We start from the raw sequence: 72,089 nt of genomic DNA on the forward strand, positions 1-72,089 counted from the left end.
TCATGAATTTATAATCAGATATGAATTGTTCTTGGTTATGAGCACTAATGTACGCCTTGATATCTATTTCTGATGCATATGTGGCTTATTGGGACAACTATACTAGTCAAGTGATAAATATAGTTGATAAACATTCAGTATAGTTGGTCTAAGAAATTCCAAAAATGATTGCTTATACTGCTTGGCACTCTTAATGAAATAATCTTTGATTAGTATAAGCAGTCCATTTCATCTAAGCTAGGTTTCAAATTGACAGGGGGAGCATCTATAATTAAATTTTCATCTTATCATGCTCACCAATATTCTTAGCCTAGATTTGTATTGTGAATTCACTGTGGCATGTACTACAATATCATGATCTAATTGAAAATCTTAAGTTGATATATGTTGTTTTGCCACATTCACATGTTGTGCCATATGATCATGCACTTTGATTGTTTGATGTTTTGGGTTCATATGGTAGTTTGGTTTTCTGGTTATATTATGAGTGTGCTTAAATGATCAACTAAAAATTTGTTGTTGGCTTGCTTTAAATTAAATTTTCTTTTTCAGCAAGCAACCCCCCAGTACCTTTTGCAATCATCAAAGAGGGATATATATTCATATACATATATTTATAAATAAATATTTATAACTTTATTTGGCAATAAAATGATTTTACATAAGATATATATTGTCTCTTGTTTATGAACTTAAATGCTATATCTTTTTTGTTTTTAAATTATGCCCAAATGCTATATGAAAAAGAGGGAAAATTTTTCTGCACCTAAATGTTAAAAAGGGGGAATGTTTTTCAAAAGGGGAGTTCTCCTTCGCTAAGCTTGTTTTTAAATGACCAATTTTTTTACATAGACCTTTTTGCTAATGCCAAAAGGGGGAGAAGTTTTCTGAGCAAAATGAAAAATAAGGGGCAAATGTTTTTAAAAGGGGTTAAAATTTCTGAGCTGCTTGCATCACGTATTTGAGCTTTATTGCTAAAATTAAATGCATGATTACTTGCAATGTCTTCTCTCTGAATATGCTTGAACTATATTGATTATTTTTAATTTATGTATATTCCTAGGGGGAGCCTTTTTAGGCTAAACCCCATTTTATTGTGGTGCATTTGTCATCATCAAAAAAGGGGAGATTATTGAATTTTTAAGTCAAATTTTTGTTTTTATGCTGACAAAAACACAAGTTACTTATGTGTGCATTTAACATGTGAACAGGTCCATATTTCAAATCGCACATAAGGGACAGAAAAATGGACGCCAAGTCGAATCTTAATGCTCATACTCCTAGCTTATTCCTTGAGGAAAATATAAAGTAAGAGAAGAAGACACTTATTTTGTATTGTAAATGCATTTTAATTCAGTTATTGGGTTGTAATAATGCATTGCATGCATGATGTGTATATTAAGCTCAAGAACATGACCTTAGATTGACTTTAGGTCCCTATTAGCTTTACCGTGAACCCAAGAGGGGGAGTGAATTGGTATTTTCAAAAATTAATGCCCTAGGTTAATCCCCTAACAACAGTATTACACAATCTTATGGTCAATCTAATTCAGATAAATTAAATCAATTTAAATGTACATTGAAAATTAAATAGAGCAATCAAATTAACCAATCATGCACAAGAAAGTTGTAAATAAAGATGAGACCTAGAAATATTATCGAGGTTCGGCAAACTACCTACGTCCTCACCTTGGCTAACAAGCACAAGGATTACCACTATAAGGCTCACTTAACGGGTGTAGCAACACCTAAACAATTAGGTCAATTAGCACAGAGCTGACCTCAACTTTTACAAACAATCCTTACCGGACTGGATTACCGCCCCCTCATGTCACGCCTAGAATACAACAGTATTTTCACAATATGACAAAGTACAATGATTATGCTTCTCAGTCAAGTAGATGTGTACCAAACGTAATCAATCACAAGCACATCAATAGTATAGAATATGTAAGCTCAATGATGTGAATATTTGTGCAAACAACACTCAACAAGATATTATCGCCAGAATGTTCAAGAGTGTTCTAAACAAGTTATATTAAATCTCAATAACACATCAAGGTTTCAAAGATGTAAATTAAATACTCAAACTAACTCAAAGGATTTACTTCAATGAAATATGTACAAGAATAGTTTGAAAATATTTTAGCTCGTAGGAAATATTTTTGCACAACAAAAAACAAAGTTATATGACACTTGCAATAACAATGCAAATATCCTAAAGCTTGTTAGTTTATCCCAAAAAAAGATTTATAATATTGAAATCTGTGGGATAAACTTAGCTAAAACTCCCCAAGAATAACTTAAACAATCAAACAAGAATAGTGGGAGTATTACTAATATCTAGTAATTATGAGTACACTCAATAAGCTCTCACAATATCGGGATGTATCAAGGTAATGAATTTTGAGAGTATTTGGGCAATATGAGCTTTTGAAAGTAGAGAGGATTTTTCACTTAATGATTTTTGCTAATCACCCTTAATCCCCACAAATGAACTCATATTTATAGACCAAGGTAAAAATATAACCGTTTAGGACCTATGGGGTATTATTAGAAAAGTTTAAAACTGTTTAAGAAAAATTAACCCAACTTTAGGTTTTTTAACCTCAGTAAAATTTAAGTAACCTGAGAAGATTTGGGTGGCTGAACGTAAGTTCGGTCACCCGAACAGACTCAGCTAAAAAGGGTATTTTAAATAGTTCGAGTGCCCGAGTTTGGATTCGGTTGGCTGAACCAAAGTCAGAGACACTAGCGTGCAGTTCGGGTGCCTGGTGCTAAGTTTAGTTAACCGAACTGACAAGTTCGGTCGCCCGGGGCCTGATTTGAACTATGAGGATCGGCAGCCCGAGTTGGTGAGAAGTCCCTTTCTAAAGGTTCGGTCACCCGAGGACAATGCGTTCATTCTTGGTTCGGTAGCCCAAACCTCAAGTCAAACTACTGACTTTCCAGTAGTTCGGGTGCCCAATGAGTTTTGAACTCTGAGGGTTTGCTCGCTCGACCTCACTCATTTTGTGCTTATTATGTTCAATTCAATTTCTTTTTACACACTTGATTATGAATGATATTTGTGCATGAGTGTTGGGTCTTAAGGTCTTACTAGGGTCTTACTGAGCTTACAGTATATCTTATATGCATGACATGTAGGTAATTATTACAAACCTTATATCCTACATATTATTACAGACCCATATTACATAAAATGAATTTATAATATGAAACTAATCTTTAGGATCTTCATGCTTTCATGTTGCATTACTTGATTTACTAAAATGAACTTGCACATATACTTGAAAGTCATCAAATAGCTGACTATTTGTCATTATCAAAACTGGGTATGACCTATAAGGTCAACAGTCCCCAAACTAAAAAGACAATATTTATACAAACAGGGACACACTTGTTGGGGTCAAAATTAGGGCTTTTAAGCTTAAATAAAAATCTTTGGCCAACCGACCACATCTATACTAGTTGCTTCAGTCGACCGACATTGCCACGAAAGGCATGTGTTGTGAAGTCTCGATCGACCAACCAATTTAGGTCATATGACCCTCAGCCGACCAACCAAACTTAAGGCCTAGAAGTCAAATGTTTGACTTGGCCTCGACTGACCGACCAAAAAAGAACTTACCTTCCTCGATTGACCGAACGTTGAACTTTGTACCTTTCACTACCCACGGTCGACTAACCGAATGAGCTAAAAATAGCTCGGTTGACCGAACCATCGAAGGTTCGAAAAATCACCCATGGCTTAGCCAACCGGCGTTATGCTCGACAACCCAAACCTTAAATGTTTTTCAATGTGTGCAAGGGCTCAGCCAACCGACCAAATACTCGGCCAACCAAACCTATCAAGACAGTCAACCAACCCTTTGATTCGGTCGATCGAACCTTTCTGTTTGGATGAATATTTAAAATCTTAAATTTAATTATCTTGTCATTAAACTTTTTCAGAAATACTGGCTGTGTCTCCAACGGTTCTACTTTTGGGAGTGCCTATTTTTGATTAGCAAAATTTTTCTCTCAAATTATTTGTTGCTAAATCTTTCATATTCCCGCATTTTTACAAGCATATTGTTTAGAATAATTTCTTATATACATTTGATTATACTTTTGGAAAGAGTATATTTCCTCACCTTCTTCACTTGCATATTGTTTACATTTCAAAGCTAGGTTGAGTGTGCATTTTCGTGAGCAAATCTCATAGTACTCACAAGCTTAAACTCTCCCATACTTGCATTTGATTGTCTACTGATTTTTGAGAGTAAGCTAAAGTTTTCCCATTGTATTTTCACTCATAAATATTGTTTGGGAAAACTCTACATTTGCTTGTGAACTTGCATCCTTATTGTAAATTTCAAAAACTTGCTTTGTGCTTTGGATAAAAATACTTTCGCAAGCTTAAACCCTAATATCCATTGTGCTTGATACTGGAAATATATTGTTGAGATATTTGTTTAGGGTTGTAAAGGTTCTTTGATTATTCATATTGAAAATATACTATCTTGAATCAAAGATCTCACTTACTCACACTTGTACATATAGATACACATACTTCTGTGAGTTAATATATTGTGTTAAGAAATTTTCACATTGAGCTTAATTTCTCATCATCTATGAGTGCATTATGCTAGATTGTAGTACATATTTGCTTAGTTGAGAAGCATTTGAATTTTACGCAAACTTTATATTCATTGTTGTATTCCAGGCATGGCCTAAGGGGGTGTTGATCCAACCAGTAAGGATTGGTTGTAAAGGTTGGGGTCAGCCCTATTAATCTGACTTGGGGTTCCCTTGCCCAATAAGGAGAGGGAGGTTGTAACCGGTGTCTTTCCACCCACAAGTAAGCCTTAGTGGAATCCTCAGGCTTGCGAACTGCTTGCGAACTAGAGGCGAAGATATAGGCACAATTGGCCGAACCTCGATAACATATCATGTGCCATTCTCTTTCCTTGCACTATTTAATTTTCCATTTTTATTTGTTTATATTTCAATTTCTATGAATGCTTGGAAATACTAAGATTGCTTTAATTGTTTAAATATTTGCTCAGTTAATTACCAATGTGATTGGATTCCAATTCATCCCCTCTTGGTAATACACCAATTCCAACAATTGTACCATCAACTTTGTACTTCATAGTAAAAATCCATTGACATCCAATTGGTTTCTTTCCTGGTAGATAATCAACAAGTTACCAAGTTTTATTCTTCTACAATGATCTCATTTCCTCATTCATATCAGTTTTCCACCTTGGGTCAACTAAGGCTTCCTGCACACTGTTTGGAATAGATATGGTAGATAATTGATTCACAATTGACTGATTTGATTCTAACAAACAATGGCTAGAAATATGGTGACTCATAGGATATTTAACTTTACTAGAAGCATCGAGTACATATTTGGGTTTAGGAATATCTCTAGTGTGACACTGTGGTAGCTACTTTCTAACTAGTTCACGAACATCCTTAGCCAGCGATTGGTTTGGTGTATTAGTTGCCTGTGGTGCGAGGGACTCGAACGAGGGTGGAGCCACAACTTCAGTTTCTAGGTGTGCATCACCACTTTGGTCCAAAGTTATACCACTCAAATCCAATTCACCCACTTCTTGATTGGATGACCCAGGTTGTGGGTGTTCATCACCACTAGCATCCAAATTTATACCACTTGTATCCAAGTCCCCACGTCATGGTTTTCATGTTTAGGGAGTTTCTCGTCTTTAGAAATATGAACATCATAGTCTCAAGTATGAACTTCCTCCTAGTACTCCTCCTGAAGTTTAGGCTCAGAGGGAAAATACATAGAGTCTTCATGAAAAACAACATCCAAAGTAATAAACATTCTTTGAGTTGGAGGATGATAGCATCGGTACCCCTTTTGATGAGTAATGCACCTAAGAAAAACACATCTCAAATGCTCAATGTGTCAAATTGGTGCGCTAATGTGTATAAAGATGTATAAATGCTACACAACCAAAGACATGAGGAGGTAAGTTTGGACCAGTTGGAGCAACAATCACTTTAAAAAGAGCTTGAGATGGTGTCTGGAAATTAATAGTGCTCGAGGGTACTTGATTGATCAAATACGTTGCAGAAGTAAGTGCTTTGCCCTATAAGATAACGACATTTGAACTTCTATCAATAAAGCACGGACAACCTTCAATAAGTGACAATTTTTCCGCTCAGCTACCCCTTTCTGTTGGGGTGTATAGGAACAAGTAGTTCGATGAATGATTCTCTGTGCTTCCATATATTGTTGCAATTCAGATTTCAGATATTATCCTTCATTGTCACTATGGAGGATCTTAACTTGTGCATTGTACTGAGTACGAACTATTAAAATTGGTGTATTCACAAGAGGGGAGTGAATTGGAATTTTAAATTTTATCACCTAGGTTAAGTAAAATACTCGTATAAAACAACTGAGGGTCGGTCTATATAATTCCAAATGTGCGGTTATATAAGATATGTAGAAACTTAAATCAAGTACATCATTCATACAATAACATATATGTGTGGTAAATATAAAGTGCGGAAATGTAAATGAACACATGATATGTTATCGGGTTTCGGCCAACTGTGCCTACGTCCCCATCTCTAACTCACAAGCCTAAAGATTCCACTAATAGCTCACTTAAGGGTGGAGCGGCACCAATTACAACCAAGTCAAATTAATACAGGGCTGACCTTAACCTTAACTAAGTCAATTAACGGGGCTGTCCTCAACCTACATACCTTAACAGGACAACGCACCTAACTTTCCTAACCGGGTCTAAGCCAATCCGGGACTATTCCAGGGCTAGTCTCCCTCTTCAGGCTCGTGCCTGGAAATACAACAGATGTGTATTACAATCAAATGGTACAGTGATTGTGTTTTCGTGTAAAGCAAATATATACCCAAGTACGCGCAATAACATACACCACAATATGATTCAATATATAAGCTCCGTGTGGTCTTAAGATGTCTACTCTCAAATAGATTTACTATCGAAGTGATTAGTGCGTGAGAGCGCAAACTTATATGATTTTTGTATCACTAGATATTCAATCTAAATGCTAAAGCAAAGATATTAGCCACGCTTCATATTATTTCAACAACAAGTTTTCTCAATACATATATGTATATGAAGCTCAAGTAGTATATAGATTTGGTTTGCAAAATGAGGTTAATCTTTTGTATTCAACTAAAGATATAAATCATTGAATATATCAACAAAGATTTTTCTCACATGAACAAATATCTCTTCAAATATATATCAAGATAATGCACACAAGATATTTGAAAGTATTTTGAAAATATTTTGCAACCAAAAACAAATACAATCTTCTCAAGATATTGCAATGAAGGTGCAAGCTTAGAAGATCTATCAAAGTCTTCTTAGGATAGACTTATCAACAAAGTCCCCTAAGAATCCTTAGGTTTTGCTCTCAAACAAAATCGTGTCAAGCAAATAGAACAAGGAAAACAAACCTTTCCAAACACACACTCAATCCACTTACAAATGATGTAGGCACTAATAAATGATAAGCATGAGTGAATGAGGCTCAAAAATGAGTAGTATAGGCTTTTGGGATTTCAAAGAATTCTCCTTTAATCAAAGTAGCTAATTCATGCTTCATTTTTACAAATGATCTTATATATATAGGCATAGGAGAAAATATGACCGTTGGGGACCTATTGGGTATTATTAGAGAAGTTTAATGATGTTTAAAGCATTTTAATCCTGTTTAAAAAATATTTAACCACGGTAAAAATGATGGCAACCCGAGAGGTCCGGTCGACCAGAAATGTTTCGGTCAACCAAGTCTCATATGGTTCGGTCGACTAAGAGAGGGCGATTTTCAAATTTCTGAGATTTGGTTGACTAGGACATTTTGAACTGGCTGGTTCGGTCGACCAGACCATTGGGATTTCTCTTGAGGACCCTCGGTCAACCAGGTAGTTAGAGTTCATTTTTGTCTCGGTCATCCAGATGGTCAAATATTTGACCCCAGGGGGTTTCAGTCAACCAGGAGTTTTTGAACTACCTGGTTTGGTCGACCAGGGCTTTGGTCAACTGTTGACCCAGACCTGATTCGGTCGACTAGGGCAGAATGAACTGTCTGGTTCGGTCGATCGAAAGTGCACCAAGTGTGCATTTTGGTCCCATTTCGAATTATACAAACCCTATTTAGGTGTCTAACAAATATATGTGCAAATGTGTGTCCTTGGGTCACTTGGGGTCCAAAAATTAAGACACTGAAAAAGTCTGGTGTCGGTTGACCGAAAACCTTAAGGTCTTTCTAAGGTCACTTCTTATTTATGGTTTGTTTGAGCTTACGTATTATCATACATGTGATGTGTGTGAGCTTATCACAAACCAGAGCCCTAATTACTATTACAGACCAATTCAATGAAATATATTACAATACTGAATAGAAATTGGTGTTCAGGCTTTACTTGCTTTATGCACATCTTGATCTTAACAATCTTAGTTCCTGCACGGAATCTCAAATGCCCATTAGATACAATGAGTATTTGTCATAATCAAAACCAGGCGTGACCAATAAGATCAACACGAACCATTTTATGAAATTTTTGAAATAACAAGTTCACTTCCCCTTTGGACTTCATCAAGCACACCTAGGTCATCCTAGTACAACCATCAATAAAAGTAATAAACCAACCTGATCCACCCAAGGTAGTGACTTTGGATAGACCCCAAACATTAGAATGTATAACCATAAAAGGAACTGAACTTTTATTCAAAGTTAATGGAAATAAAGCATGATAGCTCTTTTCAAGTTCACAAACGTCACATTTGAAACTAGCAACATCAAATTTTGCAAATAAATTAGGAAATAATTTCTTGAGATAACCAAAAGAAGTATGCCCCAGGCATCAATGTCATAACCAGATGTCAGATCTTTTCTCCCCCCCCCCCCCTTTTAAGAACCATCCACCTTCAGAACTTGACTCAACTTGTCTAAACTCATTAACACCAAGTCAGGGTAATACAACTTCCCTCGCCTAACACCACAACCAATCATCTGCCACATTCGGATATCTTTAAACACACAAAATTCAGGCCAAAAAATTACAACACAAAATAAGGTAGTGGTTATTTGGGAAACTGACAAAAGATTATAGTTCAAAGATGGAACAACTAAAACTTAATCTAAATTCAAAGTGTTAGTGAGGGGCAAGGATCCTCCCCTAATAGCTGGGGTCAAAGTACCATTGTCAATGGAAACATGCATTTGTGAAGATGGTTTAAGGGTTGAGGATTGTCTAGAATCAAATGTCATATGATTTGTAGCACCAGAATCAATTATCTATACACTATTAGAAATAGGTGTAGACATATTTAAATACTTACCAGCATTACTTTCAACTGCTACCAATGTCGAGACCTTTTCAACAACCTCATCTACCGCCTTTGTTTCAACAATCACAGTAGTAGTGGTATTCTTGGGATTCCTCTTCCGTGGATCACGACTGTGATCCCACCATTTTGGAAACCCCACAAGTTCAAAGCATCGACTTTTGTATGACTAGTTTGATTACAATAAGTGTATTTATAGGTGGATTTGTCGACTCCATTATTTGTCTTATGATGGCTAGACTTTATTCGGTCCTACTAGTTTTGAGGAGGCCGGTATCGAGTCACCATGGCTGAAGCTTCTGATTTTTCAGGGTCTCCATTCATCATTGTGCTTCAAACAAATTCACGGCAGACCAGTGTATAACATTCTTCTAATTCAAGAATAGGTTCCTTTCTCAAAGTTTCACCATAGATTTGTTCAAATTCAGCATCTAATCCAACAAGAAAAATATGCACCCTTTGTCGCTAAACCAATTTTTGGTAAGATTCAATATCTTTCTCACTCTCCATAATCACCTTATCATAATGATCCAACTCACCAAAAACCTCGGTTATATCCCCGTAATACACAAAGAGTACTCTACCATTATGGTTGGCAAGGAAAGCTTTTTGATTTAAGGCAAAGACTTGTAACTCATCTGCTCCATCATAAAAAGTTTTGGAAAGAGCTTTCCTAATATCATGCGCAATGGGTAAGCAAATGCATTGCTTCATGATTTCTAGAGGCACAAACATCAGCAGTCATCGCTTGACTTTTTGATTATCTGTGTACCACCTTTCATATTGATCATCCTTTTCGGTAGGTGATTGTGAATTTCCACGAATAAAGGAGAGTTTATCCTTCTCTACAATATACACTCCGTTGGTTAAGACCACACATCATAATTTGTCTCATTAAGTATAATCCATACATTGAAGTATGAACCTTTGGCTTGAATAATGAATGGAGCATATTTGTTGTCATATGTTTCAAAATTTGACTTGCTTATGGTGACATGAACAGGTTTCAATTTTTATTTTTATTTTTGGTTCTGGCCGAGATGCAGGTGCAGAGGGGTGTAGATCAGGTTTCGGATCCCCCGACTTCAAACAAGAAGGGTCGTGCAGAAGGGGATTTTCATCGAATCAAGAGAGAAGAGCGTAGATTTTTAAACCTAGTGAATTTTTTCAAGTCTACCATGGGTTATCGGTGAGGTTCACGGGGAGCTCGGTCCAGTCGCAAAGGTCATCACATGCTCGCCGTCGTTGTAGCCGCCTATCTAGACAAGGGTGCCGTTGGGATTTGATTCACTTTGAACACCACCCAAACAAAAGCGCTCAAATCGGAGAAAGTTTTGACGACCCAAGTAGAGAAAGGTCGTCAGAGCATGAGGAAAAAGAAGGAGCCGCCAGAGAGCAACGATTGTTCATGGCCATTGCAGTTATAGACGGAGAGTCATAGGTTGCTTTGTGATCGGTGATCTCGCAGGAGTTATATGTATTTGAAAATTCAAAGAAAAAAAAACCTGATGCAAAGACTCAAAATCAGGGATTTGGGGTTTGCAGAATTTCTGGGCTTCTCGCCGGTGATGATGAAATCGGCCGATTTGTCGCGCTGGCCTTTCGATTCACCGTGCAGTTCGTCGTCAACGAGTTTTTGCACGTTTTATCCTTTTTTTTTTTTTTTTAATATATTAAATAATACATTTTCTTAGAAAACATTTTCCAGAATAACTCTAACGTAATTTCGGTACTCTAAGTAGCGAGATTTGTTACATGTCATTCTCACGAAAAAATATTATTTAATATATTTTTTTAAAAATAATAAATTGGGAAATAAATCATTCTGCATAATTTATTACGCTGAAGAATTTATTACAAAAAATAATTTATTTTTTGATTATTATTTTTAAAAAATATATATATTAAAAAAATTTATTGCATAATAAATTGAAAATTTGAACTTTATTTAAATTACCAATTTTAATTGTACCTGAAATTAATATATATATATATATATATTGACACAACAAAAAAATTACTTTAATATTTATTCAATATAAGATTTTTTAACAATATCAATATCAATTAAGAAAAATACTTATTATTAACACTATAAAGTTACGAGCAGTAATTTCAATATTTATTCAATACCAGTTTTTTTTATGATAAACTGCTTTTTCACTGTACAAAAACGAATATAAAAAAATAAAAATGATACCATAGTTTAAATTCTAATATTGAGATTAATTAAGTAGTTTGGCGTCACTTGAGATATTCCAAAAGACACATACATATTAAAATTATAAGTAATAAAAAATAAAAAAAATAAAAAATTAGGGGATATTTTAATTCAATTAAATTATCAATTTTTGGGATTTTTTTTTAAAAAAAATTAAAGAACCAAAGCAATGCTACAAGATAAGAATTGCAGATAATTATATGGATATTTTAGAAAATTTTAAAATAGTGTAGTATATATATATATAGTATATAATAATTTTATAAATGATTTTGTATTTTAAAATTTGAATAAATCTTCTTAACTTTTTATTATTATTTCTTAAAATAATAAATATAAAAAGGGGAGATACGCAAGTATTTTCTTAAAATAAAATATATTTTGGATCGTCATAAATACTGTCTAACCCACGGTCAATGGCTAGTTTCAAATAATTATTATATATATAAATTTTTCAATTGCAGGACAGGTATAGAAAGTTTCCCAAAACATTCCCGATTTATAAATGCTAATTACTCAAAACTAATAATAAATGCTAAATTTATTATGTAAAAAAAAATTATTTCCTAATTTATTATTTTTTTAAAATATTTTAAAAGAATTTATTTCCCAATTTATCATTTTAAAAAATATATATATTAAATAATATATATATTTTTAGAATGACACGTGACAAATCTCGCTATTTCAAGTAGCGAGATTACGTCAGGATTATTCCGAGAAATATTTTCCCAAAAAAGTATTATTGAATATATTTAAAAAAAAAAAGAATAAAATGAGAAAAAACTCGGGCGTCTACACCTCCTTATCAAAATAATGATGTGGCGGCTGCGATGATGAGGGCTGGCCGTGCATTCGTGCACAAACGGCGAGCAAGGCTCTTATACCATCTTGAAAAGAATAATATTTTTTATAAAGTATATTTGAATGAATTCCTATCTATCTATCTATCTATCTATCTATCTATATATATGTAGCTAAGATGTAATGACCGGACATCTATCATATCTCTAAAATAGGAAAGAATCCCCAATTAAGTTAATTACAAGATCATAGTCAATATTTCAACACCATGAAGTGTGAATCATAACATTCAAGAAAATATAAACATGTTTCGACATGCCCAAATCAATGTAATGCATGAAAATGAATGAAGTAAAGGGTTTGGCAGAAACCTTTTTGAAAAACCTTCTATAGATCAAGTGGAAAACTCTTTACTTCGAATTACACCCCCAAAGTCTCATTCAAGAGAAGAGAAATATGATTTCTCTTCTTTCTCTCCTTCAAATGAAGATCCTCTCGAGACTCACGAAATCCTTTTCAAAACCTTCACTTTGCCCTCTCTTCAATCTACCCGAAAGTCTCCCTAAAAATGCCTTTTTATAGACCTTCAAAGGAGGGAGAGAAAGCATTTTTGAATTCGAATTTCAAAATTTGAATTTGAAAATAATTGCCAATAACTAAGAACTGCTGCCCATTAATTGCCAATGTCGAAAGTTGATATATGGCTTTAATGGGATATGTGGTTGGCTAATAATCTCCAACCAATCACACGAACACATATAAAAAGATAAAATAAAATTTGCTGCAAGCTGATCGATCACCTTCAGAGACCAGTCGTCCGTGTGAAGGTTCTAACCATTGACTAGTTTAGAGGAGGGTCGGTCGACCACCAAATACAATGTTTGAATTTTTTCTTCATTTTTTGGATTTTTGCATCTTTATTTAATCAAAGTTTGTTGGATAAGAAATTAACTATCGACAGACACTATTACACTAGTAACATAGGCAAAATAATGTATAGGAGGAGAGAGCTAGTTGCTATTAGTAGAAATAGAAAGAGTAGGAATAGAACTAAAAAAAACTCAAAATAACATAGATAGTGCAAATTTAACAATCCTCAAATTATCTCACAATGTTGCATAAGATTATGTAAATTAGTGAAAAAGGGCTTATGCAACTTATCCACCTAGTGGAATTTAAGAATTGGTAGTTGTTGTTATTGTTATAGTGATTACACATGCTCCACATGTCCAATAGTATATGTATTACACATGGTTTTAAAAAATGGACCGATGATCGACCCAGTAAAGCAACTAGGTAAGTTTGAGAGCTTTTTTATCTAATTAAAATTTACTTTGAACTTGTGTTTACGATTGAATTTCATGCCTATATATAGTTATAAACTTGAATGAAACTTAGTGCAAATTTTATGTTACAGTTTTTATCCAAATTTGAAAAATCTACATTCAAGATCTTAAAAATAAATTAAGAATTTTACTTGATTCGTTTCAAATTTATTTTTCTTAACATAGATAATATCATCAAACTATGTAGTGTATGTGTGTATATATATAGGTTCAATAATACCACATGGATACTAGTGGCCTAGCGGTAAGAGGCTTGTTAGGAACAAAGCTCCCTTCCTCGACCCTTTTTAATTTAATGCACTAGATGTCAATTCTTGAAATTTCTAGTTCTTTAATACAATTGGATCAAGATAATGGTCGATTTCAATCTAATTGGGTTGGACCGCGTTGTAATCTGTGGCTCATATATTGAGTGGAATACATATACAAAGAGAAAACATGGTAAAAAACACTGAAACTGACATGCAGGAGGAAACTAAACTGTCCATAGTTTCCCTAAAATCTTTGACAATTCTACCAAGTGCAAAGAAACAGTCAACTGTTTTTGGTACTGTTACATAGACTGGTTGGTCTCGACTTCAAATCATCGACAGTATGTCTAAAACCATTGGCTGTTTGGCTCGGTTATTAAGCGTTGGTTTTCAAAATTTGAATTGGGAAGTTGGATAGGTTGGGTTTTGGAGGGACAACTTTCAAGAAAGTTATATATACATATTGTATGATGTAACTGAGTGTCTTTGTGTGACGCCCCGATTTTCGTACAATTTTTTTTTTTCATAAACAATAATAAATAAATAATCTACATGTCATCAATAACATTCATAAATCGGCCACGTCAACCACCCTACTAACATTCGTACGACCCGACCCGCATTGGGTACCAGGTAAAAAGTCATGTATTTCATTATTACAACCTAACAGCGGAAGATAGTGTATTTATATCATTCAGAATACAATATCCAGAGTATCCACATACATACATATACATCATTATTACAAATCCAAAAACTACTCAACTCTAGAGGAAATTACACACCCCCTAATCCAAAAACTCACCCTGTGTGTCAGGGTCCTAGCTCCCTATGATCACGGGACTCTATCACCTGGTCTATCCCCGCTCCCTGAAAAATTTAGATAATTTGGGTGAGACACATCTCAATAAGACAGAATAAATTATTTACAGTGTGTGGCCATATGAGTTCAATTATAATACACTTTACTTTTCAAACCATCGTTTCATCTGAGAAAATACACTGATAGACACATTCCTATAATCATATAGATATACAACACAAGATTTTATAAGCTTTAAAATCATTTCTTAAATTCAATAATGTCCAACACATATTTACCGCGAAGTTCCTAAGAATAGGGAAGGTTACCCGCCCATACAGGTAGCTTCATTCTGCCCTAACACATTATGCAGCTAGGAATGCCTACATCTGATACCTATTAGGGCACTCACCTTACTCAGTAAGCCCTCAGGTGGAGAGTTTCACTTCGCCTCAATTATTTATTTTATAAAACACACACTCTTTCATTTCGCATAATCATTTCCCATTTTAGTTCATTACATATCTATATATATACATAAATTCACATTTATGTACTTTACATAATACATTAGATCACATAATTCCCATTTTCAACATATTCACGATTTCCATACTAAGCATACCTCCCCAACAGCATCAGTAGGAATCTCACACACACACACACATAGTCTCCATACTGAGCATACCTCCCCAACGGCATCAGTAGGAACTTCACACACACACACACACAGTCTCCATACTAAGCATACCTCCCCAACGGCATCAGTAGGGACTTCACACACACACACACAGTCTCCATACTGAGCATACCTCCCTAACGACATTAGTAGGAACTTCACACACACACACAGAGTCTCCATACTGAGCATACCTCCCCAACGACATTAGTAGGGACTTCACATACACACACACAGTCTCCATACTGAGCATACCTCCCCAAAGGCATCAGTAGGGAATTCACATATACACACACAGTCTCCATATTGAGCATACCTCCCTAACGGCATCAGTAAGGGCTTCACATACATATAGTCTCCATACTGAGCATACCTCCCCAACGGCATCAGTAGGGACTTCACATACACACATAGTCTCCATACTGAGCATACCTCCCCAACGGTATCAGTAGGGACTTCACATCAGCATACCTCCCCAACGGCATCAGTAGGAACTTCACACACAATTTCCATGCTAAGCATACCTCCCCAACGGCATCAGTAGGAACTTCACACACAATTTCCATACTGAGCATACCTCCCTAACGGCATCAGTAGGAACTTCATAACACAATTTTCATACTGCGCATACCTTCCCAACAGCATCAGTAGGAACTTCACAACCCAATTTTCATACTGAGCATATCTTCCCAACGACATCAGTAGGAAAGAAATACCACCTACCCACAATTATTGTGCGGTATTGGCATACCATCAATTATATTTCAGTATATCTTAATTTAGTTCATTATAAATATTCTCATCATTTTCTGTGCACTTTCATTATCTCATAATAATATATATCATATTTTACGTATTTTCACATTTCTCAAAATACTCATATCAGTAATTTGTACAAACTCATTTTTCATGCAAATACTATCTACTCACGTATAAATATCACATCAATCATTCTCATTCACTATTTTCTTAGAAAATACACATCATTATATTTCACATTTTTCAACATACCTCGTATGCCAACAGTTTTCATCTATTATTCATAAAATATTAATTTCACATTCCAAAATAACACAATTTAAAATTACTCAAATGCCACACAATTCATCTGATATTTATATCATAATAATTTTCAGACAAAATATCATATGCACATTTTCACGTATTAATTCAAATAGTAATTCTAAAAACACTGTTATAATTTATTCCCCTTACCTGGCTTACTGAGAGTCTTGTTAACACCCCAACTCCTACGCCCTTGGCGCCCAAAATTCAACTCCTGCAATTTATACTTTTCCCAGATTAATTAATCTATTTCTCCAAAATAATATTCATCTGACCTTTCCTAGGTTTCATATACCTCAAATTAATATTTAAACTAACATTAAACAACCCCAATTAATTTTCTAAATTTTACCTGCGAGTCCCAAAATTACACCCGCAACGCTCACCCGAGCCCTAAATTCTAGAAATCCTACTTCAACTCCAGATGTTCACCATTTTAGTATTTCTAAATTAATCCTAATTAATTAAAAATAAATCCCTTAATAACCCCCATACCCCAAATTTGGGGTTTTGCCCACGACGACCCCACGAGAATTCTATCCCGCTAGACTTGTAGAGAATCATCCCTAGATTCTCGTGGTGGTGTCCATTCGTTGATTGAGCTTATATTTTGCAAGAAATTAAAGAAAAAATGGAAATTAGCTTACCCCAGGAGATATGCCTACGCTGCTCCTACCACCAATCCGCTCCGGTAGAAATGACGGCAGCAGAGAATGGAGTTCAGCGGTATCTTTCGATTTTCGATCGGGCGAAAATCTGCCACGAAATCGAGGAGAGAGAGAGAGAGAGAAAGAAAGAGAGAGAACCCGCATTGCAGGAAAAAGAAAAAGAAAGAAGAAGAAAAAGAAGAAAAAGAAGAAGATTCTGGATAATAATAATAATAATAATAATAATATATTTAATTAATATTAATAATAATATATTTTATTAATAAAAATAAAAATAAATTTTAATTATTATTATTTTTTTTCTTTTTTTTTTAAATCTAATTAATTAAATTTTTTTTTTTTTTTTGGGAATCACCTCACTAAACTTACAGTCTCTTTTTGGGGTTATTATACTTTGGCCACAAGATAGTAAAAATTCACTAACGTTTTGCTCCCGTGGATGTAGGCATTGTTGAACCATGTAATTCTTCATGTCATTGTTTTATTGCTTTCATTATAGTTTATGTGATTGTATTTTCTGTATGTTTCACTATTAAGTGTTGCATTGTGAGATTGTTTGTTTCTGTTGCGTGATGATTTGCACAACAAATTGGTATCAGAGCATTGTTGTAATAGCTTCTAGAATTTCTTCTACAAATTTTGATGTTGTTAAGTTTGATGGAACGGGAAACTTTGAACTATGGCAGAGAAAGGTTAAGGATTTGTTAATGTAGCAAGGTATGGTGAAAGCATTATACGGAAGTCAACAGGAAAGCATGGATGATACAAGTTGGAAGGAATTGGAAGCAAAGGTTGTGGCAACTATCAGACTTTGTCTGGCTGATGATGTGTTGTGTCACATCATAGATGAGGAATCTCCTACGACTATTTGGTAGAAACGTGAAAGCTGGTATATGTCTAAGTCTTTAACGAACAAATTATATCTTGAGTAGAAGTTGTATTGGCTTAAGATGGCGAAGGGTTCAGACTTGAACCAGCACATCAATGTATTCAATTAAATAATCAGTGATTTGATGTGGGTTGATGTGAAGATCAAGGAAGAAGACAAAGCGTTGATGCTATTGAATTCGCTAACTACATCTCACATGTATGAAAATCTGATTACAACTTTAACATGGGGCAAAGAAACCTTAAATTTGGAAGAGGTAACAAACACTTTGCTAAGGTTTCATCAAAGAAATAAGGCTAGTGATGAAATTTCACAAGGTGAAGGATTTGTGGTAAAGGGTAACCAGGAACTTGGGAGAAGCAAGTTCTAGAACAGATCGAGTGGTAATAATTCTCTATCGCAATCCAAGAAGAAGAAGTACATAAGGCATTTTAAGTATGGGAAAAAGGGGTACATAAAATCAGAGTATCCAGAAAGGAAGAAGGGGAATACTAAAAATCAAGAGGGTTCTTCAAAATCGATAAATGTAATAGAAGAAGGAAACTCATAAAACAGTAATAGTGATATGCTTTCTATTTCATCGGGGGGTCAAATTTTCTTATGGATTCTTGGATCCTAGATTTAGCATGCTCTTATCACTTGACACCAAATAAAGAATGGTTCAATACCTACATGTTAGTTAATTCTAGTTCTGTTATAATGGGAAATGATGCTTCATGCAAAATAGTTGGAATAGGAAACTTCATAATTAAAAAGTATGATGGTGTTGTAAGAACATTATGTGATGTAAGGCACATATTGGATCTACGAAAGAATTTAATTTCATTAGACACTTTGGATTGTAATGGATTCAGTTACAAGTCTGAAAGTGGGTTAATGAAGGTGTGTAAAGGCGTTCTAACGGTGATGAAGGGGCAGAAGTTAGCGAGAAATATCTACGCATTGCTGGGTACTATAGTTGTAGGTAGAGCTACAGCCATAAATTCTGAGTTAGATAATACTGTTTTGTGGCATATGCGTTTAGGGCATATGAGCGAGCATGGGATAAAGGAACTTCATAAGAAGAATCTTTTGAAGGGTATCAAAACATACATGTTGAATTTTTGTAAGTTTTGTGTTCTTGGGAAAGATAACTGGGTGCAGTTCAAAACAATCACTCACAAGACGGAGGGTATTCTTGACTAGATTCATTCAGATGTTTGGGGGGCGGTGAGAGTAGCATCATGGGGTGGACATATGTACTTCGTGAGTTTTTATCAATGATTACTCATGGAAGGTCTGGGTGTACTTCATGTGGCACAAGTCAAAGACGTTTGCTAGGTTTATATTGTGGAAAGTTGAGGTGGAAAATCAAAATGGGAGGAGAATTAAATGCCTCGAGTTAGATAATGGAATCGAGTACACTGATTCGAGGTTCATAGAGTTTTGCGAGCAGCATGACATATGGAGACATTTCACAGTTCGCTGGACACCACAACAAAATGATGTGGCAGAAAGGTTGAACAAAACTCTACTTGAGAGAGTTTTATGTCTCAAGTTGAATGTAAGGCTAGCAAAGAACTTTTGGGTAGAGGAAGTGAGTATGACATGTTTCTTGGTTAACCAATCACCAAGGGCATCACTAGAGGGGAAAGTTGCAGAGGAGGTATGGATAAGTAATGTGGTAGACTACTCCGGTTTGAGAGTATTTGGTTGTCTAGCCTATGTGCACATTTCTAGTGAGGAGATATCTAAACTTGATGCAAAATCTAGACGTTGCATTTTTTCTGGGATATCAAAAATGTGTGAAAGGGTTTAAGTTATGAGATCTAATGGCAAACAAGGTGGTGATCAGTAGATATGTAATTTTCAATGAGAAAGTGTTGACCCTATGGGTCATATCTCGATTTTGATAATGACAAATACTCAAGTATTTGATGGCTTTCAAGTTTATGTGTAGGTTCTTATTAGCAAGTCCATATTTGATGGCACGTGAAAACTTGAAACCTGGAGACCCTGAAGATTCGTTGATGTTGTAATTTATATTAATTTTAATTCGGGTATGTAATATGTAAGTAGGAATGGTCTGTAATAATTTATGCATATCATGCATGTAGAACTATAAAGCTTAAAGATCATAGAACGACTCTAGGTCCCTACACATCACTTGAAAAGCAAATTACCTTAAATGGACCTTAAGGAACACCCTTCAGTCGACCTTCGGACAATCGATGCCGGATTTTTTCGGTGTCCTAAAAAGGACCTAGAAATGACCCTAAGACACTCACTCATGCATATATATGTTTGGTCATTTGATTAGGGGGTTTGCACAAATTGAAAAGAACCGAAATGTATGAAAATTACATGTTCGATCGATTGTACTCCCATGTACAAAATGCCCCGGTTGACCGAACTAGGACCTAGTTAACTGGTTGGCCACAACCCGATCGACCGAACTCACTTAGTTCATTTGACGTCGGTTGACCGAACCCCCTAGGAGTCAACTTTATTGACCTTTTGGTCGACCGAACATAAATTGTACATCAACGCCCTGGTCGACCGACCAAGGAAGTTCAAAATGTCCCCGGTCGACCGAACCTCGCAAAAGAGAAAAATCACCCTTAGACATACAAGTTCGGTCGACCGAATTCATAGTTCATCTAATGCCTGGTCGACCAAACTTCAAGCACTTCATTCAACCGAACTCGTCTCGGTCAATCGGAGCTCTTGGGTTGCTTGTCCTAAACGATTATATTTTTGATGAAGTCTATATATACCCCCTCATTTAGAATAATTAGTATGAGATTAGCAACATAATTAGTAAAAAACCTCTCAATCTCAAAAACCTATTTTTGCCTATTCCACTCCATATGCTCTCAAACCTTCATTCCCTTGATACATCCTATCTTTGTGAGAGTGTTATATTGTGTTATTGATCAATATAGTTTGCTCATACTCCCATTTGCTTGGTTGTTTATTTGATATTGCTTTTGGGGAGTAAAGCAAAGAGTTATCCCACAGATTTTATTTGATAAATCATGTGTTGGGAAAAACTCATTAGCTTAAAGATCTTAGCATTGTCCTTGCAAGATTCCTTAGAGCTTTATTTGTTTTGTGTGTGCAAAATATTTTACAAAGTTAGATTTCAAACAACTCTTGTGCTAAATACATTTGAGAAAATACTTTTGAGTTCGTTTGAATATTATTGCTAGCATCTTTGAAACAATAATCTAATATTGGGATTTGATATACTTTGCTTAGTTTCAAAGATGAGCTTATGATACACTCTTATTCTTGATTAGATAAAGTCACTATTCTGAGTGTTGATTGCACACATAGAGCATCGAGCTTATAGTTCATACATACTTGAGGTGCATAGATTATACTGTGCGTATTGGGTACATATCTGCTTTAGTTGAGAAGCATAATCACTGTACCGATTATTTTGTGAAAAATACTGTTGTATTTCCAGGCGAGTTTTGAGGGGGCTGTAATCCAGCCCGGTAAGGATTGTGTAAAGGTTGGGGTCCGCCTTGTGAATTTGACCTAGGGCCTTCTCCGCCTCGTAAGGAGAATTTGTAAAGGTTAAGGTCAGCCCTGTGCTAATTGATCTGGTTACAATCAGTGTCGCTCCACTCGTTAAGTGAGCATTAATGGAATCCTTGGGCTTGCGAGTGAGAGGCGGGGATGTAGGCATAGTTGGCCGAACCTCGATAACATTTCATACGTGTTCTTTACATTTTCGCAATTTGTATTTATTGCACATGTATGTTATGGTGTGAATGATGCGCATGATTTAAATTTCCGCATATTATATTTATCGGCGCATTTGGGATTGCATAAAAAGACCCTAGGTTGTGATATTTTGCTAACATCTGGTTTAACCTAGGAATAAGTTTTAAAAATTCCAATTCACCCTCCCCCCCTCTTGGGAATACACCAATTCTAACAAAAAGCCATGGTGAAGCATACTCAGGAGGAAAATGAAGAGAAACATGTGTCATAAAACTAGAGCAGAAATGATCATGTTGTGCAGTTGAAGTTAGAAACTCAAGGCAATGATGATGGTGTTCAGAATGCAAGGAGTTCTAGCTTAGGAAACCAGTAGGATGACAGTATCACTATACATATACCCAGACGCATTATCAAGCCATCACTCAGGTATGAATTTGATGATATGGTGTTTTATGTTCTCATTACCAGTTGCAAAGATCTAACTACTTTTTAAGAGGCAGTGCACAACTAGGAGAAAAGTGAATGGATGGGTGCTATGGTGGAGGAAGTGGAGTTATTGCAAAAGAATCATACGTGGGATTTGGTGGAGCTTCCAGAAGGGAGGAGGCTGATAGGTTGCAAGTGGGTGTATAAGGAGAAGGAAGCAATATAAAAAAAAAAAAAAAAAGAGAAGTTTAAAGTTCGGTTAGTAGCAAAGGGATACTCATAAAAGAAAGGGATTGATTATGATGCTTGTGGTCAGATGCACTTCCATTAGGGTTGTGTTGGGATTAGTGGCGCATTACAGTATGCAATTGGAGCAAATGGACGTAAAAATATCGTTTCTCCATAGTGATTTAGAGGAGTAGATTTACATGGTATAGCCAGAAGGGTTCAGTCAACCCAGACATGAGTACTTGGTTTGTGAACTGAAGAAGTTACTTTACGAGTTGAAACAGTCTCCGAGGTAATTGTACAACATTTTGACTCCTACATGATTCGGATAGGCTACAGGAGGTGTAAGTATGATTGCTGCATGTATATTAAGAGCCTTGATGATGGTTCTCTTATTTTTCTATTACTTTATGTTGATGACATGCTAATTGCTGCGAAGGATACGACTGAGGTAATAAAGAGTTTAACATGAAAGTTGGGTGCAACCAAAAAAATTTTGGTATGGAGATTCATAGGGATAGAACTGTAAGGAGATTGTGGTTATTTCAGGGCAGTTATGTGGAGAAGGTGTTTGATAAGTTTAGCACGACTAATGCAAAATCGGTAAATACACCATTAGTGAATCATTTTAAATTGTCTACCGCTCTGTGCCCAAGGACGGATGATGATATCCGTGACATGTCAAAAGTCCCTTATACTAGTGCAGTGGAGTGTTTAATGTATGCTATGGTATGTACAAGACCGAACTTGGCACAAGCTATCAATGTGGTGAGTAAGTTTCTTTCAAATCTAGGTAGACAACATCAAGATGTCGTCAAGTGGATTTTCATCTACTTACAAGGTATTTCTCACTATGACATCATGTTCGGCAAGCAATAGAGTGATCCGTCAGCTATGAGATATGTTGATATAGATTATGCGGGGGATCTGGATTATAGGAGGTCTACAATAGGGTATGTGTTCACCCTTGTGGGAGGGCCTATTTGTTGGAGGTCTATGGTACAATCTCTGGTTGCATTATCAACAATTGAGTTGGAGTATATGGTAGTCACCGAAGCTGCCAAGGAAGCATTGTGGCTCACATGTTTAGTCAAGGAGCTGGGTATACAACAAGGTAGAGCTCAGTTGCATTGTAACAGTCATAGTGCCATCTATTTGGCAAAGAACTAAGTGTATCATACAAGAACCAAACATATAAATGCGAGGTTCCACAAGATCCAAGAGTTGGTTTCTTCAAGTGAACTTGTGCTTTAGAAAGTTCACACTTATGAGAACGTAACAGATATCTTGATAAAGTCGGTTACCACAGATAAGTTCAAACATTGTTTGGACTTGCTGAATGTCTCCATTTGCTGGATGGGAGGTGGTCCTAACCTATTGTCCCAAGGTGGAGCAGCTGATTATGTTTTCAATTTTCTCTTAAGGGGTGTATATTCACTAAGGTAGATATTGTTGTAATATGTGGTTCATATACTAAGTGGAATACATGTACAAAAGGAAAACATGGTAGAAAACACTGAAATTGACATGCAAAGGGAAATTGTTATCGCTTTCCCTAAAACCGTCGATGGTTTTGCTAGGTGCAGAGAAATAGTTGATTATTTTTTGTGTTGTTACATCGACTCTTTGGTCCTAGCTTCAAACTATCAACGGTATGTTTGAAATCGTCGACGATTTGGCTTGGTTACTCAGCGTTGGTTTTCAAATTTTGAATTGGGAGGTTGGATAGGTTGGGTTTTGGAAGGAAACCTCCGAGAAAGTTATATATACATGTTGTATGATGTAATTCAGTGTCTTTGGACACAAGATAGTAAAAATTCACAACTGTTTTGCTCCTCTAGATGTAGGCATTATCGAACCATGCAATTCTTCGTGTCATTATTTTATTTCTTTCATTATAATCTGTGTGATTGTGTTTTCTGTATATTTCACTATTAAGTGTTACATTGTGAGATTGTTTGTTTCTACTGCCCGTTGATTTACACAATAGACCAATTGATCTGGTCTAGGTTTCAAAACAATGGTCTAGGTTTTTATTCTTGGATTTTAGGTGATTTTGGGAAGTTTTAATTTCATTAATAGAAAATCAACTAAAGTCCAATAACATATATATATATATATATATATATATATATATATGGTTGTCTATTAGAGACTGCAGTAGGCCTTGGGTGGTGACAACTCATCTCTCATTTAATATCCCTTCTTGCCCTTTTTAGGATTTGAGTCATCTAACATATGTCACAAGTTTTAGCCATTAGGATATATCTCCCAAATGACCAATAATATGATTAGTTGTCTACAACGTAAAATGTTTAGACATCCTAACCTACTAACTTGTTTATAGAAAGGGATACGCACCGGGTATCCACGCGTCCGTTTTACGGTCCACATGACTAATCCTGCGCCCCTTGAAGTTGACCCCACAATTCCAAAGGGAGGGTAAATTCAGGAGTCCAGGGGCGGAAACGAGCCCGGGAGGGTTTGAACACTTGACCTCGTGAAAAGTTAATAACACCTGTCCCTCCTAATTTGATATCTACTTTTTATTTCCCAAAATACTTGTATACAGATATTAGTTGAGTAGAAAAGTTAATAACTGTATAAGAAAATATGACTAATCTTATACTTATTTACGCATAATGCACAAATATACATGCTAACTCATCATTAATTCAAAATCACCTATAATTGATGTTCACTTTTTGGTTTCTTAAAGTATTGTTGATTGACATACAAAATATTATAATTGAAATACTAAAGTAACAAATTATATGAGGACATGATACATAATTATATTGTATTTTTCCGAAGTCAATGAAACAATTGAAACATATTAAATTCATAAAGTATGAAATATTCAATTAATAAATGAAAGTTTTCACAAATATTAGTGTGTGAATAAAAAGCCTCACTCACATAACTTTGAACAACTTAAATAAAATAAAAAGTGAACACTAATTATAAGTAGTTTTAAATTAATTATAAGTTAGCTACATATATTTATACATTACATATAAGTAAATTTTTTTTTGATTGCATATATATAAAAATAATTATAAATTAGTTATAAAATTAATAGTATTTTCTTACTTTGTCATTAACTTTTCTATTCAACCAATATTTGTGTAGAATAAATTAGATGTCTAAAATTTGATTAATTAATAATAATAATAATTGAGTTTAAAAAATCAATTTTGTACAGGAAAATAATCTTTGAAATCAATTAAGTTCAAGATAAATAAAATTAAATTATGAAAATATACTAAATCTCGAAAACTTATTTTGTGATGTAGTTTGGGGGCCGGCCACAGTAGAGCAGTGGGGCATAGCGATGCCCTTGCCTGGCTATGGACCTAGCAAACGGGCTGGCCATGCCTGAATTATCATTTCTATGAAATACTTCAAAATGTCCTTTCCATTATTATCTAAAATTAATTATTAACATTAAATAGTGGAATATTAACATTACAGATAAAATATTTTAAAACACACATAAATTATTTTTAGATTTTTAAAATAAAAAATTTCAAATTGAACTTAGTTATTAAAAATTATTTTAAGAATTTTAAAATAGAAAATGCCCACAGCTAGTTTTTTATTTTTATTTTATTATATATATTTTTAATAGTTCTTTCGAAGGCCGCAGCTAGCTTAAAGCTATGGTATGGAGTCTATGGACCCGGCTACCCCACGCGCTCTTGCTTTTTCCATGGCTTTTGTGCTGAGACTGCTACTCCCGTGATTCTTTCCATGGATGCTCAATTCATGCCAACCGAGGCCTCAGCAGCCACCCCCACCGGTGCCGGAAGTAAGCGGCGCCACCACAGTCATCAGCCGGTGCCGCATCATCTCAAGCCCTCCGCCGGAGAAACACTCTTCAGAATCCTCTGCCCAGCGACAAAGACCGGCGGCGTCATCGGCAAGGGCGGGGCCATCATCCGCCAGTTCCGCGAGGAAACCGGCTCCAAAATTCGCATCGATGACGCCGTTCCTGGCTGCGATGAGCGCGTCATCCTCATCCTTGCTCCCGACTCCATCAGGAAAGATAGCTCCTCCACCACCTCTACTACCACCACCGCCACTGCTTCCAATTCTAGTAATAATAATGGCGAAGCTGCTCCGGATGTTCAAGAATCGGCCAGCGCATACACGGGCGCGAGCGAGGACGATGGGTCACCGGCACAGAAGGCTCTGGTTAGGGTTTTTGAAAGAATATTGAGGGTTGATGAGGAGAGGAGTCAGGGCGAGGGGAAAGAGAATAAGGAAGAAGCCGGTATACAGGGGTTAGTGTTGTGTAGGTTGTTGGCTGGGAGTAATCAGGTGGGTTGCGTGCTTGGAAGGGGAGGGAAGATTGTGGAGAAGATTAGGCAGGCAAGTGGAGCACAGGTTAGGATTTTGCCCAAGGATCATATCCCAGCGTGTGCTTCCTCCGGGGATGAGTTGATACAGGTAACGTTTTTTAGTTGATGTTGTCTTTTGTCTTCAATTTGTGCTGTTTGGTTGCTGAGAAAATGCAACAGAACTTGAGAGACCTTAATATCTTCTCCTTTATTTTTAACTATTTGGGCCATTTTCTGAAAAATGTATCAGTAGATTATGTAAGAGCCTGATTTTATGGAAAAAAAACTATATTTATGCTTTATATTGTCATTATTTGAATGCCAAACAAAAAAAAAGCCAAGAGATATACTCTGATGCTCATCGAAGTGAAGCGATTTCTCCATAGTAATTATTTTTTGTTAAATAATGTGTGGTTTTCATTTTAATTGTACATTGCTGTGGTTGCATACGAAAATGTTGTTATTGATATATGGATGCTGAAAAGCTTGAACTATTATATATATATTTTTTCTAGTTTTTGTAGAAAAAGAAGTATACTAAGTGATAAGAATGTACAAAGCAGATGTTAACTCATTGAAGAGCAACAGAAAATAGAAAAAATAAAAAATAAAAAACAAAAAAAAGGAGCTAATACAAGTAGAGAACCATGATTATCGTTGAACCAATATCTGATAAATATCAGCAAAAGCTGTACTACCAAAATGCCTTGCATTGAACACCCACAAGGACGATAAACATATGGTCCGGTCCAAATTGAGACCATATAAAACCCACCATCTTGAAAAATTGAGGCATTTCTCTCCAACCAAATTACTCAAAGAATAGGAAAAATAAACGCCACCACAAAGTCCTGACATGTGTTCCATGACATCTAAAAGCAACCATTAAGGAAGCCTCCAAATAATAAGGGCACACCCAACAGTCTCTCAATAAGCCAAATTTTTTGTTCCATAGACAAGAAGTTGCATGGCGATGCGATAATAAATGAGTATGATCCTTGTTACTACCATGACACATATCACATACATCTAGGACAAAGCCTTGTATTGTCATTGAGCCTGCAACGGTGATAGCCCAATTGAAAATGGCCATCACACAAAAGCCTTTACCTTTGAAGGGACATTAGCTCTCCACAATTTATTGGCAAGGGGAAAGGAAACACCTAAGTTATCCAAAAACCAGAACCTAACACTCCCACAATGATAATAACAAAAAGAGTCTAACAACCCTAGGAGAGAGGAAAGTTCCTCAACCAACCTATGATTAAGGTTACAGTGAAACTGAAATTTGCAAGTTACCTTAGCCAAACAAGAAATGACAAGATAAGGCATTAGGATGCACCGAGAGCCAAAACGTATGGAAAAGCAACAAAAAGCCAAACATCCCCAATCCAAATATCCTTCTAGAATCAAGCCTACACTAATCTTCCCCATATATTTGATGTAAGGGGAGAAAAATGAAGTTACTTGCGGGATGAATTTCCAAGGGTTTACATGCGAAACTCTAGCTATAATATTGGCATCCCACCATTCTCTTGCAAGAAAATTTACCTTTGATAACCCTACGCCAAAGAGAAATAGTTTTCAAAGGAAGCTGCCATAACCACACCAAAGCCATGTTTATAGACACCAAATTGCCGAGACCCAAGCCTCATTCCTCCTTTTCCTTAGGCATACCAAGCCATAGTTTAAAATAGTGGCTGTGACATTTTTTGGGTCCTTGTTGTCGTTACACTGCTAAATTGGCGGGAAGAAAAATCACAGCCGTAGTGGCCCTTCAGATTATTACTGCTATGCAACACCTGCGACAGCCATTATGTAATTGCTATAAGACTGTTATGGCAAAACATGTATATCTTTTAAACGTTTTCTTCTTTTTTTTTTTTTTTTCCCTTTTCATAAATTATTCTTGATAAGCTGTGGGAGGGGGGATTGATTATAATGAGGATGATAATGATATAAACATTATTTTTATAATATTCACAAAAGATGCATTAAGTAAGAATCTGATGTGACATTATTTGGCTAAAAATTATTTATTTGGCGATTTTTCTTTTCTATGCTTTTCAACTTCAGCCTTCTTTTTCTTTTCCAGAATTTTTCGTCAAGTTGCTAGTACTTTAATAATTTAATGATAAAGTTTATGATTATATGTTAGAGTTTTAAAGCTTGGGTTATATTGTATAAATAAAGTTTATGATTATTTATTATAGTTTTAAAGCTTGGGTTATATCGTATAATAATAACTTGTTAGTCTAAATTTATTAGATTTTTATTACTTTAACAAACAAAGTAACAGAACTTGTGTAATTTATTGCATAGTTTGTATGTTTTATGTGCCTAATAAATTATTGCATATTGAATTTTGTTTTATTAATTAACTTATCAAACATATGATTAATGAAAAAGTGAAAAAGTATATATTTAATATTTCTGCCAATATTGGTTACAACAAATGTAAAATTTGTTGTCATCATTAAACAATGTTAGGAAGTTGAACTAAAGGATCCAAAACACACTAGAACTCTTTCTAAGAAGAGTTAAGAGCTTAAAAGATGCAAATATACTAATATGCATTAGATTGTGTGCTTGAAAAAAATTCACTGCCATTACACCAACTATCTGTTACGTAACATCCACTACTCCCGCTTCCCGCTGCACCTGTTACTGTCACATTACGCTACCCACTACTGCTATTTAAAGCTATGGTACCGAAGCAATGTACAATAAATTGGGAACTAGGTGTCCTCTAAGAACAAAGAGCAACAACTAAGATGATTACAATAGAGCTGCCCTCCAATCCTTTGAAGGTTGGACTATGATAAACCTCAAAAATAAAATTTAGAAGAATGAGCCCAAAGAAAGGCAAGAATACCACTCAACCCTGCAACAAACAAGGAGAAATTGTACTGCCCCTGAATGTACTTGCATTCCTCTTAATCCAGAGAGTCAATGAGATAGAAAAGACTGCACCAGTTCATAAAATGCCAAAGATGCACTTCATAAAATGCAGCCCTTTCTACTTGAGCCAAAACCCCAATATGTGACGACTAAGGCGCCACCCAAGCTTCACCAAAGTAAGAGAAGAGAGCATTTCAAAGATAGGTTGCCACCTAACAATGGGGGTAAAGGTGAGCTTTTGTTTGATTGGACTTGAAGCACATCAGGCACATGTTAGGATTGAGAGGCTTGTAGGGCCCTCTTGTCTGTTAACGCATTGTGCAAATTAATCCTGTTCAGTGTCACAGTCCAGATGAATGTCCAGATCTTGATTGGCTCCAAGAAAAAAAAAATGGGAGAAGGGTTTTTTAAGATGTGTAAGACAAAGGATTTTGGAGAAAACCGACTTGATTGAATGGAGCAAAGCAACCTAACACAGTAAGCAAGGTGGAAAGCTCACAAACCTCTCTATCATTGAAGTTCCTAAAATAGTGGAAGTCCCACAAAAGTGAGCCCCCTTAGAAGAAAATAACAGACTGATAGGTGCCTTGTGAAGGATAGAAAGCTTAAGCAAACGAGGCACTGCCATCTCCAAACTCACCTACCCAAACATCCTCCAAAAAATGAACCTTATTGCATTGCCAACTTTGAAGCGGGTGAGAAGAAAAAACTAACGTGCCACATGGGTAACGAACTTCCAGGGGCTTGCATGAGAAATAATGCCACTTCTTCTAGTTCCCGCTTATTTTGATGGAACCCTTATATACTTGTAATCACCTTGTGTCATAGTAATTAATTTCCAAGGGGAACCTCCACAACCATTTACCAATTATAGAGATGGGTACCACATTGCCAAGCCCCAACCCCCATTCAAACTTTGAGTCTTCTAACAATCTCCCAATGGAAATCAAGAAGGAATTGTATGAGGTTATTAATCTTGAAGAGATATCTTGAAAGCAGAAGCCCAAAGCTTTACGGCTCAAAGAGGGGGGACCTTAATACAAAATTCTTTCATTGGACAGCAAATGCTTGCCGTAGAAATAACCCCCTTTTCAGCATTGAAATTGGGGAAGTCACCTTAACCAGGGAAGAGGACTTTAGAAAAGGTATTTGCGATTTTTATAAAGACCTCTACATTGAGTCCGAGTCTTGGAGACCTATAGTGGATGGCATCAATTTCAGATCCCTCAGTTCTTCCACTGCAGAGTGGCTGGAGAGACCTTTTGAAAGAACAAAAGTACTCCAAGCTATTAAAAAGTGCAATGGGGATAAAGCGGCTGGGCCGGATGGTTTCTCCTTGGCTTTCTTTTTAGGCTAGTTGGAGCCTGCTCAAACATGACTTGTTATACATGTTTGAGGAGTTCCATAGATCATGAAAATTCGTCAGTTGCATAAATAACACCTTGTAATTCTTGTTCCAAAGAAAGTTGGGGCTGCTATCATCAAAGATCTCCATCCCATTAGCTTGGTGGGAAGCATTTATAAAATCATTGTCAAAGTACTTGCTGAAAGGTTCAAAAAAGCAATGCCAGAAGTCATTGGTCAATATCAACATGCTTTTGTGGCTGGAAGACAGATTATGGATGCTGCTGTTATTGTTAATGAAGTGGTGGATGACTATCTAAAGGAGGGAAAAAGGGGAATGGTGTGCAAACTGGATATGGAAAAAGCATTTGATCATGTCAATTGGAATTTTCTTCTATCTCCTTAGGAAAATGAGCTTTGGTGTGGTTGGATTGCTCAATGTATCAAAAACCCAAGCTTCTCAGTGCTCATTAGTGGCTGCCCTTCTGATTTCTTTCATTACTCGAGAGGCTTGAGGCAAGGAGATCCCTTGTCCCCCTTTTCTGTTTATTTTGGTCATGGATGTGCTTAGCCTCATGCTGATGAAAGCTATTGAAGGAGGGATCTTTAGAGGTCTCAAGGTGGGCAGAAATGGAAGGATTACAGAAGTTTCCCATTTTCTTTTCACAGATAATACTATTATTTTTTGTGAAGATGATCCCCTCCATATCCTCAACCTCCGCTGCATTTTGTTAGGGTTTGAGGCCATCTTAGGCTTAGAAGTGAACCTTGGCAAAAGTGAGCTTATTCCAATTGGTGAGAACATGGGGGGACTTACCTTGCTAGTCTCTTGGGTTGCAAGATGGGAACCTTTCCCATTAATCACCTCAGTCTCCCACCTGGAGCCAAATTCAAAGATAAAGGAGTTTGAGACCCTATTATTGAAACTTTTGAAAGGAGATTGGTAGGATGGAAAAGAAATATCTTATTAGAAGGAGGCAAACTCATTCTTATCGAAAGCATTTTGACAAATCTTCCTCAGTTGCTAGGAGATTGGAGGGAATTTAGAGAAGATTTCTTTGGGGAAGCTTAGTGGTTAAATACCACTTTGTTAGATGGGGAGTGGTCAAACAACCCATTTATTTAGGAGGTTTGGGGTTGAACTCCCTTCTCACTTTCAGTAAAGTTCTCGTTGGGAAGTGGTTATGGAGGTTCATAAAGGAGAAAGACCACTTTTGGTGGAATATTATTGTTTCGAAATATGGGCTAGAGCACAATGATTGGACAACACACAATGGAAGAGGTCCCTATGGAGTGGGTGTTCGGAAATTCATCAGGAAAGGATGGGATGATATTTTCCAATTTGTGACATTTGAAGTGGTGAATGGGGCCAATGTTTACTTTTGGCATGATTTATGGTGCGAGAATTGTAATCATAGAGCTGCATTTCCTTCCATCTACAACTTGGCTTGTGATAGAAATGCCCTTCTCAGTCATCATCTCCAAATCATTGATTAGGAAATTTTCTAGGACATTCCTTTTACAAGGAATGTGGTAGATTGGGAGCTTCACACTCTCTGAATTGTACAGATTTCTATATAATTTCTGTCATCAAAACATCCTGAATGAGCTAAAATGGACTTTGGACAAAAATGGAGTTTTCTCTGTTAAATCTTTTTATAAGTAGTTCTCACTGTTGGGAACAAATTAGCAATAACTCCCCTTGGATTCTGATTTGGAGGACAGCAGCCCCTTTAAGGTTGCCTTTTTTTGCTTGAGAGTTTGTACATGGAAATATTTTAACCCTCGACAGTCGGCAGAAAAGAGGGCTTACATTCACAAATCGGTGTTTTCTTTGTATGGCTGATGCAGGATCAGTCGACTACATTTTTCTCCACTGTCCCTAGACAAGGAACATGTGGAATTTGGCTCTTTCCTTGACTGGGCAGCAGTGGGTTATGGCAAATTCAGTTGGAGGGAAGATTTGGGCTTGGAATGGCATCAGAGCCACAAAGGAGAAGTGAAATGCTTTGAACCTCATCCCTCTCACCATCTTTTGGTGGGCTTGGAAAGAAAGAATTAAGAGAGCCTTCACTTTGCTTCAGACCTGCACAGCCCAATGGATGACTGCTATCTCCAACTGGCTCAGCGGGAACATTGTTAATGACCATTTTGTAACCCTTGATGTTTGCGACACTCTACAGGGTGGTTGATGTTTTGTACCACAGGTTGGCATCCCCTTGATGCCTTAAAATAATAATATGTTTTCTTTTTGTTGATTAAAAAAAAATTCTCCTAGCTAACAAGACAGTCTTGTTTACCCTCCCCCAAAATCTGGCAAGAGGAAATCACACATCAGCTCTCTAGAGCCCTGCATTCTAGGGCAGTCTAAAAAGTGAAAGGAAGTAAATAGGGATGTTGGAAAGTGAGGCACAACCCCCAAGAGACAAATATGCTCTGCTCCACCCTCGAATCTCCTGCTTGCCCTCTCAATCACGGGATCTCAAAAGGCCACAAAGTTTGGATTGCCCCCAAGAGAGAGACGAAGATAATAAAGGCCACTTGAGGGGAATGCAACCTGTCAGGTTCTTGAAATCCTCTAAGTCCGCACCCCACAGACTGATACCTAGTCATCCCACTTGTGGACAAGTTAATCTTTAAACTCTAGATCTTTTTAGAAGAATTTTTAACAAGATAATGACCTCATGGGATTTTTCAGCATTGTCCTCAAGAACATTATAATATCATCAGAAATTGAAGATCAAACACCTCCACTTCCTCCCTCCCAGCACAAAGACCTCTAAAATACCCCCAAACCTTGGGCATGCATAAGCATCCTCGGGATAACAAAAAAGGAGACAATGAGACCCCTTGCCTAAGCTCCTAAGTAGCCTAAACCACTCCTTTGGTTGACCATGACACTCAGTGACAAATTGGTTGAGCTTAGGCAACCTTTGATCCATTTTCTCTACACCTCCTCAAAACCTCTCCTCACGTTTTGCTAATTTATCATGTCATAAGTTTTCTCAAAATCTTTTCTAAGTAAAAGGCCACTCCTCCACAACCATTTCCATGAAGCCTTGGCATGCTATAATTTAAGAGAAGCAAGGATGGATTGTGTGAGAAGTACACATGTTTGAGAGTAACAAAAATAGCGATGTCCCTCTTCACTAATAAAATATGCAAGCCCTCAAAATTTTGTACTTGAATGGGTTATTAGGAAGTAAGTGGGGCATTCATATTAGTGAAATCATGCAATCCCTATTTGATTGTGAGTCTGTGACCCAATCCTTTGAGATAATCATGTCAACATATGACCATTGACATGACCTTTTCGCTGGCTAAAGTTCCAAGATTTGAAAGGCTTTTCATCCATACTAGAAAGCAAATCTCATCTTCATTAGACTGCACTATGTATACTTCTCATCTGCCCGTCTTTCCTTTTATTAATGATGGCACACCTGTCTTGGGTTTCCTCCCTTGTATTTCTCTTCAAAACCTCTCCATTTAATTGGAAAGTGGTTTATTCTTCCGCACCTTTTTTACGACTTAAACTGTGGCGAATGAGTGGCTGTGTTTGATTTTGGTTCCTTCTTGTTGGGGAGAACATGATGGGAAAAGTCTGGGAGAAAATGCATTTGTCATGTAATGAATCATACCATTCTTCTGCACTAGTTCAAGTAGCCTTCTTAGTATGGACAAAATGTTATGCCTAAGTTCATTTGCGTTGGATTGAAAATTGTAAGCTCTTTCTATCTTGACTGGTGAGGGGTTGAGGAGGGAAATAGAATAATGAGTTTCTAGGGTTTGTAACCCCAATAGAGAACTCAAATCTGGATTTTTTGTTGGAAAAAAAATCTGAGAGAAATAGTAAGAGCCATTCTTTAGGTTGCAAAATAATCCAAATAGAAAAAAAGGGCAGCCCAGTGTACAAAGCTCTCGCGTATGCGGGTTCTAGGGAAGGGGCAGAGGGTCTATAGCCTGCAGCCTCACCTTGCATTTTTGCAAGAGGCTGTTTCCATGCCTTGAACCCGTGATCTCCAGGTCACACAACGACAACTTTACCATTGCGCCTAGGCTAATCCAAGTACAATAGTTTATATGTTTCAATTCCGTAACACTTAGTGTTTCTATATTTTGAGTTCAAGTAAGAGCCATTCTTTGGGTTGCAATTACTACATTTAAGATCAATTAAATCTGGAAGATAATACACAAAATAGATGAGGAGTATGGTTGTGCTTTGCTAGGTTCATTTTCAAACTAATTAACTAAATATAGACAAACATAAAAGCCGTGTTTGGCGGGTAAATAAGTTTCAGATTTATAAATTTTGTGAATATCTGAAAAAGAAAAGAAAACAGTAATTATTTTAGCTAATGGTTCCACATGTCAGATGGTGCAACTTCTTGAATAGATATTTCAATTTATTATGTTCCTTCCTGCTTTGCTGCCATGGAGCGTGCATGTATCATTTAGAATTGTTTGTGCTGAATGATATGAGTAATGAGTTTTGTTATGGTACTTGGGTGGCAACCCTTGGCGCCTTTGAATGAATTTTACTTATATAAAATGTGAGTTACGTTCTAAAACACTCATTTAGTTGATAAATTCAATATATTTTACTTTTGTGAAATCCCCCTCTGACCATTTTTCTATAAGACTTTGTGCATCATTTGCATTTTTAAAGTCATGCTTTGTTCGTATTATGCTTATTGTGTTCTGTGGGTCTGAAATGCAGATAACAGGAAACTTCCCAGCAGTAAAGAAGGCACTCCTGTCTGTTTCAAGTTGTCTTCAAGATAACTCTAGAGTAGATGTAGCTACTTCTGCTGCTATGAAATCATCGGGGGCAGCCCTTCATGGAACTGGTATGCCTGCACTGGTGGACCCATTTCCTCAACGTAATTATGGAGCTAGTCTCCAGTCTACAGATTACCGTTCCAGGGTTTATTCTTCTACTCCAGGGCCTGAGAATTTTGTATCCAACTACAGAATGGCAGTGGAGGATGAGGTTGTATTTAGGTTATTATGTCAAGTGGACAAAGTTGGCAGTTTGATAGGGAAAGGTGGATCTGTTATACGGGCTTTGCAAAGTGAGACTGGTGCTTCTATCAAGATTGCTGATGCCGCACCTGATGCAGATGAGCGGGTGGTTGTGATATCTGCACGAGAGGCATGCGAACCTTCCTGTACCTTTGAATAATAGTCCTATAGTTGGAGAGCTGCAGCATTCTTGCATATGTGGTAATCAGGGAGCTTTTGTGTTAGATTGCTCATGCATGAAAATGACAGACCTCTGAATCAAATTCCTGCACATTTGTTATGTGTATTCTGGATCTGGATTCAGGACCCATCAATGAATAGCCTTCCTAGCAGACTAGATTAGCAAAAGCAGCTCAATTGTAGGACTGTTGACCATGTGATGTGTTCTTATTTCTGAAAACTCTACAGAAACCTTTTCTCTTATGCATAAGTTCATTGCTTTGAGTTTTTCGGAATCATCGTTATAAAGATTCCTCTTATGCATGAGTTCATTGGTCATTTTTTAGATCATGTGGGGGTTTACACCCATTATCCAAATATTAGTTATTCAATGAAGGCTATGCCTGCTGGACTATCAACCATTTTTGTTCTTGGTACAATCAAACTAAAGAAGAAAACCAAACGCTGCCATATTATGTCATTGCACGTCATTACAATGCTTATATATCCTAGAAAATTCTCTGCTAGATTTTGTATGAAATATTTAGTTGTCTGCTTCTTATATTTTGTGTTTTGATTGTTGCAGAATTCAGAGCAAAACCGTTCTCCAGCACAAGATGCTGTTATTCGCGTTCATTGTCGAATCGCTGAGGTTGGGTTTGAACCTGGTGCTGCAGTTGTTGCTAGGCTTCTTGTACATGCACAACAGATAGGTTGTTTATTGGGTAAGGGTGGTTTCATTATTGCTGAAATGAGAAGAGCTACAGGTGCTAGTATACGTATCTTTGCAAAGGAACAAGTCCCAAAGAGTGGTGCTCTGAATGACGAAGTTGTGCAGGTATATTGATAATTTTGGACCTAAATTGACTGCTATGCTTTGTGATATCCTTTCAATGTTTAGTGTTCAAACATACTCTATCTAAAAGATATTCTCTGTTTCACTAGGTTGCTTATCTGGGATCAATTGAATGAGTGTTAGTTATTCTACTTTTTTCATAAGTAAACATATGGTTAAAATCAATAGAACACAGATGCTTGGAATAAGAACTTGTCCCCTTTGACCCTGCTCCCTTGTTGCCTTCCCATTGTTGAGTAGATAAATCCGTCTCCCTTCTGATTGTAGTAAGTTCAATTGCCTGGTCAAGCTTAAATTAATGTGATGTTGCATACATGGAAATTCTCTTTTGTGTTTTCTTTTCTTTGTTATTTTTATTTTGGCTGATTTAGGAGGATCTGTTCTCCTTTTGTACTTTTTCTTCTTTCCTCCTCAATAGAATGCTTTATTTATTTATTTTGTGTCAGCGAAAACATTTTATTAGAGAAAGATTTGGCATCAAGAAGATGCCTCTCATGTACAACATAGACAACAAAAAACTAAAATAATACACTTCAGGGAATCAAGAATAACAGGGAAGTCCCTCTCAGGCATCCCACTATGCCAACTAGTGATCATAGAATTCCAGTTATCTTTGACAGCCTGCAAAGATGAGACTGTCCCATTGAAAGCCCTTCTATTCCTTTCTTTCTGGATCGCCCTAAAAATAGCAAGGGGAATAAGAGAAAGGACTCTCCTTTTGAGCTTGCTGGTGCAGATCCCTTTCCAAGCTCAAATCTCACTCTCAACCGAAGCTGCAATGACCCATTTCTGTTTGACCTCCTGGGTTTCCTTGTCCAGGGGCAGTGAAGAATGATGTCCTCCACTGATTCTGATTCTTTGAGGCACAGTAAACATCTATGCACAGTAGAGATGCCCTTTCTTTGAAGGTTGTCAAGGGTGAGGATCTTCCCTAGAGCGGCCTCCCTGGTGAAAAAAGCAACCTTGGACGGGGCTGCTGTTTCCAAAATGGGCTTCCAAGGAAAAGGGCTGATGCACTCCATCGGGCAGCTAAGGTGGTTATAGTAGGACTTGACTGTGGAAGTTCCCTCCTTGCTCAGGGACCACTTTGGGATTGTTGGAGGAGCCCTAGCTCTGAACTTTGTAGAGACTGCTGAAAAAATCAATAGGAGTATCGATCTCCCAGTCAAAAACATTACTGATCAGGGAAACATTCCAAACAATGTTTCTGGTGATGGCAAATGAGGGCATATTTTTATCGCATGCAAGTCTATAAATAGAAGGGAATGAAGTGCTAAGTTGGGAGCCACCACACCAAACATCATGCCAAAAAAACACATCCTCCCTGTTTCCCAAATTGAAATGAATGTGAGAAAAAAAGTTGTCCCACTATTTTCTAACGAATTTCTTGACACTTGTACCATAGCCATTGGTCACCTCTTTGGAAGCCCAACCATTGTGATGAAGGCTGTATCCAGAAATGATTTTTCTTAGACATGAACCTCCGAAGACATTTCCTCAAGAGTGTCTTGTTAAAAGTAAGAAGAGATCTAAGATCAGGCTTCCCCTTTTGCATGGGTTGTTTGACAACCACCCATCTCACAAGATGATATTTGAATTCCTCTCCTGTGTTCCCCTGAAGGAATCTTCTTTGAATGCCTTCTATCATTTGGCACTGCACCAGGGTTGGGAAACAAAGACATCAAATAAACTGGGAGACTAGGTAAGGTGCTTTTGATAGGAGTGAGTCTACCACCTTGGGAAAGATACATCCTTTTCCAATCAGCCAGTTTTCTTTCAAATCTACCAACTATAGGATCCTAGGCACCCTTGTCTTTGAACTTGGCTTCCAGAGGGAGGCCAATGTAGGAAACAGGGAAGCTTCCTAGGTTGTAGCCAAGAATTTCTGTAAGGAGGGGGCCCCAAACGCAAGTCCCCATGGGAATGATAACACCTTTAGACCTGTGACTGCTTCAAAAGCCCAAAAATGATGCATCGAAGGTTAATAATTTGTTCAAGATTGTCCTCACAGAAAATAATAGTATCATTTGCAAAAAGGAGATGGTAGACTACTTGTGTTTTAATAGGCAAAATTATAAGGTGAGTGCTTTACCCCCAGTGAGGCAAGGTGTAAGCCTTGAGGCGTTGAGACATAAGCCTTTTGGAAATTTAATTTTTTATTTGAAATATATAAAAATGAATTATATATATCAAAATGAATATGAAATTTATTAAAATAAATTATTAATTTTGTTGTTTGAATTTTAAAACTAAAAAATAGTGTGGGAGAAAAAAAATTCTAGAGTCTAAGTACATAAATCAGCCACATGCCCATGGCATTTACTATAATGAGACAGCCATGTGCACACTTGATAGAAATGACACAAGGGTACAAAAAGGGGCAGGAGAGCAGCTCCTCTGTAGACTGGAAGAACACATGACGAGAGATGGACTTGAGATATGAGAGGGAGAAATTGTCAAGATGTGAGACAAGAGAGAGATAAATTCTCGAGGATACCAAACAGCCTGTCAGAGAGAAAAGATTGGGAATCGTGCTCTGCAAGAGAGACAACAGCTTTGGAGGAGGAGTCTCGCTGGAGAAGATTGTCATAGGTTTGTTGAAGAGAGGCTTTGTCGAGTAGGATGCTTCGTGGAGGGGGATGCTTCGTTGAGGGGCTGCCATCTCGAGGAGGGACTGGAGCTTGCAGGAATGAAGGGAATTCGTTTCCTATTATGCTATTTTCTATTTTTTAAAATATTTTTTTATATTTTAGAAAACAGGTTGATGGGGGATCAATATGTTTACGCCTTAAACTTTGAGGTGTGAAGGGTTTGTTTTTTTGGCTGAGGTGTGCGCCCAGCTGCAATGCATATGGTGAGTTTCGCATTTTGATTACCCTTTCAGGCGTTTTTGCCTGAAAACGCATTGAGGTGCATATCTAGGTGCACCTTAAGAAGGCCTCCTTCGTTTCCCTTGGTTATCATATGGCTCAAAACCTCCATAACCAAGATAAATAAGAGGGAGGTTTGGGGGGGAGGGGGGAGTGGGGTTCTCCTTGCCTCAAACCATGCAAAGATTTGAAAAACCCCATAGGGCAGCCATTAATCAACTCAGAGAATGATGCAGTGGAAGTACAATGGCTGACCCAATTGCACCAAATTTGCCCAAAACCCATCATTTTGAGGATTTAAAGCAGAAAATTCCAATTCATATGGTCAAAGGCCTTTTCCATATCGAGTTTACAAACTAATACTCTTTTTCCTTCCTTTAAATAGGTATCAACAAGCTCAATTCTCAATAATGGCAGCATCCATGATCTGTCTGCCTGCCACAAAGGCATGCTGGTGCTTCCCAACCCCTTCTGAAATTGCCAATTTGAGCCTGGCTGCTAGAACTTTGGACAGGAGTTTTATACAAGCTACCGACCAAGCTGATGGGACGAAAGTCTTCAATATTTAGAGCCCTGCTCTTTTAGGGATCAGATAGAAAGGTTGAATTGATGCTAGTTACAAATATGCCTGAGCTTTGGAAGTAATATCTTGCTTTAGGAGGTCCCTGTGCCTTTGACAGAAAGCCATATCAAAACCGGGCCGCTGGCATATTCTGTTTTTAATGGGATGGGTGGTGTTGCAGGAAGGGGTCTAGAAGGTGGTGTTCGAAGAAATAGGGACATGACTGGGATTTTCGGAAAAGTTTAGAATTGCAGAACTGAAAAAAAGAAAAAGAAAAAAGAGCTGAAATTTCAGAGCAAAATGATGAGATGAGAGAGTAACAGAGAAGGAGAGTAACAGAAGATAGGAAGGAAAGGGAGAATTTAGAAGAAATAGAAGACAGGAAGGAAAGGGAAGGGAGGAGAGAGGAGAAAGCTAGAGAACAAAAAGAAGAACATGGCCCAAGAGAAGAGAGAAGGGGACAATGGGGGGATTGAAATGGAAGAATAAAGATTGAAGTTGGGCTTTGACACCAAATGATGCAGGGGCTGCATCAAAGGTTCTGCAGCCATGGGAGAATTTAGAAGAAATAGAAGACAGGAAGGAAAGGTAAGGGAGGAGAGAGGAGATACGAGGGGGCAACTCACGTTCAATTCCAATTCACATTCATCACTAACTGCCTACATCATTGCTTTCATGCACTATTTATAAGGAAGCCTCTAAACACACGAAATTACACACATACAGGGCAGAAGAGAAGAGAGAAGGGGATGATAGGGGGATTGAAATGTAAGAATGGAGACTAGAGTTGGGTTATGATACCAAATGATGCAGGGGACCGCATCAAGGTTCTGCAGCCATGGGAGAATTTAGAAGAAATAGAAGACAGGAAGGAAAGGGAAGGGAGGAGAGAGGAGATACCCGGGGGAAACTAACGTTCAATTCCAATTCACATTCATCAATAACTGCCTACATCATGGCTTTCACACACTATTTATAAGAAAGCCTCTAAACACATGAAATTACACACATTCCCCTGAAACTTCATTGCATTACAAACATACCCCTAGAATACACAATTACTACAAACAAGCCCACTACCATAAATAATCCTAATACAAGCAAACTACATACATACTTAAAACAACTATCCAACTAAGTGCATTTGGGTTTCAGACCCAATAAACCATTCACCGTTTTCTTTGACATAGGCCTCTTAATTGGGTAGAAATGATCCATCCAAATTACTGCTTCTCGTCCTACATCAGACCTTCACTAGGACCATAGACTAGTGAAAATCCATGAGAATTGTCATCAAAGGTCTTGGACGGGCAGGACTTTGAGAAGGAATTAATAGAATGATCTAATAATTCCACAACCAAATTGCTCGACATGATTAGAATCCTTCTTGCTGTGCTTGTAGCTTTTTGAGCCCCATAAGCTATTTACCAGCCAACTATTTAGAGACTTGACTTTGGTTTGTTGAAATCAAATAACATCGCCTTTCCAATATTTGAGAAATGATCTAATAAATGCCCTTTTGGTCTTGAGATTTAGCCCCCTCACAATCCAAGAGATTATTTTTCTCAACATAAGTTTGCAAAAGTCCTGCTGTTACTAGCAGCGCCCATGTCTGAAAGTCTTTCTGATTTGTCATAGTTAACAGAAAATTCCAATCTTTTCAGTTCCTATTTGTGCCTTTCTTGCGCTTGTTGCCCCGTTGTTTGTCTCATGAACCTACCCTTCATCTCTCCCTTTTTGTTTTTTTTCAATACCTTCAAAGAGGCTCAAAGCTCTCTCTTCAAAATTTTCGAAGAAAATACTAATTGTTTTGCTCACTAAATTCATTTTGCTGAGAATCTAGTCTAAAACCTTTATTTTGAAATTGGGATTGCTAAACTCCTGTTTATTTAACTCAGTCAAGGGGATTGAGTAGCCGGGTTTGCAACAATTGAAGAAAAAAGCTCCTAAATAGGGATTAGTGTCATATTGTCTTCTTGAAGCCCATGCAGTGAAGGTCCTTCCTTGGGTTACCTTTTGCCCAAGGTTGAAGTCTGAGGTGAGAGATGAAGATGGTGGGGGATTGGGGTGCCAAAACAAAGCTTGGGGACTTCTCCATTGGTTGGGCCAACAAGAGGAAAAGAGGTTAAGGATTTGGGCTTGGGAGGAGTTTGTGGGAGAGAGGCCCAGTTGGGAGGTACCCCAAAATCAAAGCAAGGAGGACAATAGAAATTGGGCCTACCGAGAAACAAGCACTAACTTCTTTGAAACAACTAAATCTCTTGGGCCAAGGGGGAGAAGGCCCAAGAGATTTAAAATTTGTTGATTGCAAGTTGACTAGAGACTTTACCAACAACACTTGCAAAGGAGTGTGTCTCCACTTGTTGTCACCAATGCTTGGAACTTGACGATGGAGAAGCTCAGGCCACGACTGTAATAAGGGCAGGCGTAAGAGGCTGATGGTGAAGTGGCAAAAAGGGCAGCCTTTAATTCTAACTGGGGAGGAACCTCAACCAAGACATTCAATTTCTCTAAGCAGGACCTGGAACGAGTTGGGGTGGCTGGGGAGATTCTTCTGCCTAGCTCTGCCATGGGGACGAAGAGTTTGAACCACCCTTTGAGCCAAAGCCCCTAGGGAGGGCCATTGTTTGCCATCCTCCATCATTTGTCTTCCTGAGGGCGAGAAATCTCTTGAATATGTTCTCGTGAAGGTCAAGCAAAAGGGTCTTCTCCTTCGCTCTAGTACATCTCTTTTGAAAAGAGGGAAGAGACCCCTCCTAGAATCTATGCCAATGCTTCTCGAGCACTGAGAGGAGCCATGCAACTACCCCTTTCTCCAGCTAAATGGTCTCCCATTTCCGTTTTAGTAATCCGAAGGAGATCGACTTGATTCCCTTCGATTGCTAAGTTGAATGACTTTCGCTTGATGAAAGCAGTGACTCTCCCATCTCCTCTCATGGCAGCATCACTAAGCACCACGACGATGGCTGCCCTCCAACAATAGATGCACAGTGAAGGCGAGAGAGAGAGAGAGAGAGAGAGCACTAACTCTATGCTTTGTTCATGAGAAGGCTTACACATAGAGAAAGAAGAGAGAAGAGCTAGACTCTAGCCTTTCAAGGGATCACCAACAGGGGCAAATTTCACCGAAGTGCACCTGATTAAAATTAATGTCGTACATTGGAACATATAGGGTTTAGTCTTAATGAAACTAGAGTTGCTTATTGAGAAACATAATCATGATTCATGCCAATATTCCAAATAAAGTGAATAATAGTAAATAAAATGAGTTGCCAATTATTATTCCTAAACCACCATGTGAATTTTCCTTTAGACTGACATTCCCCTTTCCTAGACTTTGGACTAGGGGTGTGCAATCGGTCTTAACTCTACATTATAACTGAAACGACCAAATTACACTCCTTAACCGAACTGTATCCAACCGAACTGAATTTTTGGTTAATTCATTTAACCAAATTTAACCGAATCAAATTATAATTAATTATGGAAAAAATACATGATTGTATAATTTGTATGCTTTCAAAATTCAACTTAATAATTTATATTTAATTATTAATTAATTACATAGTTAATTGCATAATTTTGGAATTTTATGGATTTAGGGAATTGTGGGAACCCTAAATTATATAATTTATATTTAATTATTAATTAATTACATAATTCGGTTAAATCGGTTAACCGAAATTCACTTTCTCCATAACCGAACCGAAAACCGAATAAAAAATTTACCAAATTATTAAATTGAATCGACCAAATTTGGTTGGTTAAATCGGTTAAAACCGAATTATGCTCACCCCTACAGTTTGGACCTGCAGCCTTCAACTTATGTTTCCAAAGTCCATCAAATCTAGCCAAGCTATTGGATCATAAATTTCCCTTCAATTGAAAGAAGTCTACTCTGGTGTGTTAGGAGCACAGCCCAGGACACCACAAAATTCTTGTAGAATGAAGTGTTAACTCTGCCTCAAATTTTGGGCGTTTTGTCATTTGTGGCACAGGTGAGAGTGTACTTGCTATGAATGAAAGAATAATTGTTTACATGTCCAGCATGTTGCACATCACTCCCAAATCCATGATCTCCCCAAAAGCATATAGTGAAGTTTGGGATGCAAACTTTCGCACATAATTGTCTTTTGAATGCTTCCAATGGTGAAAGAGACTGCCATCATTTATCAAACTTTCAATTTTGTGTTGGTGATCTATGCTAGTTGACCTGCTTCATGTGGGTCGGGGGTCGACCTTCAATTCCTACTTTGTTATTTACAGCGCCCTCATTTCACACCAGTGCAGCTCTGAATTTAATTACTACTGAGTATATATATCCTACATAATCCTACCATCTTAAATATTTTACTATGGCAATAAGTGGCTGGATAATACCCTCATATTCTTCTTGGCCTTTAGAACCTATTGCTTTTAGAGGATCAGCGAGTGCCTTCGCTATGGGGCTGACAAACATCCTCTTCAATTAGAAACTCCTTTGTTCTCAATATCTTCTTTGTCAACCACAACTATAGACTTAGGAGGGTATTGAAAAGAGAGATGTCATACTATTGGAAATGAAAATACCTTGTTTTAGGAATAGAGTTGCTGCCTGCTTCAGGTGAATGAGGAATGCTAGCCGTGTAGCTAGACACTTGATAACTTGGGCTTGCTTGACCTTGCCTCGAAAAAGTCCATTTGCTTCGAGTTGTTTCTCTTTAGGAACTCTTTCATATATATATGAAGTTAATCTTCCGTCTGACAGCCCCTATTGCATCTATCATGGTGTAAAATTGACTAGTAGCCAAAGCAAAAGAAATTTGTCAATTCAATCCCTGCTGATAAACAGAGATCATCATGTCCTTATCCTATGGAAATTCAGATGTTGACAAGCTGTCGAATCTAGCTGTGTACGTTCTTTGATGGGCATGCTGTCGTATGCCCTTGCTGTCTTGCACCAGGCTAACAAAATATAAATGAACTTGTTGCTTCTAATTTGCTAGCACAATTTGCTGGGTCATAGCATCTTTTATGCCATCATGTATAGTGGCAGATTGCATTTGTCCATGCTTGGTCGACCAAACTGAACCTGCCCTCTTTAGCTTTGCTTCTACACAGAGCAGGTTCTTTTTGCCAATTAATGCATATGGTCTAAAGAAACCTCCATAAAAGTCCTCACCATCCAGCTTCCAACTTCTGCCTCGTAGTTGTCTCCTCATCATCTCCTATCCCATGCCATCACAACCTCTGTTAGCCACAACCCAAAGTTCTAGCCACCGGGGGCCGGGGGGGGGGGCGATGGGGAAGGGATGAATTTGTTGTTGGCAAATAGGAAGACACTTGAAGAAGCATGGAGATAGGGGAAAAAACCAAACAAACAAAAAAGTCGGAATTCATTGTTGCTGGAAGGGGCAAGGTGGAGTGCCAGAAGCGGGAAAAGTATTTGCTACATGTTGGTGAATACAAAGTGACATGAAAAGAAAGAAAGAAAGGGGGGAGTGGGGAGAGACTGCTGCTTGAGCCAACTGGCCAGAAAGATGAAAAAAAGAAGAAAAGAAATTGATGCTGTGAATAACAGAAAAGAAGCTTTGATTTGTTAGCTGGGACTAAGTATTTTCTTGACATAACTAGGTTTGCATGGTGGAAATCATTGTTTATTTTTGAAGATGTTGCTCACAATTGGGTTGCATGGGAGTTGAAGAATTTTTTGTTGGCAAATGGGAGAATCCTCAGGTGCTGCTTTTCTGGGCTTCAAGCTATCTCCTAGTTCCAATTCTGGTGAGGATTGCAAATGAGACTGCAGCAGCTGAAGGTGCAGGAATTTTGAATCATGAAATGCAGTAGATGTGCAGGGTTCTTGTAGTGTTGGAGGCAACGAAGGTCGGAAATCAGTGTTTAAAAGTTTAACATTGGGTCAAAAGCCTAAATTTGTGGATTTATTGAAGAAAGAAAATTGTGCCAATCATCAATGGAATCATCTAGTAAAGATTGGAAGAGGACCTCCCTTGAAAATCGACAGGGGATTCTTGGACCAAAAATAGATGCATTTTTCATTTGACTTTGTCAATGGGATTTGTTATCTAATTCAATTGATATTTTTTCAGAAGCAAGTGGACCAAACTCCATCAAACATGTTATTACAAGGTTCACTAAAGACTTAATAACGTATCCTGCCTATCCAGCGAAGAGAGTTAGGCCAAACACTTGATGACAATTGACTTAAAAGGTGGGAGTTGGAAAGATTAAAAATTAGCTTACTGATAGAGAGCCCACCTCTGCCTTACTCCTTTCTTCTTTAGATGAGATGAGGCATGAAGAAAACTCTCAACCAGATGAGATGATGACAGAGAAGGGGTTCTATAGCTATTCCATTTCAGAAGTTGATCTAAAGAAGTATGAGTGGGTGTCCAATGCTTCCAAGGTGGTTGGGGAGGTACAGGCAGCGGTGTTGTTCAACTTACAGAAGGGAGTGGCTTCTTGTGGGAGGTATAAATTTGTCCCCGTAAGAAGGCAGTGAAACAGAGAATGTCTTCATGCAATGTTGCCAGGAATTTCCATACACAATTGGGTGATGGAAAAACCAAATCTTTGACAAATGCGGTATGGAAAACAATCTTTGACAAATGCAGTTTTGACCTATTGCAATTGGAAATGCCAATTCACTCTCTTGATAATCTTGTCATTAATTCCCACTTTTTAGTTCCTTTTCTTCTGTTTGCAATTTATGTGTGAATGTGTTTTTTTAGGTACTTTTGCAGTGGACATAAATTCTGGCAAAGGCATTTTACTTGCACGAGTTGAGATGAGTTCCTAGAATTTTCTGAGGGATCTAGACTTGAAAGGGGATGTCTTGACTGTGGAACCTCTAGGGAATGAGAGGGACACCTGGGACGCATTGGTTGCTTGATGGTTTGGGGTTGAGATTAGTTAATCCACCCGATCAGGGGGTGGGAGTAGCTATTGTCTCCTAGCATTTATGTTATAAAGAGGAATAGCATAGGAAAGGAGTTGCAGGCACTTGCTACTTTTATTAATTATTGAGGGCTTAAGGGTAGATGGAATGGGTAGTAAGGTGTCAAGACAAAGTTGTTGAACTGTGGTTTAGGGGTTTAGGAGGTCCTAGGAAGTGTCATAAAAGTAAATATGTTTTAAGGTTGGTCTAAACTTGGTTGTGATTTACAAGTCCAGATTAGAATTGGCTAGTCAACGGTTTCAAGGTTAGAAGCATTTGGCAATCTAAGTTTAAGGTTTGGGAAAGGTTGGCTTTGTGTAGTGCTTAGGTGCTATTTTTGTTATCTAGGATGCTAGTTTTCTAGTAAAGTTGATAGAGGGTTTCTATCTCACTCTTTTGTCTTAGAGGTGAGGGGTAGAGGTCATTGGAGGATTACGTCTGTTTAGGGCCCTAATTTTCCAGGACTTCGGGATTTTTTTTTTCCCAAAGAAGGTCTACTGTTTATGGTTTGTGTTCCCTAATTGGTGCTTAGGTGGTTAGGTAGTGAGATCAATGTAGGTGTTCTTGTGAAAAGCGCGGGGGTTCGAAGATTACTTACACTATTATAGGTAACTTCATTAGGGAATGTGATCTGAGAGATATACCCTTACCAAATGTCATATTTTACTTGGATTGGTGTTGGTGCTAGTTGTTCTGTAGCCACTTGGATTGACAAATTCCGATATCCTATTTAGTAAAGAGTGGGAGGACACTTTTCCTAACTTGTGTTAGGAGGCTCTCCTCAGGGCTGTGCTTCCTTCGAATGTTCAATTCATGAAGAAGTTGAAGTTTGTTAATGAAAAGTTGAAGATTTAGGATGGAACAATAGCAGCAAACCAAGCCTTACGTCCCACTAGGTGGGGTTGGTTACATGAATCATTTTCTGCCAATTTATGTGATCATGGCAATTTTTTCTGACAAATTCAGGGTGCTATTAAATCATTATTATCTCATTCCAAGTGATTTTAGATCTAACCCTTCTACTACCCCTCATAGTAACAAGCTTGCTGTTTAGCTTACATTCAAACCATATGATTCGTCCCTCCCTTAACTTATCTTCTATAGGAGCTACGCCTAACTTACCACGAATTTGTTCGTTCCTTAGTTTATCTTTTAATGTAATACTACTCATCCACCTCAGCATTTTCATCTCAACAACAAGATTTGGGATGTAAATGTCTTTAATGATGTTACGTGAAAAAGAGAGAGATGTTGCTGGAGATTGGTAGCTTGGATAGGTTGGAGGAGCATGACCCTTTGATAATTTGGCTAGTAGAAGGTTCAACTAACAAATGAGTTTGATGAGGTTATTTTGTGGGAAGATATTAGTTGGAGGGCATGTTGGAGAAAAGATTAAGTTTATTGAATATGAAATTGAAGTGAACAAGTATTTCCCCAACCTGTACCTTCTTCTTCCTCCTTCCCCTCCCCTCTCCTCTATTTCTCTCCCTATGTTCACCCTGGGCAGTACCTGTACTGTTCTGTTCCTCACCCCTAACTGCTGCTCCTGCATCAGTATTGCTTATCTAGATTGAGTTTCTGTATTGCTGCCATAATTGTTGTCACACGACACATGGGAAGCATGGTTTAGCTTTTTGAGAGACGAGTCTTTGGTTGGAGAATCTATTTTCTACTTTCCTATGGTGGCTGAGGGTGCGACAAAATTCATGTCACTTCGTCATTTTGCACATGGTCAATATTGTTCTAGATTCTTGAGTTTGTGTCACCACACTATTTTAGAACTTAAACGTCTCGTTTTTTCTAGCCAAAGGAGTTTAATGGGGTATTGGCTATGAATAATTCTAGGCTATCATATCCACTCTCTCTCAGTCTGTATGTCTCATCTTTTCATTGCCCTTAGCGCTATATCTTACAAGATGAAAAGTAAAATAAATGTGGAATACAATAGGGAAGTTCACATATATTTAGATAAGAGTGTGTGTGTGACGGGTACATTTGAGTTGAGTTGACGCAGTAAAATGCTCAAACTCGACTCGATTTGAAAATGTTAAGCTCAAAACTCGACTCAAACTCGATCGATTTCATAATTATTAAACTCAAACTCCACTCGGTTACAAGTTCATAAAACTTGATCTTGACTCGATTAAGCTCAATTTGGTTATAAATTAATTTTAAACACATATATAAATATATTTAATGTACATATAATATTAAATAGGTTTATAAAACAGGTATTATATAACATATATAATATAAAAATAATAAAAATGGAAAGCTCGATTAGGCTTGAAACCGAGTTCTATTACTGAGTTCGAACTCGACTATTTAAACTACTTGAGTAGCTCGAACTTGACTCGAACTCAAGTAGAATCGAGTCGAGTCGAGTCCGAGTAGCTCGTGATAAGCTTGACTCACTTTATGTGTGTGAACTGATTTTCCTAGAAAAGAAACAATTAAAGAGAAAGGGGCTCTTGCTCTTATGAAATACCAATTCAACTTGCTTGCAATGTGCAGCATCTGGACATTAGCATATAAAATCAGGATAGGCACTTGCTTTCTTTGTTGATTGTTATGCCCCCTCTTTACCTAAAAGCTTGAACTGTTAAGGTAGTGGGCTAAAATATCAAGCTATCCAACACTCCCCTTATGTGTAACTTTGTCTACCACATGAAGAGGCAAACAAGTTGAACTTGAGTGAATGCACAAACACAAATAGAGCACACTGCACTATAATGAATCTAACCAGGAGGGGTAAAAAAAAAAAGGGGGGGGGGGGGGGGGGGGGGAGCACTGACAACAAGACTTGAACCTAGAACCTCCACGCACTAGAGTTATGATGCCATGTTACCTCACCACTTTACCTAAAGCTTCAACAGATAGTTCATGTGGTTTAACAATGTATATCAAGCCATCTAACAGCAATAATCACAAACTGTTGGCCTATGATTTACTATTCAAGTATAAGCAATTTCTATAGCACATTGAGACTGAACTTGATCACTTGATGGGACAATGTGGAAGGTATATTTGAGTGTGTTTGTCACATCCATAAAGCAGGATTTGTCTCATTTTCCAGAAAGCTAGTCATACTGTTCCAGCTAAGAATTGATGAAACTAGATCTTGATTTTACTAGAGATGATGATAATTGTCCCTTCTTGGTTTGTGCTTAACAAAAGGAAACTCTCTAGATTAATTATGAGTTTCCCTAGTAATGAAGTAGCATCCTTTGAATGAGGTGGGGGCGGCTTTGTGTAGCAGGGTTGCATCAAACCACCAATGAGTAAATGGGTACCCTTAGCCAGGAAGAGAGAGTTAGCGTGTAATAAGCGACCACTTCACGTGGTTTTAGAGGCACTTTAGTTAGCCATCAATGCCTGATAGTATCTCAGCCCTTATATTGTTTTCTTCTTCTTCTTCTTCTTCTTCATCTTCTTCTTTCCTTCTGTTTGTTTTTTTGGACATGGGAAGCGTTTCTGACATTTGCCACATGCTTTAGAGAAAATGTCAATACCCTGGTGAACTGCAAATTATTACAAGCATTATGAAATATGGTTTATTTTCATTCCAAAACACAATATGTAGTGAATGTTTTAACTCACTATATTCCATATGACATGTTTTTATTTGTAAAAGTGTAGGTACTACATTATAATTTTCTTATAAGCAACATTATTAGTATGCTTCACCTCTCTCGTCTAAACTTGAAAACAACCCAACAAACCCAACTTCCTCTCGTAGATACATAAGCACCATTGCACATTTTCGTGTCTATATCTGATGTAGGCATACCCTTAGCCTACTGTATTTTTTAGCATATGTCCTACCATGATTTTGTTCTCATTCCACAAGCTAGATTGTTCTATGTTCTACGCACCATTGATTTGCCATTTCTGGACACACTGCTTTTTTTTTAACAAGCAGCATGTATGCTTGAATTCATGGAAGAAAATCGTTGGCTTGTCGTGTCTATATGTAATGCAGGTATACCCTTAGCGTACTGTATTTTTTAGCATATGTCCTACCATGATTTTGTTCTCATTCCACAAGCTAGAATGTTCTATGTTCTATGCACCGTTGATTTGCCATTTCCTGGACACTGCTTTTTTTGTTTTTTTAACAAGCAGCCTGTATGCTTGAATTCATGGAAGAAAATCGTTGGCTTGTCAAGTAATGCATTAATTTACTTCATAGGACAAAGCAAATTTTAAATTCTTTATGTTGAATTATTTTTATTTAGATTCTTTTTTTTGTATATGTAAATCTCCTAGCCTTTTATTATGAAATCCCATTTTAGGGGGTAAAGAAATACAAAGTGGAAGATGAGACATTCTCCTGTAACAAAGGAAATAAAAAATAGACAGAAAAATGTTGTTCCTAGGCCACATGGCTCCCCGCTTTGTGAAGGAAGTGGGAGAGTCGTCAGTGTGTGCAACCTTACCTCTGCTTTTTATGTAGAGAAGTTGTTTCCTTGGACTCAAACCCGTGACCAACTAGTCACAAAGGAGCAACCTTACTGTTGATCCTACGCCTACATAAAAGGATGAAGGAGATGCTAGGACAAATAATTATATACGAAAGCAACAGTAATGTCGAAGCTCTTCCACAAAAATATGTGTGTTCCTTTACAACCAAATGCCCAAGAAGGCAACAAAGATGGGGTATTTCCTAAAATAATTAGCACCTTTGCCCCTTCCAAACCCTTTAAAAGAAGCAAAGAGGCCTCAATGGATTACAAACTGTTGGCACAAGGAGAGTCCTTCAATAGGCTTGATATACATGGTTGAGCACCTTGACCCAAAAGCTCAAGGCTTTAGGTCTTGGGTCCATCCATGTATATTAACCACCTATCTTCCACCTAATTTTTCAATGTTGGACAACTTATGGGTGGAATTTCCAGCAGTCTCCCCCTCACTTGCCGGTCTGTAGCACTCCTTGAGCAGAAACTATCTGCTCATGAGTCACTTTCTATCTGCTTTGAGCGGAAAACTTTTCTCCCTTGGAAGCCGACCTAACTCTCCAACAATTTATCAAGTGGGCCTTATATGTGCTTACATGTCTCAAATTGCATGTGCATTCAAGTCCATCCTACCACATTCATCTATCTTTCGAGCCCACATAGTCACACACTTTGTCCTCCAACTATTAGCGTGTGAGAAGAATTATGATTTTATCATTGCTTGCCTAGAGTTATGAACAGGGCTATAGTGGGGAGTGCTCAAGTGAGCTCAATATGCATGGTGCTCCAGCTTGGCCCGAAAGCTTTAGTCTTTAGGTTTTGGCCCATCCATGTGTATTAGCGCCTCATTTTCTTTACTCAATTTTCTGACATGCGACAATTCAGAAGTGGAATTTCCAACACAGAAAAAACCCGAACTCTCCCAAAAAGACCAAACAATCTGCTCTACAAACTCAGGCAGCCAGACAAATGAACTCCAATAATTAGATTTGATGGTTTAGATTTTAAACTCTAGTATATTGTATGGTTCAAAACTTCGATTTATCAAAAATTGAAATGAAAATAAAAAATTTTCAAGAATATTTCTCTCGTTAGTTTTTTTAGGTAAAAATTTGTTTACTCATTATTTATTTATTTATTTTTTTAAGTAATGGAAAATCCAATGCAAGTGAAATGGCAGACATATACAAACACATACATAAAATATGTAAACACGGGCAGCATAGCATGTTCATGGTTCACACTATGGAGTTTGACTGGTTGCTTCATAGGACAATAACAAATACATACTTTTCAGTTTGGACTGGATATATGAAAATACCCATTGTAGTTATTGATGCACAAGCTTGAGTAGATAGTACATAGATGGTAAGTAAACCCTAGTCACCACAAAGTTGAGAGCCAATTCAGCAGAAACAACAAAACTAAGGACTGTTTAGTTGTGGAAAATAATTTTCATTTTCTATTTTTAGTTTTCCAAAGAATTACAAAAAAGTTTGCTAATTTTTAAAAATAGATTTATTTTCCATTTTTAATTTTCCAAATAAAGGAAAGTTAGAAAATATCTTTTAATTGTTTCTAGATTTCTAAATTTGGAAGCATAGAATTCAGATATTAGATTTGGGTTTGTGTGGATTTAGACAAAATATAGTATAAAATTGTGTTGAGTTTGTTTCAAATTTACACAGTAAATCCAAGCCCCAAAATTCATGCTCCCAAACACTACCTTAAATAAAATTTTTTGGAAAGTTGAAAATAAAAAGTTGTCTTTTTCGTAATTATTTTAAAACCTATAAATAAAAAATGGAAAGAAAATGCTTAACTAAGCAAACCTTTTATTTCTACCTTTTTAACCAATTTTTTGAAAAACTAAAAAATATGCTGGAATTTTATAATTCTTTGGAAACCAAAAAATTGTTTTCCACAACTAAACGGACCCTTGTGTTTTCAATGTAATTAGATTCTGTGTCAGCTTTTTTAACTCTGGATTCCCTTATGGTGTACTTTTGTGGATTATGCTCTTTCAGCTATTGAATTCTCGTTGCTTCTCTCGCAGGTCATTGGCAGCTTGCATTCTGTACAGGATGCTTTATTTCATATTACAAGCAGGCTTAGGGAGACTATATTTCCAGGGAAACCACCCTTTTCCAGTGTGAATGGTCCACCCTACTTGGCTCCTTTCCCAGATATGCCCCCTCAGTTCAGGCCTAGACATGATCCAGCCTCCCCTGGTCACAACCCTTCTCCAGTTGGACACTCTCGTGGAGCTGATCGTTCTGCTGTTTCAGCCCAACCTCTTGATCACCATAATGCATTTACACGTGGCGTGGACCATATAGGTCTATCTAATTTGGAAGGAGTTCCTTACTCTTACGGCACTGAGAGACCAATGCATGGGCTTACTTTTGATCGGCCATCCTCTCCTAGATCATGGACACCTCGGGTAGTAGCTCTGTGCTTTCGTTGAAGTGTATGATTATGACTTTAGTCTTTAGCTTGACCTTCTCATCAGTAAGAAAATGTAATATACTGTTATCTTATCTTCCAAAAAGGCACACAATGTTGGGAACTCTGGGGAAGCTGCGGATGTTAGTTCTGTCTTGTCTTCAAGAAATGGGCCTAATGGAAGGTGATTCTTTTTATGCTTTTTAGACAGAAACATTCTTATTTCTGATTCAAGTGATTAGACACCTTTGTCCTGTTTTTGGAGTGAAAGTTGTGTAAATTTCAAACTCAAAGGTGAATAGAGACTTCTATTTTATAATACTGATCTTGTCAGATGAATCCATCTGTGAGTTTTACAAGTGTTGATTGAAAGAATCGAGTTGAAGCTAACAATTATCTTGCTTGTACTATTATTTTTAATTATTTTTTTCCCAAATGTCATGCAATAGGCATGGAATGTATCCCTTGTTTTGAGGGGTGAAGAGCATGAATAACATTCTCATGTTTCTAACATGGAAATGTGTCTTCCTGTATGAATTTCTTTGAGCAGTGGAGGTCTGGCTCCCGTTTCGACAAGCACGACTGTTGAGATTGTCATTCCTCAAGCATTGTTGAACCATGTTTATGGAGAGAATAGTAGTAATCTGAGTCAGATCAGGCAGGTGGGTTGATAAATCAGTGCTGTTTCATTTTTCACTGCCTCAAATTTGAATATAATGCTGTTTTGGTTTCCAAATATATGATTTGATTTTGGCATTTTTTTGAATCAGGTCTCGGGTGCAAAGGTACTGGTTCATGATCCAAAGTCTGGTGCAACGGAAGGTATGGCTGTAGTATCGGGAACACAGGATCAAACACGAGCAGCCCAAAGCCTTATTCAAGCCTTCATCCTTTGTGGACGTACGTCTTGAACATCTGTTAGGCGAATGGGAAATTAACTGAGATATGGAATTATTTGTATTCTTCCCATGTGAGATCACCGGAGAAAAGGGTAAGGCAAAGAAAACAGGGTAGAAATAGGCAGTGACTAATTGTAGAATTTGTATTAAATAGATTTATTGATCCTTTTTGTTATACAGTTTGCTGAGAGAAGCACTGTCTATCAGTTCTTTCCAAACCTCTTTCCTTTCCATTTCAACGTTTGAACTTCAGACAGGGAACATGAGAATTTCAAGGACAAATGGTTGGCTGCCCTTAATTACTGGGGCATTGCCATTGTGCTTATGGTTGTGATAATTTTGATTCATTGTGCTTACGCTGTTCGGTTATTGAGAAACTTATGCAGGAAAGTATAGTGTCAAATGAAAAGTGAAAGGAAAATAAAACCTTTCAATTTTCTAGTGCATGTTTAGTTTGCATAAAGGTTGTAGGAAACTGAAACCATCATTCACCTATATGACCTACGGGTGTCTCTCTGATTGGCTCTTTACTTTTTACGTTTAAAACATATTGCTGAATGGTAGAAGGCAATGTAGCATATACAAAAAATTTAGGGGACGAGTAACTAATTAGAACTAATATATAAAAATGTTATAACTTATAATTAATTAAGAACTGCAACTCCTTAGTCTTTATTGTTTATGTTGTGTGATAGATCCAGATTATTTATTTATAAATTTTAAACAAATTCTTTATAGAAAATTAGATTAGTAACCACAAACAACACAATTGAAACTTGCTTTTGCTAAACAAGATTAAGAAAAATTTCTCTCTGCCAACAATCACAAGATTTAAGGAAATATACAACAATAAATCATAAACATGTAAGATCAAACACAAGAATACATTTATATGGTTCAGCCCAAAAATTGGTTAATATTCTCGCCAGGAACTCACTTTAGGAGATACTTTATTAATGGTGGAAACGAATACAAATACATAGATCTACCTTCGTCTGGACATACTGATTTCCTCTCCAAGTCCCAACCCAAGAACAACCCTAAGAAACCTAACCCTCTTCTACCACGCCAAGAGCTCTCAGCCTCTTTTTTCTTTCGCGGACTCTTTCTCGAAATCCCCTTAGAATTTACAATCTGCTGTGTTGGCTTGGTGAAGAAGACTCCAGAACTAGCACTGCTGGTTGTATTTTATATATAAAATACAAATTACAGAAAATTACAGCAATGCCATTAATTGAAAATAGATTCTAGCCGTTAGATCTCCGCTGCAATTGACGGCCCAGATTTGTCCAGCAAGCTTGACACTCCAACAATTCTCCACCTTGGCAAGCTTGTAATCCTTACTCTTTCCTTGCTTCTTCTATGGCTATTCCTGCAAAACAAACACTAGCAACTAGTTAGGTTAATCAAGTTTAAACAATGTTCAAACTTGGATTTTGGTATTGTCTTAGTCATCATATCAGAAGGATTATCCTTTGTTGGAACTTTCCTTACTTATATTTCTCCACTAAAAATAATATCCCTCACAAAATGCAGTCTAACATTTATATGCTTGGACCTATCATGATAAACATGATTCTTAGCCAAATGAATGGTGCTTTGATTGTCACAATAAATTATGACGGCTCCACTATACATTCTTAATTCTAGACACAATCCTTTTATCCATATAGCCTCCTTAAAAGCTTCAGTTATGACTATATTTAGCCTTCATGGTAGACAAAGCTACCACCGACTGCATGTGTGATTTTTAACTAACAGCACTACCCAAAAAAGAAAAGACCATACCAGACAAAGACTTCCTAATATCTAGATTTCCAGCATAGTCAGAATCTACATATCCTTTTAACCTTATTTCACAATGCATATCCCTTTTTCCAAATAATAATCCTTGTTGTTTTGTTCCAAACAAGTATTGAAAAATTTGTTTCAAAGCATACCAACCATACTAGCATAAGGTATTCTATTCATAAATAGTGATTCATCTTTAGTTTCAAGACATTATTTCCTAGACAATTTAATATGCTGTGCAACAGGAATAGAAATAGGTTTTAAATGACTCATTCCAAATCTTTTTAACACCTTTGAAATATAAGACTTTTGAAACAAGTAGAGAAGATTTTTATCCCTTTCTCTAGTTATTTCCATGCCAAGTATTCTTTTAGCAGGGTCTAAGTCTTTCATTTCAAATTCAGATTTAAGCATGCATTTAACTTGATTAAACATATCCAAGTCTCCACAAGTAATCAACATGTCATCAACATATAATAAAAAATATATATGACATTTATCACATGATTTATAATAGACACAACTATCATAATTGCTTCTACAGAAATCATTTTGAATCATGTAAGAATCAAATCTTTTATACCATTGTCTAGGTGATTGTTTCAGCCCATATAAAGATTTCTTTAATAAACATACATGATTTTTATTCATTTCTGTATCAAAGCCCTCAAGAGGTTGCATATAAATTGTTTCTTCTAAATTATCATGCAAGAAAGGAGCTTTAACATCAAGTTGTTCCAAATGCAAGTCATTTACAGCAACAAAAGATAATAGAATTCTAATTGAGCTATGCCTCACAACAAGGGAAAATATTTCATTATAATCTACCCCTTCCCTTTGTGTAAATCCCTTAGCCACTAACCTAGTTTTATACTTAGGTGGTTCAATTCCAGAGATTCCCTCTTTCTCTTAAAGATCCACTTGGATCCTATGAGTTTCTGCTTTTCCGGTCTCAGCACCATCACCGTGTCTTATTCTTGTTTAGAGACTCCATTTCTTCTTACATTGCAAGAATCCATTTCTCAGCCTTTTTACTATCAATGACCTCTCTAAAAGTCCTAGGCTCCACCTCAATTTCTATTTCAGCAACAGAAAGAGCAAAAGTTGTCATATCAACTTCCCCAAACTTTTGAGGAGGTCTTATGACCCTCCTCTCCTTATCCCTTGCTAAAAGGTAGGTTTTACTTGATCCAGAGATTTTTGTTTTTAAGTTTTGCACCTCAGAATCTGTAGCATCTGTTTTTGAACAACTGTGAGAAGTGGAGGGTTGCTCCACCTCAAACTGCAAGTCACTGGTATCAGAGTACTTGGCAAATTCATTTGAATTTTCTGGTTTCCCCTCCATGACATCTTCATTAAAAACTACATCCCTACTAATAATACATTTTTGTTTTCCAGGTTTTGTAACCTAGAGTTTATAGCCTTTAACTCTCTTTAGGTATCCCACAAAATGCACTTAATAGCCTTAGGCTCTAATTTATCAGTTCTAATGTGGGCATAGGCTATGCACCCAAACACTTTTAATCTCTGATAATTAGCTGCCTTACCAGACCAGATTTCTTGAGGGGTTTTAAAGTTGAGAGCTGAGGAAGGACACCTATTAATAAGGTATACAACAGTGGTCACGGCCTCTGCCCAGAAAGTCTTGGGCAGACCTGAAGTGACTAGCATACATCTTACCCTTTCAAGAATGGTCATATTCATCCTTTTAGCTAATCCATTTTGTTGGGGAGTTTCCCTAACAGTCTTATGTCTAGTAATGCCCTCAGCTTTACAAAATTATGAAAATTCATTTGACAAGTATTATAATCCATTGTCTGTTCTCAGCGTTTTAATTTTTCTGCCAACCTGAGTTTCAACTAAAGTTTTCTATTCTTTAAACTTCTTAAAAGTATCACTTTTATGTTTTAAAACATAAACCCATACTTTCCTAGAAAAGTCATCTATTATTGATAGAAAATACCTAGAACCACCATGAGAACTATCTTTAGCAGGCCGCCACAAGTCTGAATGTATGTAATCAAGAATCTGTTTTGTGGTGTGAATGGACTTTTTAAAACTAACCCTAGTAGACTTACCCAAGACACACTCTTCATAGAATGACAATTCCTCAAGTTTCCTAGCCCCAAGCAGCCCCTGTTTCTCCAACTTCTTTAGGCCTTGTTGGCTAACATGTCCTAGCCTCATGTGCCGCAAAGAAACTTGATCTTCTACCCTGTGATTGATAGGTGAAGCCTCACTTATCACTGTCTTTCCTACCAAGGTGTACAACCCATGTTTTAGCACCCCTTTCATCACTACAAGTGATCCTTTATATACTCTCAAGCTACCTCCTTCAGACTTAAATGTGTACCCTGTTTTATCTAAGCTACCAAGAGAAATCAAGTTTCTCTTCAGCTCAGGTATATACCTCACATATCTTAGCACTCTTTCAATCCCATCATGCATTAGAAGCCTTACTGTCCCAATACCTTATATTATACAGGACCCCTTCTAGACATGAAAGATTCAAACCAGTTTTTTAATGGACACATATGGAAGGAACATCCTGAATCTAATATCCATTATTTTTCATAATTTTTCTCAGAGATGTTCAACACTTTAGCACTATCATATCCATCTAAAACTCAGTTGCCTTACCATTTGATTTAGAGGTGGTGTCATTGGCAGCTTTTTTTCTTTCAGGGCAGTCCCTTTTAAAGTGCCCTTCCTCGTGATAGGCAAAACACTTTAGTGCTTTGCTCTTAGACTTTGATCTAGACCTCTTATCTTTTCCTTTCTTGTCCCTCTTTTCAGACCTACCTCTCACATTTAACCCTTCCCCTATCTCTGTTTTGGACTCAGACTTGGTGTACAATTCCCTAGAGTGCAAAACAGCTTGCACTTCTTCAAAAGTTAGGCTCTCTCTCCCATACATCATGGTTTCTTTAAGATTATCATAAGTGGAATCAAGAGAGCTCAATAAAAAAATTGTTTGGTCTTCTTCATCTATACTAATGTCAATATTAGCAAGATCCAAAAGAATTTGATTAAACTCATCTAAATGTTCATCAATAGATGTTCCAGGGTTCATTTTAAAGGTATAGAGTCTATTCTTCTTTAGGAGTTTGTTTGCTAGGGACTTTGTCATGTACAAACTTTCTAGATTTAGCCAAACTCTAGCTATCGTATCCTCATTGGCAACTTCTCTGAGTACTTTGTCTCCTAGGGACAAGATAATGGCCCTGTGTGCCTTTTGGAGGATTTCAGGCTTCACTTTGTTAGTGGAGGGTAAACTTGGTTTCCCCTCTTGTGAAGTGGAAGCCCCCTTCTTGTCTCCAAGAAGGGTCTCTTCAAGCCCCTGTTGTACCAAGATGGCCCGCATCTTGATCCTCCATAACCCAAAGTCATTTTCCCGGTGAATTTTTCTAACTCAAACTTGGCGGTCTCCATCACAAAGCCAGGCTCTGATACCACTTATACCCTGATTGCAAATTATTTATTTACAGATTCTAAACAAATCCTTTACAGAAAATTAGATCAGCAACCACAAACAACACAACTGAAACCTACTTTTGCCAAACCTGATCAAGAAAAATTTCTCTCCACCGAACATTCACAAGATTTAAGGAAATATACAGTAATAAACCATAAACATGCAAGATCAAATACAAGAACACATTTACGTGGTTTAACCCAAAAATTGGCCTACATCCACAGCAGGAACTCACCTTCGGAGATGTTTTATTAATGGTGGAAATGAATACAAATACACAAATCTACCTTCATCTGGACTTACCGATTTCCTCTCCAAGACCCAGCCCAAGAACAACCCCAAGAAACCTAACCCTCTTCTACCACGCCAAGAGCTCTCAGCCTCTCTCTCTTCTTTCGCTGACTCTCTCTCGAAATCCCCCCAGAATTTACAATCTGCTATGTTGGCTTGCCGAAGAAGACTCCAGAACCAGCACTACTGGTTGTATTTTATACATAAAATACAGAGTACAAAAAATTACAGCAATTCCATTAATTGAAAATAGATTGCAACCGTTAGATCTCCGTTGCAATTGACGGCCCAAATTTGCCCAGCAAGCTTGACACTCCAACAGTTTATATAATAAAATAATTCAATAAATTATTAATTTTTCTAAAAGCGTTTTATTAGATCAAGTTTTGTCTAACAATTGACAGTAATTTATGTTGTCATGGCAAAGAGGATTTTGGGTCGAGTATTAGAGAGCCATCTAGGGTTTCTTCAAAGGGTATTTAGCCAAATGAGAATGAGAGTGGAAAACTCTCCGGGTGAAAAAAAAAACACACACACACACACACACAGAGGCAGAGGCACACATGCACGGATGTTTCGTCTCTGTGGCTTACCCGTGAATTTTTTCAGTGTGAGCGGATTGAATGACAAGCATGCGTCTGCGTGTGTGGATTGGTTGAGCTGGTCATGTTTAGTGGCTTAAATAGTCATATTCTCTCTTATATTTTGTTTTTAAAATTCAATTTTCAAATTAATAGGAGAATTTTCTAGAATTAAGTGTTCAGGAATATATTCTCACTTCATTGATATCTTTAAGGACATCTCTCCTTGACTCAGATTTTATGGACTAAAATAAGTTTGTCATTATCAAATTTTGATACGGGTAGATTGATCATTCGACTACAATCCTAATGAAATGAAAGCATACCAAATACATGTTTCTATGCTTGATTATGACATATAAATAACAATCACCCACTCATACTAAAATTAATTACTCATCTCTCAATTGCTTATCTTCTTAAGATGGTGACACTCATTGTTGAGATCGGGCATTTGTAGTAACCTAAAAAAAATATTTAAAATTAATTATTATTTAATTAATTATTTATTTATTATTAAATCGAATTAATTAAATTAACTAATATGATGGTGTTATATATATAAGTATATAATATAATATTATTATAATTGAAACTTACTCAGGACTTCTTGAGTTTGATTTCAAATGAAATCAAATGAATCCAGAGACCTCACATTTGGACGGCTCTCTCTCTCTCTCTCTCCCCCCACTTTCTCTCTCCTCAAACTCTCTCTCTCTTTCCTTGACTTCCTCGGCCAAATGTGTGTTGATCAAAGAACGGAAAATATCATTCGGTTCCAAATTCAACGACCAACATTTTAACCAAAGTGGATTCATCATTTGGGCGTCGTAGGCACCACTTCTGAGATAAGGTAAGGAGAATGAATTTTGTTAGGCATATTTTAAAATATTCCTAATTAAATCTGAATATATGAATTTAATTATATTTATATGATTTAAATATATGTTTGGGTTTGAAGATATTTTGGAATTAGATTAAACTGTTAGGATTTGATCATATTGGTATTTTTTAAATATGTTAGAAATTAAATTTAAATATGGGAAGTGGATAATACCCGCGTTTTTTTTTTTATATATAAATTTAACTGATTAACGGGAGCGTGTGAGCCTAGGGATGTTAGGATAGTAATTATCATGGGGTTGAGCTGATTAAACTAAGGTATGTGAATACAAGGATTTGTACGAACGTCGCAGACACTGCTTTAGGATCCCTGCAGACATTTCTCTAGAAAACATGTGAGGGGAATATGTTATGTCAGGAATTTTTAGAAATATTATATAAATGTTTTTATGAATATATATGTATGTGGAAAATGATATTTCAGCAAAATTGTTGACTTTGGTGCAATCACAAGAGGGGGGTAAATTGGAGATTAAAAAATTTCCTCCTAAGTTCAACTAATCTAATAGTAGCATTACACAACCTAGGGGCAGTCTAAGTATGTATGAGATTGCACATATGATATATATTAATCAATTTCAGTATATGCGATACAATTCCAATATTTCTCAATCACATTCAATAATATGTCAACCAGATTAGCAATATATTCAGTAGGGAAATTTAAATCAAGCACAAAGAAGCATATAATGCAGGAAATGTAAAAGTGACATCGAATATGATATTAGGGTTTGGCTAATATTGCCTACGTCACTGCCTTGGCTCACAAGTATAAGGATTCCACTAAAGCACACTTCACGGGTGGAGCAACACCATTTACAACCTTACCAGGATGATGCACCTAACTTTCCTAACTGAGTCGAAGCCAATCTGGGACTTTTCACAGGGCAAGTCTTCCTCTTCCGAACACACATCAGGAATATAATTAATTAGCTCTAATTTGGCGTACAAATAAATTGCTTCTATACAAGCAGATATGTACCACAATATAGTCCAGATAAATATGCACTCACAAATGATAGTAATTATGCTCAGTGCAAGTGAAGTAACACTCAATCTGATGTAAATATACAATCAAGTCTTAGAGTGTATTTTCAAACAATATTTGAAACAAAGTATCAATATTAATCAATCACAACAGGTTTTAAAAAGCTCCAACAAGAGTATTCAAAATATATCAGAAATGATTTTCTCAAAATATTTGCTCAAGAGATATTTGAAAAATCAATAAGCATGTGAAAAATATTTTACACAATAAAAAACACACAAACTTGATGAGTCTTGAACAATGATGCAAAGACTCACTAGCTACAAAGGTTTTCCCACACAAAGATTATTAGTTAAACCGGGGGGAAAAACCTTAACTAAAACTCTCAATCAAAAATGATAAATCAACAATAACAAAGAGAGTTTAAGCAAGTGCAAACAATGTAGATTAACTCAAATGCACTCTCACCAAACTTGGTTTAGCAAAGGAATATCAAAGGGTGAGTATTTGGCTTTGTTATAGAAAGAATGAGCTCTCAAAATTTTAGAGAAATTTTCTATTAATGATTATGCTAATCACCTTTTAATTATGCAAATGAACTCATATATTTAGAGAATGCCAAAATTATAATTGTTGGGGGCACATAGGGAATTATTAAAATTATTTAAGAAATAAATCCTGTTTAACCTTAATTAATCGTGGTAAAAATTTGGCCAACCCGAGAGTTTCGGTCGACCGAGCCATAGGTTCGGTCACCTGAACAAACACAACAAAAAAAGTAAATTTTAAACTTCAGGTGCTTGAACGAGGGTTTGGTTTACTGACCAAGGTGATTTTTCAATCTGTCTAAGGTTTGGTCGCCTGGTCTGAAGTTTGGTCTGCCGAACTTGCACATTCGATCGCCCAGGGGTATTTTGAGTGTGAAGTTCGAGCACTCGAGTTGTTGGAAAAAGTTAGGGTTTGAGTTCGGTCGACCGTGGACACTCAATTCATTTGAGTTCAGTCGCCCGAAGTCAGGTCAACTTTTTGACTAGTCAACAATTTGGTCAACTGAGGCAATTTGACTTGCCTAGTTTGGTCGCCCGAAGCTTTATTGATTTTAAGCCTAAGTTTCATTCTTTAATTTAAATTTACCCCTGATGACATGTGAGTGTAGTGGGGTCATGTGCACTAAGTGTGTAGTAACCTAAGGTCAATATAGGGCAACCTGAGCATACAGTCTTATCATGCATGATGCAATTATTACAGACCATATTGAATTACAATCTAATGAAGAATATAAAACATATAATTACAAATTAAGCATAATATTCTTCAATCCTCCTTGGAGTCACCATACGCCATCATGATATAAAGATCTTTTCAACTTCATGCGTAGAGTAAACTTGCAAGCAAGCTCAGGGCAAACATTAGTACCAAAGTATTTGTCATTATCAAAACGGGATATGACCAATTAGGTCAACAAAAATTTATATTTTTATGAGGAGATAAAATGCTATAATTTATTAGATAAAATTTGTGTGACATGAGGATAATTTTTATGGCTTGGTTGTTTATGATGATTTTACCAGTGATGATATGATGGCTATAATGCCGAGTATGATATATTGATTTATACTGGAATCGAAAATGATGGTTTTATACCGATATGTGTTTTAATTGGTTGTTGATTTATACTGAACTTGAGAATGATGGTTTTATACGAGATGTGATTTGACTGGTTGTTTACAGATTTATGAAAATGAGATTTTGATACTTTTCTTATGAAAACTACAATATAACGTTGGCAGGATATGAGGAGTTCGTTATATTGTCTGACTTTATGAATATTATGGAAACCGCAATATAATGTTGGCAGGATATAAGGAGTTTGTTATATTGTTGGTTATGAATTTGCAATATAATGTTGACAGGTAATGAGGAGTTCGTTATATTGTTCGTTATATATATACCAATATAACGTTGGCAGGATATGAGGAGTTCGTTGTATTGATATTATATAACACTATGAAAATTATTATATATATATATATATGAATTAAGAACCCTGGTGGACCATTGATGTATAGAGCACGGTACCGTAACTACAGAATTAAAGGAGTGAGTACAACCACACTGATCTAGTATGGTAGTATTGATGATTGACAGTCGATTGGGCCTGCAGAGAGATGTTGACCGCCCCAAGTTCGGACAAGTTGTGGCAGGCCAATCATACTATAGACATATATTGAAGTTGACTTAACCTGATGGTGGCCAGCCTCGATTAAGTCCACCCTTCGAACCGCACAACCCTATCATGGGGGAAGCATGACGTTAGCTAGGAAAACCCTACATGGGAAGTTCTTTATGAATATATGTTGGTTTATTTACACGGAGGCATTTTATTGAAATTGAACATGTTTTGAGAAAAGTAGGTGTTATCAAATATATTTTATATATATATATATATATATATATATATATATATATATACGCGTGAGTACAATTTTATACATTTTCTCAGTTGAAATTAATGATTAAATGGATGTGTTTTATTTTATTAAAACTCATGTTGCCACACATTGATAATAACCTATCCCATCTTATTGAGAAGTGTCTCACCCCATCATGATCTAATATTTTTCATATGCTATAAGGAATATAACAGAAATTAGATTGCGCAGTGAAAGCATGGGTGGGATAGAAGGTTTTATTTAGAATTGTTATCAATTTAATTGTGTTGTAATGAGTTTAGAATTTCAAGGATGTTAATTGTGTCATATGGGAATATTGTTTTTATAAGGTGATAGTTTAGTGCTCTGGTAATTTTGCAATTGAGGTCTTCCGCTGTCTGTATCAGTGAGTATTATAATATGAAATAGTCAAGTTATTACATGTGATATCAGAGAAATTGAACAAAATTTTACGGGTCGTTACAGTTGGTATTAGAGATTTATTTAGAATAACACTCTGGACTCCACTTTCGGGTTTGGGGCGTTGCAAGTTATATCAGAGCTTAGGATATAGATTCTGTAGACTCTAGGAATGATTATTACCAAAGTATAGAAATGAAGTAGGATGAGAATATGAATGGGTAGATTAGGTGTGGTACGAGTGATCGGATATAGGATGCGTAGTAGAGTAAAATACAACCTGCAATTGGAATTTTGGAGTTTTGTCTCGCAGCCGAAAGTAGAAATTCATCGAGGGTTTTCTATGATTTTTCTAGAACAGCCGGCAGTTCCGGAAAAGTCATGGCAGACCATTGGTGTTTTTCACCTAGAATGCTACACTATGTTCTTTATCATGGGTAAGTAGTCACTGCAAGGTATGAGCCACCATTTGCAATATTAGAATATTTGAAGTAGAATTTTGTGCATTTTTTGGTATGTGCACATCTTACACATTAGAGTATACTCCTAGTTCTCTATGGTTTCCTTATGATTTAGTGTGCATGGATATGAGAGCAACTAAAAGAATGTAGTGGTTACCTTTGGATTTAGATGTTTAGAAATTTCAGGGATTCTTAAATGGTGTAGTCCTTGGGGATACTAGTTATCCTAAGGCTTTATGAAAACTTATAGTTTTTTGGTGTATGTTATTTTCTCTCGTATTTCTTGTGTTTAAATAAAATATTCAATTTTTCCATAAGTCAGTCATGGGTCCTTAGACTACTTTCTAAGGAGAGTAGTGGGTCAAAATAAATTCCAGGCTGCCATAAAAATGTCACTGAAGTAAATGTAGGTTTTGTTTGAGCAAAAGAGGAATGGAAGATATTTTTACAGTCTATAAGTCAAATATCCAATGAACTTAGAATTTCAAAGAGTGAGGATCTTTTTAATTGGTTAAAGAAAATAAGAAACAAAATAATGTTGACCCTATAGGTCATACCCAGTTTTGATAATGACAAATACTCTTTGTATTTGATGACCTTCAAGTTTGTGTGCAGGATCATACTAGTTGGATCATATTGATAATATGCAATAACTTGAAGACATACGAAGACTTAGCATATTTATTGTTGTGTTTTTTATCATTGGCTCTGTAATAATTTTAGTTAAAATGGGTTTGTAATAATCTATGCATGTCATGCATGTAGGAAGTAAGTTCAGCAAATGATCATACACAAACCATAGAAAAACCTTAGGGATCATCCTTCGGTCGACTGAAGGTCGATCGAAGCCAGATTTTTGGGGTTATCTCTAAAAAATACCTAGACTAACCTTAGGTGCCCCATGCAATGCATAAAAAAGTGCCCTATTAAAATTAAGTTAATCATTATATGAATATGGACAACATTTTAAAGAGAAAAGGACCAAAAATGCCCAAATTGGCATGTTCGATCGACCACACTCAGTTATACTGAGATCTTTGGTCGATCAAAACTCCCACTGGGTCAACAAGTTGATCGCTCGGTCGACCGACTAAAAACATATAGCAACTTCCTGGTCGACTAAACCCTCACCGGGTCAACAAGTTGACAGCTCGATCGACCGATCAAAAATATATAGGCAACGCCCTAGTCGACCAAACCCCCATGTGAGAAATTCCAACCACCCGGTCGATCGAACCTGTTAGTTCAAAACGATTCGGTCGACCAAACTGCGTGGATTTGAAAAATCGCCTTTGAACCCCTGAAGTACGGTCGACCATCTTTTTAGTTCAAAATACTCCCTGTCGACCGAACCTAGACACTAAGTCAACCGAACCTTAAGTACGGTCGATAGGTGCTATCGGGTTGGCAAAAATTACAAAGCTTAAAAAACTGTTTTTTCTTTGTTAACCTCATTTACACATTTCCAAAAATGACAAATAAGTCCCAAAGAGTCAAAAATTCATGGGATTCTATATATACCCTATCATTTGCAAAAAGTAGTGTGAGATTAGCAATTATAATTAGCAAATATCCTCTGATTTTCAAAAATTCAAAATCTCATTTTCAAGCCATATACTACTCCTCTTACTCATTCATATTACAAATACTTCTTTGTAAGAGTTTTCTTGTGTTTATCTCACCAAGCTTAAACTATTTCTTGTTTGTTCTGATTGAGGTTCATTTTTCATAGAGAGTAAGCTTCAAGTTCTCCTAGGGGGCTTTGTAAATAAGTCTTTCGTAGGAAAACTTCCTTGAACTTCTGAGTTTTGCACATTCATTGCAATACTCAAGAGTTCATATTGCGTTTTTTTTTGTGAAATAATATTTTACAAACCATCTTCCAAATATCTCTTGTGCTTATTCTTTTTGAGAAATATATTTTGAGATATTTGCTTATGTGCAAAATATTTTACAAAGCTTGATTTCAAACAACTCTTGTGCTTGATACAATTTGAGAAAATATTTTTGAGTTCATTTGAATATTATTGCTCGCATCTTTGAAACTCTAATATGATATTGAGATTTGATACACTTTGCTTTCAAAGATTAGCTTATTTGAACACTCTTGCGCATACTTGAGATTATCATTGTATTGAGTATAGATTGCACATATACACCACTGAGCTTATCGTTCTTACATATTTGGTGTGCATTGATTTGTGATTGTGCTTAGCGATACATATTCAGCTCGTGTAAGAAGCATTTCCATGTACGTAAATTTTTATTCATTTATTGTATTCCAGGCGTGGGCTTGAAGAGGGATACTAGCCTTGTTGAATAGTCCCGGATTGGCTTAGACCTGATTAGGAAAGCTAGGTGTACCATCCTGGTAAGGTGTAGGTTGAGGTCAACTCTACTAATTGACCTAGTTGTAATCGGTGCCACTCCATCAATGAAGTGAGCTTATAGTGGAATCTTTGTGCTGGTGAGCCAAGGCGGGGACGTAGACACAGTTGGCTGAACCTTGATAACATATCGTGTGTGCACTATTTATATTTCCGTAATTTACATTCCTGCACATGTATGTTATTCTGTGAATGTTGTGCATGATTTAATTTTCACACTTTTCATTTATCTACCCACTTGAGTTTATGAGTATATAGACAGACCCTAGGTTGAGTATTACTGCTGCTTATTTGAACATACCTAGGAAGAAATTTTAAATACCCAATTCACCCCCCTCTTGGTATACACCAAAGCCAACAAATAATAATAATAATAATAATAATAATAATAATAATAATAATAATAATAATAATAATAATAGTAATGGGATAAATTTAAATTAAATTGGGCCACATACACAAGGATATGGAAATAATTAATTCAGGTGAGTGAGTGTGAGAAGATCCTGTAATGAGAAATCATATTACTAGACCATAGAAATTTATGCAACACCCAAGGGAATATCAGCATATAAAAGAAACTGAGATGCATAAGGTGTCTTAAGACTCGTCCCATGATCAATCGGATCAGTCATCTCAGATTTGGAAGTTATGATTCATGTATTTGTTTAATAAGATAATCCAGTATATTAAGTTGATGAGTTAAGGAAAAATTTAGTTGGAAACTATTAAAGTTCTTTAATGTATGGAATTAGACTTCAAATAAACGAGCACACATATATAGTATGGAAACGAAACTTCCACAAAATAGTGTCAGATTGAAGGAGAACCCTTCAATTTGCAAGTGGAAAAGTTTGAATAGGGTGTTTTGTTTTCTTGGAGGAGAAAACCCAGATTTGCAACTAATGGAGTTAGTTTCCCTTATTTGGTGGTTATATGGATTTGGGAATGTTTGCCTTCGCTTTTGAAAAATTGAAGAAAAGTACTCATTTCAAAAAGTTAGCGAAATAAAGACTTGGATGGGGACAAAAGAAAATTTGAATGGTAAGCTTAGAGAGTTGGGTTTACAAATAAATAGCAAAGATTCTTGCAAGACTTGAAGGTAATTGTGGGTTTGGAGAAGACGAGTGTAGTAGTGATTCCATTCGCAAACATTTATTTCGAGATTAGAAGGAGGTCCTATCAGGTTGTTTAGATTTACTAAACGGTGGAAGGCAATGTGGAGTTTTGGTGGTTTTGAATGAATATCATTCTTTAGGCTGAAACATTGTATGTTAGAAGAGAATCCTTCCTTTTGGTTTATTAAAAAAAAAAGGTCAACTAGTGAGAAAAGGTAGTTGAGGAAGTTGCTACTAAAATTTTTAAACCCCTGCACTTGGGGTTCAACCCACAACATGTTAAGTTAGTATAAGAGGAAAAATAGTTGTGGTCTTTGTTATTCGTCTCTTGTGTTTTAAAATTTAAGGTTGAATTCTTTCTGATAGTGGAGAAATAAAGTTGTTGGAATTGGTGTATTCCCAAAAGGGGGGTGAATTGGGTGTTTAAAATTTTCTCCTAGGTCAATTCAGATTCCACAAATAGTATTGCACAAACCTACGGTCTTTCTATATAATCAAAAATCTAATCAAATATTCAAACAATTAAACACAAACATTCAAATGCTGAAATTTAAATTGTGGAAATTAAAAGCAAGCACAAGAAATGTTATCAGGGTTCGGCCAATACTGCCTACGTCCCGCCTTAAGCTAACAAGTAAGAGGATTCCACTATGACTTGCTTAACAAGTGGAGCGGCACCTAATACAACACCTTATCGAGATGGTGCACCTAGTTCTCTTAACCATATTTGAACCAACTAGGTGCTTTCTTAACCGGGTCTGAGCAAGTCCGAGACTATTTATAGGACTAGTCTCTCTCTTCCGACCATATGTCGGGAATACAATAGATAATCAAATATTGTGTACAAGAGTAATGCTTTCACAACAAGCAGATATGTACAACTATGCACAATACAACCAATGCACTCACAGATGATAAAGATTTAATGCCCAAGTGAGATTTTCAACTATATCTCTCAATCAAATAAAATATATGATAATGTGAGAGATGCTAATATATATATATATATATATATATATATATATATGATCCTTGATTCAAAAGTATAATGCACTCTAAATATTTATCAAGGAAATCAAGGCACAATATAATCTCTACCTTAAATATATTTCAACAATGAAGTGTAGGTAGTGATTTAGCTTCAAAAATAATTTTCAATAATCACACAAGAAGCTTTTGAGTCTTGCAATGAATTTGCAAAGATACATAAGCTCTAAAATTTTTTTCCAAAGATAAAGATGTAGCAATCAAGTAATATGGGAAAAACTTTAAAATAATACTCTCAAAAGGGATTTTAAAATAATGAAAATTTGAGAGTATGAATTTCGTAAACAAGAGTTTGAAGCACACAATGAAGCTCAATCAATCTCCTTTCGAAGTTGCAATTAATTTATAAGTGATGAGAACCTGAATGAAGCTATCTTTTGCTAAATGATTTTTGCAAAGAATGTTAAAGAGAGTACGAAAAATTTGGCTTGAATATGTGAAGTATGGGCAAATGTGAGTATGAAAAATTTGAGAGGATTCTTGTTAATCAATTTGCTAATCCCATGCTTAATTTGGCCAAATGAAGGGGTATATATAGAATCCCCAAAAAATATAACCGTTAGGGACACAACTGGTATTTTTGAAAAGATTAATGATGAATTAATTGCATTTAAGTACTTCAAAAATTTGGCAAACAGAAACGTTTGGTTGACTGAATTAAAACGTCAATCGACCGTCTTGACAGGATCGGTTGGCCGAGCATTTGGCCGGTCGGCTGAGCCCTTATATACATTCAAAATCATTTAAGGTTCGGGCTTATTGACCCTATGGGTCATACCCAATTTTGATTATGACAAATACTTTGGTAATTAATGTCTGTCAAGTTTGTGTGCAGGTACATATGAGCAAATTACTTGATGACATGTGAAGACTTGAAGACTAAAGACCCTGAACATTCATTTTTATTGTAATTTATACTATGCTTTATTTGGGTCAGTAATAGTAATA

The 72,089-nt window shown here is 36.7% G+C and overlaps 1 protein-coding gene across 1 annotated transcript; it reads left to right on the top strand.

Annotated features, from left to right (window-relative positions):
• The first annotated feature begins 26,106 nt into the window (after window positions 1-26,106).
• Window positions 26,107-55,570, top strand: LOC131157506 (KH domain-containing protein HEN4). Its single transcript, XM_058111714.1, has 7 exons — window positions 26,107-26,907; window positions 35,761-36,195; window positions 36,811-37,062; window positions 53,960-54,346; window positions 54,456-54,532; window positions 54,899-55,010; window positions 55,119-55,570. The coding sequence occupies exons 1-7, from the start codon at window positions 26,209-26,211 to the stop codon at window positions 55,257-55,259; spliced, it is 2,103 nt and encodes a 700-aa protein (XP_057967697.1). The 5' UTR covers window positions 26,107-26,208; the 3' UTR covers window positions 55,260-55,570.
• The last annotated feature ends 16,519 nt before the right edge of the window (window positions 55,571-72,089 follow it).

The sequence above is a fragment of the Malania oleifera genome, chromosome 6 (assembly GCF_029873635.1).
Source record: "Malania oleifera isolate guangnan ecotype guangnan chromosome 6, ASM2987363v1, whole genome shotgun sequence".
NCBI classification, from domain to species: Eukaryota; Viridiplantae; Streptophyta; class Magnoliopsida; order Santalales; family Ximeniaceae; genus Malania; species Malania oleifera.

What these genes read in the sequence shown, in the direction of transcription:
- LOC131157506 (XM_058111714.1), top strand. Translation starts at nt 26,209, where the DNA reads ATGGATGCTCAATTCATGCCAACCGAGGCCTCAGCAGCCACCCCCACC. An exon ending in TGAATGACGAAGTTGTGCAG is followed by an intron (nt 37,063 to 53,959) that starts GTATATTGATAA and finishes CTTCTCTCGCAG; the next exon opens with GTCATTGGCAGCTTGCATTC. An exon ending in AGAAATGGGCCTAATGGAAG is followed by an intron (nt 54,533 to 54,898) that starts GTGATTCTTTTT and finishes TTCTTTGAGCAG; the next exon opens with TGGAGGTCTGGCTCCCGTTT.